General features: G+C 41.5%; 2 protein-coding genes across 5 annotated transcripts in view; one reads left to right on the top strand and one right to left on the bottom strand.

Moving 5' to 3' along the window:
* The first annotated feature begins 23,082 nt into the window (after positions 1-23,082).
* On the top strand, positions 23,083-50,278 carry CUNH11orf58 (chromosome unknown C11orf58 homolog). The gene is made up of 5 exons (XM_040258294.1): positions 23,083-23,322; positions 31,518-31,601; positions 45,418-45,478; positions 47,000-47,109; positions 47,822-50,278. The coding sequence occupies exons 1-5, from the start codon at positions 23,260-23,262 to the stop codon at positions 48,047-48,049; spliced, it is 546 nt and encodes a 181-aa protein (XP_040114228.1). The 5' UTR covers positions 23,083-23,259; the 3' UTR covers positions 48,050-50,278.
* Positions 50,279-62,851: 12,573 nt separating this feature from the next.
* Positions 62,852-72,089, bottom strand: part of PLEKHA7 (pleckstrin homology domain containing A7) — a 219,866-nt gene continuing 210,628 nt past the window's right edge. The window contains exons 24-28 of one of the 4 annotated variants that reach the window (XM_040258262.1): positions 70,790-70,948; positions 68,266-68,399; positions 67,236-67,378; positions 65,603-65,713; positions 62,852-64,256 (exon numbers count right to left, since the gene is read on the bottom strand). In XM_040258262.1, the coding sequence (XP_040114196.1) occupies positions 65,613-65,713; positions 67,236-67,378; positions 68,266-68,399; positions 70,790-70,948 (537 nt within the window). In that variant the 3' untranslated portion in view covers positions 62,852-64,256; positions 65,603-65,612. Of the gene's footprint in view, positions 65,714-67,235; positions 67,379-68,265; positions 68,400-70,789; positions 70,949-72,089 lie in introns of all 4 variants that reach the window. The other 3 variants (XM_040258264.1, XM_040258263.1, XM_040258265.1) reach the window with 3 other exon arrangements.

The raw sequence follows: 72,089 nt of genomic DNA, 5'->3' as shown, positions 1-72,089 counted from the left end.
AACCATAAGCTTGACTAGACGAACCTTAGTCGGCAAACATAAAAGTTTTTATTTTTTAATTTTCTTCTTGCTTATGAATATATTTTATCTTAAGTGTACATACATTGTAATAAGCAAAAATGTTACTTAGTTTAAATAATTATTGTTTTATTACTTTTTAGCACATCATATGCATATTTCTTTAAATTTCATATACATATGTGCTTCTAGGTGTGTGTGCATTCTCAGTCGTGTCCAACTCTTTGCAACCCCATAGACTGTAGCCCACCAGGATCCTCTGTCCATGGGATTTCCCAGACAAGAATATTGGAGTGGGTTGCCATTTCCTTCTCCAAGGATTCTTCCAGACCAGAGATCAAACTTACATCTGTTGCATTGACAGGTTGATTCCTTACTACTGAGCCACCGGGAGCCCACATATATGCTTGTACTTATCTATTTATATGTACATTTTATAAGTATTTAAAAATCTTAGTGTTTAATTTCCAAAATGGTAAAATCATGACTCATATAAACAACAATAACCATGAGTCAAAATGTTAAGTGTCAGGGATTTTATTTAATGTATTAATTAATGAGGAATCTAGCAAGAAGTGAAAAATCTATTCATAATAGAATTTAACTTACAGAAATTTATATTCTCTACTGGAAAAAACTGTTCTGCATTGCCGAGAAGAGGAATCATTTACATTGTTATGGGCAGAAAACATTGTTTTCTATTTTCTTTTTTTTTTCCTTATGGAATCTTTTTGTTTTCTATTCTCTAAACTGTAACTTTTATCTCTAAAGAGCTGTAAAATAGCCTCGTCAATAAAAGATGACAAAAAATACACACTCAGTTAGAATCAGATGAACCCTCTGGTGCCCCTTCAGTTCAGTTCAGTTCAGTTGTTCAGTCATGTCCGACCCCATGAATTGCAGCATGCCGGGTCTCACAGTGTCAGACACGACTGAAGCGACTTAGCAGCAGCAGCACGCCTCCCTGTCCATCACCAACTCCCGGAGTTCACTCAAACTCATGTCCATCGAGTTGGTGATGCCATCCAGCCATCTCATTCTCTGTCGTCCCTTTCTCCTCCTGCCCCCAATCCCTCCCAGCATCAGAGTCTTTTCCAATGACTCAACTCTTCACATCAGGTGGCCAAAGTATTGGAGTTTCAGCTTTAGCATCAGTCCTTCCAAAGAACACCCAGGACTGATCTATTTTAGAATGCCCCTGCTGCTGCTGCTGCTGCTGCTGCTGCTAAGTCACTTCAGTCATGTCCAACTCTGTGCGACCCCATGGATGGCAGCCCACCAGGCTCCCCCGTCCCTGGGATTCTCCAGGAAAGAACAATGGAGTGGATTTCCATTTCCTTCTCCAATGCATGAAAGTGAAAAGTGAAAGTGAAGTCGCTCAGTTGTGTCCAGCTCTTAGCGACCCCATGGACTGCAGCCCACCAGGTTCCCCCATCCATGGGATTTTCCAGGCAAGAGTACTGGAGTGGGGTGCCATTGCCTTCTCCATAGAATGCCCCTAAGTATTCACTATTCCCTTGAACAGAAATCCAGTGATTGTTTTTCCAAGGTTTTGACCAATTTCCCTGATATATTTTACTAATTGGTAAACAGAATCACTTCATGGGAAATAGATGGGGAAACAATGGAAACAGTGATAGACTTTTTCTTGGGCTCCAAAATCACTGCAGATGGTGACTGCAGCCATGAAATTAAAAGATGCTTGCAACTTGAAAGAAAAGTATGACCAACCTAGAGAGGGTGTTAAAAAGCAGAGACATTACTTTGCCAACAAAGATCCATCTAGTCAATGCTATGGTGTTTCCAGTAGTCATGTATGGATGTGAGAGTTGGACTGTAAAGAAGGCTGAGTGCCAAAGAATTGATGCTTTTGAACCGTGGTATTGGAGGAGACTCTTCAGAGTCCCTTGAACTGCAGGGAGACCAAACCAGTCAATCCTAAAGGAAATCAGTCCTGAATATTCATTGGAAAGACTGATGCTAAAGCTGAAGCTCCAATACTTTAGCCACTTGATGAGAAGAACCAACTTATTGGAAAATATCCTGATGCTGGGAAAGATTGAAAGCGAGAGGAGAAGGGGGTGACAGAGGATGAGATGGTTGGATGGCATCACTGACTCAATGGACATGAGTTTGAGCAAACTCAGGGAGATAGTGAAGGACAGGGAAGGCTGGTGTGCTGCAGTTCATGGAGTTGCAAAGAGTTGGACACAACTTAGCAACTGTACAGTTTCTTATTAATCTTAAAAAAAATTTTTTTCAGTCTTTTAGACTGCTTAAGGATCTAGGGCATATGTTAAATGGGAGATTCTTAGGCCTTCTTTCCAGAGGTTCTGATTTAGAGGTTTGTCTTTTTTTTAATTTATTTTTAATTGAAGGATAATTGCTTTATAATATTGTGTTGATTTCTGCCATATATCAGCATGAATCAGCCATAGACACATATATGTCCCCTCCCTCTTGAACCTCCCTCCTACCTCCCACCTCAATTTATCTCCCTAGGTTGTCACAGCTCCAATACTTAGGGCACCTAATACAAAAAGCCAGTTCATGAGAAAAGACCCTGATACTGTGAAAGATTGAAGGCAGGAAGAGAAGGGGATGACAGAGGATGAGATGGTTGAATGGCATCAATGACTCAATGGACATGAGTTTGAGCAAGCTCTGGGAGATGGTGAAGGACAGGGAAGCCTGGAGTGATACAGTCCATGGGGTCATGAAGAGTTGGACACAACTGAGCGACTCAACCACAACAACAACAAAAATAAACCGAATGAAAACTATTACAAGTAAAATTTAAATTCCTTTAATTCTTTCTTATGCATCCTCTAGAAATGCTTAGTAAAGTTTTCTGAATTTAATGTGTATATAACCAAGGTATAACACAAAGTATTTGAGGTAGTACACACTTTAGAAACTTCAGATCAGTCAAAGAGATAAAACATTAATAAATTATAAAACACCATGAAATACTGATATACAAAATAGAAAAAATATATAAAGAAATTACTAATTCAATACAAAAATCATAATCACAAAAACAATGTTCAGGGACTTTCCTGGTGGTCCAGTGGTTAAGAATACACCTTCCAATGTAGGAGATGTAGGTTCAATCCCTGGGCAGGAAACTAAGATCTCACATGTTGCAGGACAACTAAGCCCCCATGCTGCAACTACTGAGCCCATGCACTTTGGATTCCTTGTGCCACAACTAGAGAAAAGTCCACATGCCACAATTAAGAACCAACAAGCCCCCTCCAAAATACACACACACACACACAAATATCCACAGAGAAACAAGCTGTCAAACAAAGCACGATCAACTGTTTTTTCATCCGTAACTTTTCTAACATTGCGAAAATTTTACAGGAGAAAAATCTTAAAACTGAGAATACTCCATCTGTTGAATTAAATTTCCCTTCTCAACTAAAAAATGATTGTCATCATCTGACTATTACAATGAAACAACTAAGTCTAAATCACAGAAGCACAGTTTGATGAAGAAACTGAAACCCCAAAAATTTCAATGATACTCCAAGGTCACAATACTACTTAGATATTCAACAATACTCACTATTATAAAAGTATAATTCACAGTAGTCCTATCTTATATAAAACATAAAATATCATAAACATAAAAATATTTTATTACTGGACACAGCAATGAATGAAATAACTACAGACACAGGAAGATGGGAATACTTGATTTTTTAAATTGCCTTGAAAGAGGACAATTCTTTCTTGGAACTAAGTATCTCAAATTTGTAGGAAATTGATTGTTTACAAGTATTCATTCAGTAAATGTGTGACTTAACTAAACACAAAGCAGCTAACAGGTAGTTAAGAACCGAAGCGCTAGAGCCAGAGCAAACCATCAGCTCTGCTATTTTTCAATTCAATACAGTTCAATAGCTAAGTCATGTACGACTCTGCAAACCGATGGACTGCAGCATGCCAGGCCTCCCTGTCCATCACCAACTCTCAGAGTTTACTCAAACTCATGTCCATTGAGTCGGTGATGCCGTCCAACCGTCTCATCCTCTGTCACCCCCTTCTCCTGCCTTCAATCTTTCCCAGCATTAGGGTCTTTTCCAATGAGACAGTTCTTCACATCACGTGGCCAAAGTATTAGAATTTCAGCTTAAGCATCAGTCCTTCCAGTGAATATTCAGTACTGATTTCCTATAGGATGGACTGGATCTCCTTGAAGTCCAAGGGACTCTCAAGAGTCTTCAACACCACAGTTCAAAAGCATCAATTCTTCAGCGCTTAGCTTTCTTTATAGTCCAACTCTCACATCCATGCATGACTACTCGAAAATCCATAGCTTTGACTAGACGGACATTTGTTGGCAAAGTAATCTCTCTGCTTTTTAAAATGCTGTCTAGGTTGGTCTTAACTTTTCTTCCAAGGAGCAAGCGTCTTTTAATTTCATGGCTGCAGTCACCATCTGCAGTGATTTTAAAGCCCAAGAATATAAAGTTTGCCACTTTTTCCACTGTTTCCCCATCTATTTGCTGAGAAGTGATGGGAACAGACACCATGATCTTAGTTTTCTGAATGTTGAGCTTTAAGCCAACATTTTCACTCTCCTCTTTCACTTTCATCAAGAGGCTCTTTAGTTCTTCTTCACTTTCTACCTTAAGGGTGGTATCATCTGCATATCTGAGGTTATTGATATTTCTCCCAGCAATCTTGATTCCAGCTTGTACCTCATTCTGTTCAGTGTTTCTCATGATGTACTCTGCATTTAACTTAAATAAGCAAGGTGACAATATATAGCCCTGATGTACTCTTTTCCCTATTTGGAATCAGTCTGTTGTTCCATGTCCAGTTCTAACTATTGCTTCCTGATCTGCATACAGATTTCTCAAGAGGCAGGTCAAGTGGTCTGGTATTCCCATCTCTTTAAGAATTTTCCACAGTTTGTTGTGATCCACACAGTCAAAGGCTTTGGCATAGTCAATAAAGCATAAGTAGATGTTTTTCTGGAACTCTCTTGCTTTTTCAATGATCCAACAGATGTTGGCAATTTAATCTCTGGTTCCTCAGCCTTTTCCAAGTCCAGCTGGAACATCTGGAAGCTCACAGTTCACGTACTGTTGAAGCCTGGCCTGGAGAATTTTGAGCATTGCTTTACTAGCATTGAGATGAGTACAATTGTGTGGTAGTTTGAGCAATCTTGCGCATTGCTTTTCCTTAGGATTAGAATGAACACTGACCTTTTCCAGTCCAGTGGCCACCGCTGAGTTTTCCAAATTTGCTGGCATATTGAGTGCAGCACTTTCACAGCATTATCTCTTAGCATTTGAAATAGCTCAACTGGAATTCCATCACCTCCACTAGCTTTGTTCACAATGATGCTTCCTAAGGCCCACTCGACTTTGCATTCCAGGATGTCTGGCTCTAGATGAGTGATTATCTGGGTCATGAAGATCTTTTTTGTATAGTTCTTCTGTGTATTCTTGCCACTTTTTCTTAATATCTTCTGCTTCTGTTAAGACCATACCATCTCTGTCCTTTATCAAGCCCATCTTTGCATGAAAAGTTCCCTTGGTATCTCTAATTTTCTTGAAGAGATCTCTAGTCTTTCCCATTCTATTGTTTTCCTTCTATTTCTTTGCATTGATCACTGAGGAAGGCTTTCTTATCTCTCCTTGCCATTCTTTGGAACTCTGCATTCAGATGGCTATATCTTTCCTTTTGTCCTTTGCCTTTAGTTTCTCTTCTTTTCTCAGCTATTTGTCAGACAACCATTTTGCCTTTTTGCATTTCTTTTTCTTGGGGATGGTCTTGATCCCTACCTCCTGTACAATGTCATGAATCTCCATCCATAGTTCTTCAGGTATCCTATCAGATCTAATCCCTTGAATCTATGTCTCACTTCTACTGTATAAGCATAAGGAATTTGATTTAGGTCATACCTGAATGGTTTAGTGGTTTTCCCTACTTTCTTCAATTTAAGTCTGAATTTGGCAATAAGGAGTCCATTATCTGAGCCAGTCAGCTCCCAGTCTTATTTTTGCTGACTGTCTAGAGCCTCTCCATCTTTGGCTGCAAAGTATATAATCAATCTGATTTCAGTATTGACCATTTGATGATGTCTATGTATAGAGTCTTCTCTTGTGTTGTTGGAAGAGGGTACTTGCTATGACCAGTGTGCTCTCTTGGCAAAACTCTCTTAGCCTTTGCCCTGCTTCATTCTGTACTCCAAGGCCAAATTTGCCTGTTACTCCAGGTATTTCTTGACTTCCTACTTTTGCATTCCATTCCCCCCCAAAAAGGACATCTTTTTTGGGTGTTAGTTATAGAACGTCTTGTAGATCTTCACTGAACCATTCAATTTCAGTTTCTTCAGCATTACTGGTTGGGGTATAGACTTGGATTACTGTGATATTGAATGGTTTGCTTTGGAAACAAACAGCGATCATTCTTTTGTTTTTGAGATTGCATCCAAGTACTGCATTTCAGTCTTTTGTTGACTATGATGGTTACTCCATTTCTTCTAAGGGATTCTTGTCCACAGTAGTAGATATAATGGTAATCTAAGTTAAATTTGCTCATACCAGTCCATTTTAGTTCACTGATTCCTAAAATGTTGATGGTCACTCTTGCCATCTCCTGTTTGACCACTTTCAATTTGCCTTTGATTCATGGACCCAACATTCCAGGTTCCTATGCAATATTGCTCTTTACAGCATCGGACTTTACTTCCATCACCAGTCACATCCACAACTAGATGTTTTTGCTTTGGCTCCATCTCCCTTCATTCTTTTTGGTGTTATTTCTCCACTGATCTCCAGTAGCATATTGGGCACTTACCAACCGGGGGAGTTCATCTTTTAGTATCCTATCTTTTTGCCCTTTCATACTGCTCATGGGGTTCTCAAGGCAAGAATACTGAAGTGGTTTGCCATTCCCTCCTCCACTGGACCATGTTTTGTCAGAACTCTCCACCACGACCCGTTCGTCTTAGGTGGCTTTACATGGCATGGCTCGTAGTTTCATTTAGACAAGGCTGTGGTCCATGGGATGAGATTGGTTAGTTTTCTGTGATCGTGGTTTTGAGTCTGTCTGCCCACTGATGAATCTCCCCTGGTGGCTCAGACGGTAAAAGTGTCTGCCTACAATGCGGAGACCTGGGTTCGATCATTGGGTTGGGAAGATCCCCTGGAGAAGGAAATTGCAACCCATTCCAGTACTCTTGCCTGGAAAATCCCATAGATGGAGGAGCCTGGTAGGCTACAGTCCATGGAGTCGCAAGGAGTCGGACACGATGGAGTGACTTCACTTTCACTTTCACAATCTTTGATGACTCAGGTCAGTTCAGTTCAGTCGCTCAGTCGAGTCCAACGCTTTGTGACCCCAAGAATAGCAGCACGCCAGGCCTCCCTGTCCATCACCAACTCCCGGAGTTCACTCAGACTCATGTCCATCAGGTCAGTGATGCCATCCAGCCATCTCATCTTCTGTTGTCCCCTTCTCCTCCTGCCCCCAATCCCTCCCAGCATCAGAGTCTTTTCCAATGAGTCAACTCTTCACATGAGGTGACCAAAGTACTGGAGTTTCAGCTTCAGCATCATTCCCTCCAAAGAAATCCCAGGACTAATCTCCTTCAGAATGGACTGGTTGTATCTCCTTGACTACAAAAATACTAATCATAGCCATAAAAAAGAAAATGATCATCATAAACCTGTACTGAGTGGTCACTACAGGCCAGGAACTTTGCAAGATCTATGCTCAAATTATATTAGATAATAAAATATTCCTACAAGTTAGGTACTGATTAATATTTCCATTATCAAGATGAGGAAACAAAGGCTTGGAGAAGGAAATGGCAACCCACTCCAGTATTCTTGCGTGGAGAATCCCCAGGACGGGGGAGTCTGGTGGGCTGACATCTATGGGGTTGCACAGAGTCGGACATGACCGAAGTGACTTAGCAGCAGCAGGATTGGGGTAAGTGGAAGGAAAAACTGCTAATGAATACATGGTTTCTTTTGGGAATGATAAAATTGACTGTGGTGATAACTGTATATCTCTGTGACTATATTAAAAAATAATTGTGTACTTTATGAATGAAAAATATATACTTTATTATGTGAATTAAGTGGTATGTGAATTATATCTCAATAAGCCTGCTATGTAAAAAGCCTAAGGCATATGCCAAAATATTATTGATGGCAAATGTTTGTAATATAAAAATTGATACAATAACAAACATTTGTATTTAAATTCTAAATTATATTATCCTGAAAGTAAACAGGGGAAGAACAAGGCGAAAGGGAAGGTGTTAAATTCTTCATACATCTAATGGAAATCAGGAGACTGAGATAGTTATAACCTTGATTGGAGCAAAAACTAAAATATAACCATTAATAATACTGAAAATAAAATATATATCCTCCAAGTGAAAAGAAAATAGAAACAAGAAGGGATTACACTTGGATGTTAACTAGTTACCCCACAACTATGGCTTTATGAGTGATTTTTATTTCCTCTTTGATGCGTGTGTGTGCTCACTTGTGGCTGATTCTTTGCAATCCTATGGACTGTTGCCTGCCAGTCTCCTCGGTCCATAGGATTTTGCAGCCAAGAATACTAGAGTGGATTGCTATTTCCTCCTCCAGGGGATCTTCCTGACCCAGAAATGGAACCCACATCTCCTGCATTGGCTGGCAAATTCTTTACCACTGAGCCATCTGGGGAGGTCCAAGCCATGAAACTCACTAGTTACTTCACAACTCTAGCACTGAGTGATTTTTATTTCCTATTTATTTTCAACTTTTTCTACAAAGGTTTGTTTTATCTTTGTGTAAGCCTGCTTACCTTTGTGACCTTAACTTTTTTTAAATCAAATTTCATTTACTTATGTATTCATTTATGGTTAATTTTAATATGTTAATAGATTCAAATAATTTAAAATTCAAAAGATACAGAAAGTATGGTGAAAAGACTTGCTGCTACTAGTGTACTCAGTCCCCCAGCCACCACCACAAGAATAAATATTATCAGTTACAAATATTATCAGTTACATCCTGGGTATCTTTGGGAAAATACTAGATGCATATATATTAATTCTTTTCTGTCTTTTTAATACAAATGCAGGGTAACATACACATTGTTGCATACTTTCCTGTTTTTATTCAACAATGTATCTTAAAGATTGTCTCATAGTACTTTGTGTAGAGCTTCCTTTTTCTTTTTAATGGATACATGGTAGCCCACTCTATGCATTACCATAATTTGTTTCAGTTCAGTTCAGTTCAGTCACTCAGTCGTGTCTGACTCTTTGCGACTCCATGAATTGCAGCACCCCACGCCTCCCTGTCCATCACCAACTCCTGGAGTTCACTCAAACTCATGTCCATCGCGTTGGTGATGCCATCCAGCCATCTCATCCTCTGTTGTCCCCTTCTCCTCCTGCCCCCAATCCCTCCCAGCATCAGAGTCTTTTCCAATGAGTCAACTCTTCGCATCAGGTGGCCAAAGTATTGGAGTTTCAGCTTCAGCATCAGTCCTTCCAGTGAACACCCAGGACTGATCTCCTTTAGGATGGACTGGTTGGATCTCCTTGCAGTCCAAGGGACTCTCAAGAGTCTTCTCCAACACCACACTTCAAAAGCATCAATTCTTTGGCGCTTGGCTTTCTTCACAGTCCAACTCTCACATTCATACATGACTACTGGAAAAACCATAGCCTTGACTAGACAGACCTTTGTTGGCAAAGTAATGTCTCTGCTTTTCAATATGCTGTCTAGGTTGGCCATAACTTTCCTTCCAAGGAGTAAGCGTCTTTTAATTTCATGGCTGCAATCACCATCTGCAGTGATTTTGGAGCCCAAAAAAATAAAGTCTGACACTGTTTCCACTGTTTCCCCATCTATTTTCCATGAAGTGATGGGACCAGATGCCATGATCTTCGTTTTCTGAATGTTGAGCTTTAAGCCAACTTTTTCACTCTCCACTTTCACTTTCATCAAGAGGATCTTTAGTTCCTCTTCACTTTCTGCCATAAGGGTGGTGTCATCTGCATATCTAAGGTTTTGATATTTCTCCCGGCAATCTTGATTCCAGCTTGTGCTTCTTCCAGCCCAGCGTTTCTCATGATGTACTCTGCATAGAAGTTAAATAAGCAGGGTGACAATATACAGCCTTGACATACTCTTTTTCCTATTTGGAACCAGTCTGTTGTTCCATGTCCAGTTCTAACTATTGCTTTCTGACCTGCATATAAGTTTCTCAAGAGGCAGGTCAGGTGGTCTGGTATTCCTGTCTCTTTCAGAATTTTCCACCGTTTATTGTGATCCACACAATCAAAGCCTTTGGCATAGTCAATAAAGCAGTAGATGTTTTTCTGAAACTCTCTTGCTTTTTCCATGATCCAGTGGATGTTGGCAATTTGATCTCTGGTTCCTCTGCCTTTTCTAAAACCAGCTTGAACATCTGGAAGTTCATGGTTCACATACTGCTGAAGCCTGGCTTGGAGAATTTTGAGCATTACTTTACTAGCATTGAGATGAGTGCAATTGTGCAGCAGTTTGAGCATTCTTTGGTATTGCCTTTCTTGGGGATTGGAATGAAAACTGACCTTTTCCAGTCCTATGGCCACTGCTGAGTTTTCCAAATTTGAGTGCATATTGAGTGTAGCACTTTCACAGCATCATCTTTCAGGATTTGAAATAGCTCAACTGGAATTCCATCACCTCCACTAGCTTTGTTCATAGTGATGCTTTCTAACACCCACTTGACTTCACATTCCAGAATGTCTGACTCTAGGTGAGTGATCATACCATCGTGATTATCTGGGTCGTGAAGCTCTTTTTTGTACAGTTCTGTGTTTTCTTGCCACCTCTTCCTGATATCTTCTGCTTCTGTTAGGTCCATACCATTTCTGTCCTTTATCAAGCCCATCTTTGCATGAAATGTTCCCTTGGTATCTCTAATTTTCTGGAAGAGATCTCTAGTCTTTCCCATTCTGTTGTTTTCCTCTATTTCTTTGCATTGATCTCTGAAGAAGGCTTTCTTATCTCTCCTTTCTATTCTTTGGAACTCTGCATTAAGATGCTTATATCTTTCTTTTTCTCCTTTGCTTTTCACTTCTCTTCTTTTCACAGCTATTTGTAAGGCTTCCTCAGACAACCATTTTGCTTTTAATAATAATTTAGCCTCATATAAAACATATTACTTTTATAATTGGCAAGAACAGCAAAGAGATTATAGAGGAAAAACTATCTTTTAATCTCAGGCTCTTCCTCACAAAAATGTATTGAGTCATGGTTTATCTATAAGATATGGTGCTAAGCTTAGATCCTATCCAAAAGTATCTTACAGTCTAGAACAGCCAGTAAGACATGTATCTTTATTCATACCTCTATGATAGCATATATACTTTTGCTATAAATAGTGATGACAGATTAATAAAGATAAATAAAAGGTAGTGGCTCAGGGATAAAGAATCCGTCTGCAGTGCAGGAGAGTCAGGAGATAGAGGTTCGATCTCTGGGTTGGGAAGATCCCCTGGAACCCACTCCAGTATTCTTGCTGGGAAAATCCCATAGACAGAGGAGCCTGACAGGATAGAGTCCATGGGGTCGCAAAAAGTCAGACACAATTGAAGTGACTAAGCACACAGCACCCGTACAAAGTAGTATTGGAACAGATGATCGAGGTCAGAATATAGGCCCTTAATTATAGGCTTAATTATATCAACTTAAAATCTGTATAAAATGGGAAGCTCCCGAAATTTTTTGAGTACGGGAGTCTCTACATTCCATTTTCAGCTGATAGATATGGCTGTGGTGTAGAAAAAGTATTTACCTTGGGACCTATTCAAGGATGGGAGAACGTATCTATTAAAGAGATGACAGGAACCTGAACAGACCTAAATTAAGACTTGATCAGGTTGTCTTTGATCAGCCTACCGAGTTTTCTCTCAGAATATATTAATTTCATGCTTGTCTGGTTTCATTCACATAGGACACTCAGTTCAGTTCAGTTCAGTCGCTCAGTCGTGTCCAATTCTTTGCGACCCTATGAATTGCAGCACGCCAGGCCTCCCTGTCCATCACCTACTCCCAGAGTTCACCCAAACTCATGTGCATCGAGTCAGTGATGCCATCCAGCCATCTCATCCTCTGTCGTCACCTTCTCCTCCTGCCCCCCTCCCCTCCCAGCATCAGAGTCTTTTCCAATGAGTCAACTCTTCACATGAGGTGGCCAAAGTATTGGAGTTTCAGCCTCAGCATCAGTCCTTCCAATGAACACCCAGGACTGGTCTCCTTTAGGATGGACTGGTTGGATCTCCTTGCAGTCCAAGGGACTTGCAAGAGTCTTCTCCAGCACCACAGTTCAAAAGCATCAGTTCTTCAGTGTTCAGCTTTCTTCACACTGCTGCTACTGCTGCTGCTAAGTTGCTTCAGTCGTATCCGACTCTGTGCAACGCCGTAGACGGCAGCCCACCAGGCTCCCCCATCCCTGGGATTCTCCAGGCGAGAACACTGGAGTGGGTTGCCATTTCCTTCTCCAATTCATGAAAGTGAAAAGTGAAAGTGAAGTTGCTCAGTCTATTCCCAAATACATGCTCCACCCTGCTCCACTGTTTTCCAAGGCCTAGCTCAAAAACTTTGGGGAAAGAATTTCCTCCATTTCCCTCAGCTAAAATGAACTGCTTCCAGAGCATTTTATCTATAACTTACTGGTGCTACTTAATCATTCTGCCCCGACCAAGCTGTAAACTCCTCTAGGTAAACCATTACTCATTATTTACCGTGGTTTTCCAGAAATTCAGTACACTGCCTGACACATACTAAGCACTCTATATAAATTGTTGAATTATACTGGCATAGTGGAAAGTGCATGGGTTTTGGGAGTTAGACAGACTTAAGGACTCAATCACAGCTTAGCTACTCACTCATTGGCTATATGATTATGAGTAGATATTTAACTTTTCTTATCTATAAAATAAAACTTCTTGCAAATTGTTGTGAAGCTTTGGGGTCAGTACCTAGTGAAGTATACAGTGCATAATGGATAGTCAATGAATAATAGTCAAAATAATGGCTCCAGAAACTTTTTTTAGTCTCAGGTGAAAGAGCAGATCTCTTATATTTTTGTTGTTATCTATGCTCAGTTATGACTCTTCTTTGTTGAGGGATATCAATGTATGCACTCAACAAACATTTTTGAATGCCTACTACATGTTAAGCATTGAGTATATAAAAATGAGGAAAGCATGGTCTCTATAATTAGGACAATTATTTCAAAATCCTTTTAGTAACAGGATCTCCTCTCCTTGCCTTTACTACCCAAGAAAGAAGGACATTGCAGAGTTTCTGGGCCTTATATGAGATATCACTCTGTTGCATTGTATAATTTCATATTTCCTATATTAATTGAAAAAAACTTACTAACTATCCTGTGGCAGGCATTGTTCTAGAAGATACAGAAGAAAAAAAAAAAATACAGAACAGCCCCAGTCTTGAATAAGGTATTTCAGAGCATCTTCTTCTTGTTTTTAAAAACAAGGAAGAAGAGTATTACTAAGTTTTTCTACCACATATGCATCTCTATTACACTGCATAATTTCATCCTTACCTATAGCCTTCTGTAGATGAAACTGAGTAGAATCTGATAAAATGATCCAGTCTTTACTATCTCCTATGTTGTTTGTTGGCTTTTAATCTTGTGTTATGGTAACTTGAAGATTTAGCCATCCATGTACCAACAATTCTGGGGATGAAATAAAAGACATGTCATTAGATGATTAACCTTTTCTGGACTTTCACCAACATTACTGCTAGTTCTTTTTTTACTTCAGAATTCTTTTAGCAGTCTAAATTACTGACTCAGCCATCCTATTTACTAATAACAAAACTAAAGGTTTTAAATTATATATACTAAAGTCTGTTAAAACCTTTGAGTGTGAACTGTAGCCCACCCTAGAAAATTCTCTAATTTAATTGTATTTCATTGTAGTTAAACTTATAAACATTTTATAGAATCATAGAGTTAGACAAAATGTTATAATTTCATAGTTAAGAGCAAGCAACCACTTCCCCAAAATACCTTTCCTCCTCTTGAGTTTACTCTTCTCCTCCTTGATTTAAGGTTTATTTTTACCACAGAACTAATTGATAAAGATGCCCTTGCTTGGTTATAAAATAGGATGTCACAATTAGATTTTTAAAATATTTCCTAATTATAATTGTTACTCCCTTGCTTCCAAAATAAAGGAGTAAAATTAGAATACTGCATAAATTAAATAACTGTCTTCTACTAGTCACAGTTCTATAAAAGGTTCAGTGATCATCAGAAATTTAGGAAAGTAATAGGACCACACAGGCAGTCAAATTAGAGTAATTTGCTGAGTTCAGAAGCTAATAGCTAAGCAGCTTCATAGGCTGTGCTCAATACCAAACTGCATTTTCAGTCTGTATAGACTGTCTGTACAGACTGTACTTACTGACTTTGGTTTTCAAACAAAATTAAAATTCTGAACAAGGTAAGAAAGCTTCAGAATAAGTAAGAAAAAAGAAGTTCAGGTTCAGCCAGGTTCTGGCCTAGTTAAAAATTCAGATACCTTGCTACTCCATGAATTAAACTCCAATACCCGAGGTGGTCGTAAGACGGTGGAGGAATAGGATGGGGAGATCACTTTCTCCCCCACAAATTCAGCAAAAGGACATTGGAACACTGAGTAAATTCCAAAAGACAACTTCTGAATGCCAGCAGAGGACATCAGGCACCCAGAAAAGCAGCCCATTGTTTTGAAAGGAGGTAGGAAAAAATATAAAAGACAAAACGAGAGAAGAAAGAGGTAGGGACAGAGCTCTGTCCAGGGAAGGGAGTCTTTAAAAAGAGAGAAGTTTCCAAACACCAGGAAACACTCTCACTGCCGAGTGTGTGGAGAGCCTTGGAACCACAGAGGGCAACATAACCAGGAGGAAAAATTTAAATAATGAAAACCCATAGATTATGTGCCCAGCGGTAACCCCCCCAGTGGAGAAGCAGCGCAGACGTCTGCATCCGCCACTATCAAGCAGGGGCTGGGCAGGGAGGCACGGGCTGCATTGCTTAGAATAAGGACCAGGCCTAAATGCCCTGAGGGCAATCTGAGGGAACCAACTTGGGCTAGCAAAGCAGACTGTGGGATAGCTACCACGCAGAAAGCCCTAACCTAAGACACCCCCAGGCCCGCTCACAGAACAAAGCACTGACTAGAGCTACTCGAAAAGCCCTAACCTAAGACACCATCAGGCCCACTCACAGAACATAGGACTGAGGAGAGCTAGCCAGCTGCAGACCATTCCCCTCTGGTTACAGGCAGCCAGAGCCAGAAGAGGGCAATCGCGGCCCCAGAGAGGCATTATCTACCAAACTGCAAGCAGGCTTCATTGCTAACTAAGACTTCTTGGGATTCTGGACGGTCAACATCTGCCTGAGAAGGTACGCCAGTTGTACACCCAGAAAACCGAGCAGCAGGTCCAGGGAGGCAAAAAGTCGCAGCAACTGCACTCACTAAACACCTGGTCACCTGAGCTGATCAGACCTGGAAGGGCACAAAACGCAGGCCCAACTGAGTCTGCACCTCTGAGGACTACCCAAGTACCTGAACCTGAGTGGCTTAGACCTCGGAAGTGCATACAACCCAGGGCCGGCCTCAGACAGTTCCTGGCAGAGCAACCTACAGCCTAAGCAGTGTAGACAGGGAAAGCACACACACCGTGAGCGGGGGCAAACCCAGTGTGGCTGAGACACTGCAAGCACACACCAGTGTTATTTGTTTGCATCGTCCCTCCCTCCCCAAGCACAACTGAACAAGTGAGCCTAAAAAAAGTGTCCACCACCGCCTCCTTGTGTCAGGGTGGAAATTAGACACTGAAGAGACCAGCAAACAGAAAAAGCTAAAACAGAGGGAACCTCCTCGGAAGTGACAGGTGCAATAGATTAAAACTCTGTAGTTAGTACTGATTACATAGGAAGGGGCCTATAGATCTTGAGAAAAATAAGCTGGATCAAGGAACTATCCGAAAATGAACTGACCCCACACTGCCCACAACAACACCAGAGAAAGTCCTAGATATATTTTTACTATTTTTACTATCATTCTTTATTTTTTTTTTAATTTTTAAGTCCTCTATTACTCCTTTAATTTTCATGTTTATAACCTACTATTACTTTGCAAAAAAAACAGAAGCCCTATTTTTTGTTTTTTGTTTTTTTTTTTTCTTTAATACTGTATTTTTTGAAAATCCAACCTCTACTCTAGATTTTTAGTCTTTGCTTTTTGGTATTTGTTATCAATTTTGTACCGTTAAGAACCCAATCTTCAGTACCCATTTTTAGTTGGGAGCGAAATTACTGGCTTGACTACTCTCTCCCCCTTTGGACTCTCCTTTTTCTCCATCAGGTCGCCTCTATCTCCTCCCTCCCCCTTCTCTTCTCTACACAACTCTGTGAATCTCTTTGTGTGTTCTGGATGGTGGAACTGTACCCAGATTACTGTACCCAGCAAGGATCTCATTCAAATATGAAGGAGAAATAAAAAGCTTTACAGAGAAGCAAAAGCTGAGAGAATTCAGCACCACCAAACCAGCTCTCCAACAAATGCTAAAGGATCTTCTCTAGACAGGAAACACAAAAAGGGTGTATAAACTCAAACCCAAAACAATAAAGTAAATGGCAATGGGATCATACTTATCAATAATAACCTTAAATGTAAATGGGTTGACTGCCCCAACCAAAAGACAAAGATTGGCTGAATGGATACAAAAACAAGACCACTGTATATGTTGTCTGCAAGAGACCCACCTCAAAACAAGGGACACATACAGACTGAAAGTGAAGGGCTAGGAAAAGATATTCCACGCAAATAGAGACCAAAAGAAAGCAGGAGTAGCAATACTCATATCAGATAAAATAGACTTTAAAACAAAGGCTGTGAAAAGAGACAAAGAAGGACACTACATAATGATCAAGTGATCAATCTAAGAAGAAGATATAACAATTATAAATATATATGCACCCAACATAGGAGCACTGCAATATGTAAGACAAATGCTAACAAGTATGAAAGGGGAAATTAACAATAACACAATAATAGTGGGAGACTTTAATGCCCCACTCACACCTATGGATAGATCAACTAAACAGAAAATTAACAAGGAAACACAAACTTTAAATGATACAATAGACCAGTTAGACCTAATTGATATCTGTAAAACAATGAATTTCACCTTTTTCTCAAGTGCTCACAGAACCTTCTCCAGGATAGATCACATCCTGGGCCATAAATCTAGCCTTGGTAAATTCCAAAAAATTGAAATCATTCCAAGCATCTTTTCTGACCACACTGCAGTAAGACTAGATCTCAATTACAGGAGAAAAACTATTAAAAATTCCAACATATGGAGGCTGAACAACACCCTTCTGAATAACCAACAAATCATAGAAGAAATCAAAAAAGAAATCAAAATATGCTTAGAAATGAATGAAAATGAAAACACAACAACCCAAAACCTGTGGGACACTGTAAAAACAGTGCAAAGGGGAAGGTTCATAGCAATATATGCATACCTCAAGAAACAAGAAAAAAGTCAAATAAATAACCTAACTCTACACCTAAAGCAACTAGAAAAGGAAGAAATGAAGAACCCCAGGGTTAGTAGAAGGAAAGAAATCTTAAAAATTAGGACAGAAATAAATCCAAAAGAAACAAAAGAGACCATAGCAAAACCAACAAAGCCAAAAGCTGGTTCTTTGAGAGGATAAATAAAATTGACAAACCATTAGCTAGACTCATCAAGAAACAAAGGGAGAAAAATCAAATCAATAAAATTAGAAATGAAAATGGAAAGATCACAACAGACAACACAGAAATACAAAGGATCATAAGAGACTACTATCAGCAATTATATGCCAATAAAATGGACAACTTGGAACAAATGGACAAATTCTTAGAAAAGTACAACTTTCCAAAACTGAACCAGGAAGAAATAGAAAATCTTAACAGACCCATCACAAACACAGAAATTGAACTGTAATCAGAAATCTTCCAGCGAACAAAAGCCCAGGTCCAGAGAGCTTCACGGTTGAATTCTACCAAAAAATTAGAGATGAGCTAACACCTATCCTAGCCAAACTCTTCCAGAAAATTGCAGAGGAAGGTAAACTTCCAAACTCATTCTGTGAGGCCACAATCACCCTAATACCAAAACCTGACAACGATGCCACAAAAAAAGAAAACTATAGGCCAATATCACTGGGGAACATAGATGCAAAAACCCTTAAAAAAAATTCTAGCAATCAGAATCCAACAACACATTAAAAAGATCATATATCATGACCAAGTGGGCTTTATCCCAGGGATGCAAGGATTCTTCAATATCTACAAATCAATCAATGTAATACACCTCATAACAAATTGGAAAATAAAAGCCATATGATTATCTCAATAGATGCAGAGAAAGCCTTTGACAATATTCAACATCCATTTATGATTAAAAAAAAAAAACTCTCCAGAAAGCAGGAATAGAAGGAACATACCTACACATAATAAAAACTATATATGACCAACATACAGCAAACATTATCCTCAATGGTGAAAAATTGAAAGCATTTTCCCTAAAGTCAGGAACAAGACAAGGGTGCTCACTTTCACCATGACTATTCAACATAGTTTTGGAAGTTTTGGCCACAGCAATCAGAGCAGGAGAAAGAAATAAAAAGAATCCAAATTGGAAAAACAGAAGGAAAACGCTCAGTGTTTGCAGATGACATGACCCTCTACATAGAAAACCCTAAAGATTCCACCAGAAAGTTACTAGAGCTAATCAATGAATATAGTAAATTTACAGGATATAAAATCAACACAGAGAAATCCCTTGCATTCCTATACACTAATAATGAGAAAATAGAGAAATTAAGGAAATAATTCCATTCACCATTGCAAAGAAAAGAATAAAATACTTAGGAATATATCTACCTAAAGAAACGAAAGACCTATATATAGAAAAGTATAAAACACTGGTGAAAGAAATCAAAGAGGACCCTAATAGATGGAGAATTATACCGTGTTCATGGATTGGAAGAATCAATATAGTGAAAATGAGTATACTACCCAAAGCAATCTATAGAGTCAATGCAATTCCTATCAAGCTACCAACGGTATTTTTCACAGAGCTAGAACAAATAATTTCACAATTTGTATGGAAACAGAAAAAAACCTCAATAGCCGAAGCAATCTTGAGAAAGAAGAATGGAACTGGAGGAATCAACTGCCTGACTTCAGGCTCTACTACAAAGCCACAGTCATCAAGACAGTATGGCAAAAAGACAGAAATATAGACCAGTGGAACAAAATAGAAAGCCCAGAGGTAAATCCATGCACCTATGGACACCTTATCTTTGATAAAGGAGGCAAGAATATACAATGGATTAAAGACAGTCTCTTTAACAAGTGGTGCTGGGAAAACTGGTCAACCACTTGTAAAAGAATGAAACTAGAACACTTTCTAAGACCATACACAAAAATAAACTCAAAATGGATTAAAGGTCTAAACGTAAGACCAGAAACTATAAAACTCTTAGAGGAGAACATAGGCAAAACACTCTCCAACATAAATCACAGCAGTATCCTCTATGACCCACCTCCCAGAATATTGTAAATAAAAGCAAAAATAAACTAATGGGACCTAATTAAAATTTAAAGCTTCTGCACAACAAAGGAAACTATAAGCAAGGTGAAAAGACAGCCTTCAGAATGGGAGAAAATAATAGCAAATGAAGCAACTGACAAAGAATTAATCTCAAAAATATACAAGCAACTCTTGCAGCTTAACCCCAGAAAAATAAATGACCCAAAAAATGGGCCAAAGAATTAAACAGACATTTCTCCAAAGAAGACATACAGATGGCTAACAAACACATGAAAAGTTGCTCAACATCACTCATTATCAGAGAAATGCAAATCAAAACCACAATGAGGTACCATTTCACGCCAATCAGAATGGCTGCTATCCAAAAGTCTACAAGCAATAAATGCTGGAGAGGGTGCGGAGAAAATGGAACCCTCTTACACTGTTGATGGGGATGCAAACTAGTACAGCCACTATGGAGAACAGTGTGGAGATTCCTTAAAAAACTGGAACTAGAACTGCAATATGACCCAGAAATCACACTGCTGGGCATAAACACTGAGGAAACCAGAATTGAAAGGTACACGTGTACCCCAATGTTCATCTCAGCAATATTTATAATAGCCAGGACATGGAAGCAACCTAGATGCCCATCAGCAGACGAATGGATAAGAAAGCTGTGGTACATATATACAATGGAGTATTCAGTTCAGTTCAGTCGCTCAGTCATGTTTGACTCTTTGCGACCCCATGAATTGCAGCATGCCAGGCTTCCCTGTCCATCACCAACTCCTGGAGTTCACTCAAACTCACGTCCATCAAGTTGGTGATGCCATCCAGCCATCTCATCCTCTGTCGTCCCCTTCTCCTCCTGCCCCCAATCCCTCCCAGCATCAGAGTCTTTTCCAATGAGTCAACTCTTCGCATGAGGTGGCCGAAGTACTGGAGTTTCAGCTTTAGCATCAGTCCTTCCAAAGAATACTCAGGACTGATCTCCTTTAGGATGGACTGGTTGGATCTCCTTGCAGTCCAAGGGACTCTCAAGAGTCTTCAACACCACACTTCAAAATCATCAATTCTTTGGCACTCAGCTTTCTTCACAGTCCAACTCACATCCATACATGACCATTGGAAAAACCATAGCCTTGACTAGACAGACCTTTGTTGGCAAAGTAATGTCTCTGCTTTTCAATATGCTATCTAGGTTGGTCGTAACTTTTCTTCCAAGGAGTAAGCGTCTTTTAATTTCATGGCTGCAATCACCATCTGCAGTGATTTTGGAGCCCAAAAAAATAAAGTCTGACACTGTTTCCACTGTTTCCCCATCTATTTTCCATGAAGTGATGGGACCAGATGCCATGATCTTCGTTTTCTGAATGTTGAGCTTTAAGCCAACTTTTTCACTCTCCTCTTTCACTTTCATCAAGAGGCTCTTTAGTTCCTCTTCACTTTCTGCCATAAGGGTGGTGTCATCTGCATATCTGAGGTTGTTGATATTTCTCCCGGCAATCTTGATTTCAGCTTGTGCTTCTTCCAGCCCAGTGTTTCCCATGATGTACTCTGCATAGAAGTTAAATAAGCAGGGTGACAATATACAGCCTTGACGTATTCCTTTTCCTATTTGGAACCAGTCTGTTGTTCCATGTCCAGTTCTAACTGTTGCTTCCTGACCTGCATATAAGTTTCTCAAGAGGCAGGTCAGGTTGTCTGGTATGCCCATCTCTTTCATAATTTTACTCAGCCATTAAAAAGAATACATTTGAATCAGTTCTAATGAGGTGGATGAAACTGGAGCCTATTTACAGAATGAAGTAAGCCAGAAAGAAAAATACCAATACAGTATACTAACACATATATATGGAATTTAGAAAGACGATAACGATAACCCTGTATGTGAGACAGCAAAAGAGATACAGATGTATAGAACAGTCTTTTGGAGTCTGTGGGAGAGGGCGAGGGTGGGATGATTTGGGAGAATGGCATTGAAACATATATAATATCATATGTGAAACGAATCGCCAGTCCAGGTTCAATGCATGATACAGGATGCTCAGGGCTGGTGCACTGGGATGACCCAGAGGGATGGTATGGGGAGGGAATTGGGGGGGGGGGGGGGGGGTTCAGGATGGGGAACGTGTACACCCGTGGCAGATTCATGTTGATATATGGCAAAACCAATACAACATTGTAATTAGCCTCCAATTAAAATAAATTAAAAAAAATAAACTCCAATACCCGATTAATACTTTAGATTCAGTGCTTTCTTTCTTACTCAACTAGCAGTTGGTGGGGAGAGGGAAGAAGGGGGAAGGGCTGCTTAATGGATATTGAGGTGCTTAATCATTTTGGGGTGATGCAAATGTCTTAGAACCAGGTAGAGGTGATGGTTGCACAACATTATTTATGTATTACATGATACTTGATTGTATACTTTAGGCTTCCCTGTCGGCTCTGCGGTAAAGAATCCGCCTGCAATGCAGGAGACGCAGGTTTGATCTCTGAGTCAGGAAGATCTCCTGGAGAAGGAAATGGCAACCCACTCCAGTATTCTTGCCTGGAGAATTCCATGGACTGAGGAGCCTGGAGGGCTACAGTCCACAACAGAGAGTCAGACACGACTGAAGCGACTTAGCACACAGGCAGGCAACTAAACACTCTAAAATGGTTGATTCTATATAGTGTGAATTTCACCTCAATTTTTTTTTTAAGTAAATTATTTCTTAAAAAGAAAAGCTACAGGGCTTTCTTGCAGAGATGGACTTCACTTTCTGAAGGCCCTCAAAGTACAAAACCTACATACCAGAAGCGAGGTTGGAGAGGGTCACTCCTGCTTCACATAAAGCAGCGTTAAAAGCTTACAAATTTTCCTCAGGTGGACCCTAGTTTCAATAGTGGCCAATTAACTGGCATTTAACACCAATACTGAACTCATTCCAGTGAGAATGAGAAAGCGGGAAAATGTTTATCTGGAATTTTCTAAAAGCAGCCCCGCCGGTTTAGAAATTGTCTACGAGCAATAGAGAACACCACAGGGGCAACGGTAGGAGCCATATTTTTTCCCTGAAAGGTTTTTGTTTCGGGGTGAGGCTACTCGTGAGGTTCTGTAACCCTGAAACATTACATTTAAACCCAGGTGCTTAACTGTAACGAATGGATTTGTAAAAGGGGCAGCGTCCCAGAGTGAAATGCCAAAACCCAGGCTAGGTCTCTTCCTGTAGCAACGAATCTTCACTACGCCGCTCACCGCCATACCCTTCCGCGGGAAAGCTACCTCCACTAGCCGAGGAAGGCGGAGCCGAGGAGGGCACTCCCGCCACACAGCGCTGGCGGCGCCGCTGGGCTTCCTGAGAGTTGTAGTTTTAGTCACCCATCCATCTCCTTTGTTCAGGCGGTATGTTGTGAACCAGGAAACTACAACTCCCAGAGTGCGCCAAGGTAGCGAGCGCCCGCGGCAGTGACGACTGTGGCGGACAAGGCCCGAAGGGACTCTGCCTTGTGGAGTGGCGCTGCTGCTTGGGCCGGTGGCAGACTGCAGGCTGCTGGCGTCGCCGCTGAGGAGAACGGGCGAGTGGGTTCGACCTTTCCCGTTGTGGTGTCCGCAACGATGAGTGCTGCCAGGGAGTCCCATCCGCACGGGGTGAAGCGTTCAGCCTCCCCAGACGACGATGTAAATAACAATGGCGGAGTGGTGGAGGGTTGAGGCCTACCAAAGATTGGGATAGGCGGGGAAGGGTGGATGAAGACGGAGGAAGCGCTTGAGGTGACCTGAATGGGGAGGGCCCAGAAGAATGAGAAATGTACTCTTTTCTTAGTTAGGCTTGAACTGTTTGTAGAGTTCTACCCGCTAAGAGCCAGAGACCTGCATAGGAAGGGGAATCGAGGAAGGAAATTCTGAATGGTCGAGAAGTGAAAGAGCTTAGTCAAGTGTACGTGTTTACCCATTTTGGGGCTGTTGAAGCTTCTTTATGGGTGTTTCTACTAGGAAGTGGCAAGATCCTGCTGATTTTAGGCTTAAAATCCTCCTGTGATAGTCGAGATGTTCGTGCAAATTTGGACAGATTATTCTGGCCGGGATTATTTTTGCAACGTAATGATAACAGTTAAACTTAACTGTATACTATTAAGAGTCAACCAAGAAAGTATTGAACGGAAACACTGTACCGGGAGCAGTGGCGCACCGTACTGAGGCCTGAGACGTTGAGATGTAGAATCCAGTTTTGATGTCAAGTACTTCTCTTTTCCCTCCCCCCAACAGTTGTCAGTTTAACTAGCAGGCCATTCATTCCTTGAAGTAAACCATTAAATATTCACTGCTGTGCCAGATGTTGGGAATTCAAAGATGAATAACTGTGGTGTTTATCCTGGGCCTTTTGTGTATTTGTACTAGCTCCTAGCGCGGTGTCATGGACACTGCAGTAACCAGTAAACGTAAAACTAGGTCCTTCATACAATGGATGAATGCCATGGAAACGTAGACGGGGAAATTGGGGAGGGGGGAAGGTGGAGAGGTTATTGATAAGGATGATGAAGGGAGGATAACTAGTTTACTTTCGATTATTTAAAGCGCTGTCAATTTCTGAATGTGTAGAGGTCTTTGTTTTCTAAAGTGCGGTTCAGTGCCTTTGGTAATATTTTACTTTGCGAAGCATAAAAGACTCATTGAACTCTGTTGGTGCGTCAGTTGTAATAAATGAGATGACGTTAAGACCCATCCCTCATTAGGTAAATGGTGGAGTTAGGTCCAGAATAGTAAGGCTCTTTACGGAAATTGATTTTAGCTCTGCAGAAAGATAAGTAATCAGTAAAGATTTGAGGATGAATAGTTATATAGTAAGATTTATTCGTGCCCCCTGTTCCTCCCTATTACTGGCTTTGAGATATTTTCTTGTTAATATGGTAAGCCATTACTTAATCAGGAATTTAGTTTGAGTAACCTGGGTGCCGTTTTAAAAACCATCACGCTGTTTTCCTCCTGGTATTTAACTGTGATTTGATTGCTAGAATGTCAGGCACCTGTTTTGCTAGAATCAAAGAAATAATCTTTTATTTTGACAGAAAACTCTTGGCGATAACAAAGTTGAAATGATTAAATAATTAAATCTCTACAGTGTTTGATGAGGTCAGGTTAAACTACATGACCTTAAGACCTTTTCCAATCTTATGAGCATTCCTTTTAATAGAGATGGTTACAGTTGCAGTTCAAAATTAGGTCCTCGGACCTTAACACATTATCTATAAATGTTGCTAATACGTGCTGCAGTTCATGGGGTCGCAAAGAGTCGGGCACGACTGAGCGATTGAACTGAATTCCATATTTTAGTGCAATATAGTAACTTGTCCTTTGACAGTGATTTTTGAGTCAGTTTCTTTAATATTTTAATTTTTGTTGGTAATTGGGAGTTATCTTTAAGTGCTTGTGTTTTTAATATTTTAAGAATAATACATATTTAAATTTTTAAAATACATGTCTAAGTTTAGAAAATCAAATGTAAGTGATCAGCAGTTTCTAATGTGCCTCTGCACCTAAAAGATTATCAATTTTCTTTGTCCACTCAACTCATGTTTATTGGGGGTAACAAATCATGGAATCCAACTCTAGGAAAATGCTGACAATTGTAGAAATAAATTCTAAGAGTTACTACAGTGTGTACTGAAGAGGAGGCAAATTGACTGCAGTTCTATAATAAGTGTATTAAGGATGAAACCAACTTAAAAATGGTTTCGTTGGTTTGAATGGAGTGGAGAAGTGAAAGCTGTCTTTTAGGAAGTAGGATGAATAGGGACGTTGACTTTAGTAACTGGTGGAGAATCTCTAAGAATGTATGGGCACCCATGTGCTTTTCAGAGTACAGCACTTGAGCAAGGTACTTTCTACTATATGGGAAGACCTGGAAAGAAGACCTGGAAGGACTTCATGATTTTTTTAAATTAGAATTATAAATTGTAGATGATAGGGTTGTTTATGTAAGGCATTGAAGATATTTGCTCTTTTAATAGGAAATTTGGGGAAGTTTTGCTTTTTTAGACAATTATTTTAAATTAATTCTATATATTTAACTGTAGTTCATAAACTACTTGTATATATCCTGTCTCATTTGATCTTGTACAGAGTATGATATGGAAAGAGCAGAGGATGGAAGCAAGTCATTTAGCCTCTTTGCCTCAGTGTCCTTATTTATTAAATGGACTCTTGAGAGAATGTAAATAAAAAGTGATATGTAAGTTGTGGAACACTATGCAATTCTTAGGTGTTGGTATTCTTAAGACAGCTTTTCAGGAAAGACTCTTAGGGCAGATGGAGAATTAAAACTTAAAAGTTAAATATCAGGTCCAAGGAACAAGTGTTTAGTGAGAATCAGAACTTAAGCTTCACTAATACTTTGCTTTTTTGTTTTGGGTTTCCTTTTCTTAACTATATTGAGCCAGAAATAGTTAAGAACTAACTAGTCTATGAAAAAATATGAGATATCAGGTGGTAAGAATTAAAGATTGGGAACTTAGATGGCCAGAATCAGAAGAGCATGCCACCAAAAGGAACTGAGAAGAACCATAAGTGAGTGTCCAATATGGGACAAATATTTCAACTCTTATATGCCCAGGAAGGATGGCCATCATTGTTTTACATATGCATTATTCTAGTGGTCTTTTATGAATAATTTTCAGAAGAAAAGATTGTAAAAGTAATTTTATTAGAAATTCTAATAACTTAAATTCTAGAACTTAACCATAACAAACCAAATTTTCTTGATTTTTTTCACCATATATGTATCTACACATGCATACCCAAAATATTTAGCATTCTCTGAATATAGCTTTTGCTTTTCGCTTCTCTTCTTTTCACAGCTATTTGTAAGGCCTCCCCAGACAGCCATTTTGCTTTTTTGCATTTCTTTTCCATGGGGATAGTCTTGATCCTTGTCTCCTGTACAGTGTCACGAACCTCCGTCCATAGTTCATCAGGCATTCTATCAGATCTAGTCCCTTAAGTCTATTTCTGACTTCCACTGTATAATCATAAGGGATTTGATTTAGGTCATACCTGAATGGCCTAGTGGTTTTCCCCACTTTCTTCAATTTAAGTCTGAATTTGGCAATAAGGAGTTCATGATCTGAGCCACAGTCAGCTCCTGGTCTTGTTTTTGCTGACTGTATAGAGCTTCTCCATCTTTGGCTGCAGAGAATATAATCAGTCTGATTTCGGTGTTGACCATCTGGTGATGTCCATGTGTAGAGTCTTCTCTTGTGTTGTTGGAAGAGGGTGTTTGCTATGACCAGTGCGTTCTCTTGGCAAAAGTCTCTTAGCCTTTGCCCTGCTTCATTCTGTACTCCAAAGCCAAATTTGCCTGTTACTCCAGGTGTTTCTTGAATTCCTACTTTTGGATTCCAGTCCCCTATAATGAAAAGGATGTCTTTTGGGGATGTTAGTTCTAGAAGGTCTTGTAGATCTTCTTAGAACCATTCAACTTCAGCTTCTTCAGCGTTACTGGTTGGCTCATAGGCTTGGATTACCGTGATATTGAATGGTTTGCCTTGGAGATGAACAGAGATCATTCTGTTGTTTTTGAGATTGCATCCAAATACTGCATTTTGGACTCTTGTTGACCATGATGGCTACTTCATTTCTTACAAGGGATTCCTGCCCACTGTAGTAGATATAATGGTCAGCTGAGTTAAATTCACCCATTTTAGTTTATTTTAGTTCACTGATTCCTAGAATGTCGATGTTCACTCTTGCCATCTCTTGTTTGACCACTTCCAATTTGCCTTGATTCATGGACCTGACATTCTAGGTTCCTATGCAGTATTGCACTTTACAGCATCAGACCTTGCTTCTATCACCAGTCACATCCACAACTGGGTATTGTTTTTGCTTTGGCTCTATCCTTTCATTCTTTCTGGAGTTATTTCTCCACTGCTCTCCAGTAGCATATTGGGCATCTACTGACCCGAGGAGTTTCTCTTTCAGTATCCTATCATTTTGCCTTTTCATACTGTTCATGGGGTTCTCAAGGCAAGAATACTGAAGTGGTTTGCCTTTCCCTTCTCCAGTGGACCACATTCTGTCAGACCTCTCCACCATGATCCTCCTGTCTTGGATGGCCCCACACAGCATGGCTTAGATTCATTGAATTAGACAAGGCTTTGGTCTGTGTGATTAGATTGGCTAATTTTCTGTGATTATGGTTTCAGTGTGTCTGCCCTCTGATGCAGAGTTCCAAAGAATAGCAAGGAGAGATAAGAAAGCCTTCCTCAGCTATCAGTGCAAAGAAATAGAGGAAAACAATAGAATGGGAAAGACTAGAGATCTCTTCAAGAAAATTAGAGGTACCAAGGGAACGTTTCATGCAAAGATGGGCTCGATAAAGGACAGAAATGGTATGGACCTAACAGAAGCAGAAGATATTAAGAAGAGGTGGCAAGAATATACAGAAGAACTGTACAAAAAGGAGCTTCACGACCCAGATAATCACGATGATGTGATCACTCACCTAGAGAGAGACATCCTGGAATGTGAAGTCAAGTGGGCGTTAGAAAGCATCACTATGAACAAAGCTAGTGGAGGTGATGGAATTCCAGTTGAGCTATTTCAAATCCTGAAAGATGATGCTGTGAAAGTGCTGCACTCAATATGCCAGCAAATTTGGAAAACAGCAGTGGCCACTGTACTGGAAAAGGTCAGTTTTCATTCCAATCCCAAAGAAAAGCAATGCCAAAGAATGTTCAAACTACCGCTCAATTACATTCATCTCACGCTAGTAAAGTAATGCTCAAAATTCTCCAAGCCAGGCTTCAGCAGTATGTGAACCATGAACTTCCAGATGTTCAAGCTGGTTTCAGAAAAGGCAGAGGAACCAGAGATCAAATTGCCAACATCCGCTGGATCATGGAAAAAGCAAGAGAGTTTCAGAAAAACATCTATTTCTGCTTTATTGACTATGCCAAAGGCTTTGACTGTGTGGATCACAATAAACTGTGGAAAATTCTTCAAGGGATGGGAATACCAGACCACATGGCCTGCCTCTTGAGAAACCTACATGCAGGTCAGGAAGCAACAGTTAGAACTGGACATGGAACAACAGACTGGTTCCAAATAGGAAAAGGAGTATGTCAAGGCTGTATATTGTCACCCTGCTTATTTAACTTCTATGCAGAGTACATCATGAGAAACGCTGGGCTGGAAGAAGCACAAGCTGGAATCAAGATTGCTGGGAGAAATATCAATAACCTCAGATATGCAGATGACACCACCCTTATGGCAGAAAGTGAAGAGGAACTAAAGAGCCTCTTGATGAAAGTGAAAGAGGAGAGTGAAAAAGTTGGCTTAAAGCTCAACATTCAGAAAACGAAGATCATGGCATCCGGTCCCATCACTTCATGGGAAATAGATGGGGAAACAGTGGAAACAGTGTCAGACATAATTTGGGGGGGCTCCAGAATCACTGCAGATGGTGATTGCAGCCATGAAATTAAAAGACGCTTACTCCTTGGAAGAAAAGTTATGACCAACCTAGATAGCATATTGAAAAGCAGAGATATTACTTTGCCAACTAAGGTCTATCTAGTCAAGGCTATGGCTTTTCCAGTGGTCATGTATGGATGTGAGAGTTGGACTGGGAAGAAAGCTGAGCACTGAAGAATTGATGCTTTTGAAGTGTGGTGTTGGAGAAGACTTCTTGAGAGTCCCTTGGACTGCAAGGAGATCCAACCAGTCCATCCTAAAGGAGATCAGTCCTGGGTGTTCATTGGAAGGACTGATGCTAAAGCTGAAATTCCAGTACTTTGGCCTCCTCATGCGAAGAGTTGACTCATTGGAAAAGACCCTGATGCTGGGAGGGATTGAGGGCAGGAGGAGAAGGGGACGACAGAGGACGAGATGGCTGGATGGCATCACTGACTTGATGGACATTAGTTTGAGTGAACTCCAGGAGTTGGTGATGGACAGGGAGGCCTGGTGTGCTGTGATTCATGGGGTCGCAAAGAGTCGGACACAACTGAGCAACTGAACTGAATATAGCTAACTGCTTATCAGTTGTCGTGTGTGAAACAAACATAATTTCATATTTCAGATCTATTTATAATAGATCTTAGCTTTATTCTTGCATTTGCATCATCAAAATATGATACCTGAAGAATTTTTTTGAAACGTTTTCATTTCTCATAGTTTTGTTTAGAAAGGGGGGTTGGTTTCTTTGCTCTATAATTACACAGCATTTTCATTTTTAGATTATAAAGTCAACTGAAATAATCAATTCAGTGAATGCTTTCATTTCTGTATTCCTTCTAGTCACCAACCCTTAATATTTGTCCACTTAAAAACTATATGAAATAAGTTTTGGTGTACAAATATCATAAAAGAGGAAATTGTTACATATCTCTCTAGAAAAAATGGGGTGGTCCAGGCTGTTGTTGCAGTAATGCAAAATGAAGCCTGTTGAATGGCTTTCTAGATGAAAGTATCATTTCTTTTTTTTTGTCTTTTTTCTTTGTCTCACATTGACTTCCACGTTGGAGAAAAATTCTCTCTCTCATTGACTTCTGGGTTGGAGAAATCTAGTATTTCATCATCCAAAAACTCATAGTTTTAGATTTTTGCAGTTAAGTTTTCCATTATTGTTAGAGTGTGTACCCTACTTGTCATTTTGCATTCATCTGCTGCTGCAAAGTCGCTTCAGTCATGTCCAACTCTGTGCGACCTCATAGATGGCAGGCCACCAGGCTCCCCGTCCCTGGGATTCTCCAGGCAAAAACACTGGAGTAGGTTGCCATTTCCTTCTCCAATCCATGAAAGTGAAGCCACTCAGTCGCGTCTGACTCTTAGCGACCCCATGGACTGCAACCTACCAGGCTCCTCCATCCATGGGATTTTGCAGGCAAGAGTACTGGAGTGGGTTGCCATTGCCTTCTCCGATTCATCTTCTAATTCACGTAATAGTTGTGAAATACCTCCTGTCCATCTAGGTTTTTTTACTCAGTTGCCATTATGGGTAGAAATGTAAAATTTTTCAACTGTGTCCAAAGAAAGCTAAAGCATACAACAGAGAGGTGATGTCTTCTTGAAAGATGATGCTATTCTTAAATTTTTTGCAAGTTGTAGGGTAAAATATTGCTTGAATTCCATAATATTTGTTAGATTTATAAAAAGGTTCAATAGACACATTTGATAATTACAAGATAGGATGAGTTTTGCTCTATTCTTAAAAAAAAAATAGCAAATATTCTCTTTGTTCTTTGGAAGACCTTAAAGAAAGAATAAAAGTCCTAACATACTAGTCCTTAGAAGTAACAGAAACTGTTCAAAAAAGAAACTAAAAATGGGTCCAGTTGACTCTGAAGTTATACTGTTCTTTAGAATATTACTATAGCCAGTTTTTAACTTCAGTTAACAGCTATGGCAGCCTTCTAGGATCAAAGTATTGGTACCCTTGGGCCCTGTAAGGCTCTAAGTAGCTCTCACAGTGTGGTCAACATCATCAGCATCTCTTAAGAATTTGTTGGAAGTGCAATAAATCCTTGAGCTCCACCCTAGATGTACTAAATATGAAATTCCTGAGGTACAGCCCAGCAGTCTGTGTTTTAACCAGCCCTCTGGGTAATTCTTAGAGGTACAAACTTTTGAAACGCAAATCTCTGGTTTCAAAAGAACTAAAGGAGTTTGCCTTATGGTAACAGAAAATAAGTATTTTTAAAATCAAATATGATACATATGGTTAACTTCCTAATCAAGAATGAGTCTAGTTTATAGTGAAAACTGATGGGAGTGGGAGGGAGGAAGAAACTTGAGATTTACTAGTAGACTCTTTCTAAGTTTTCTTAATATTTATTATTATACAGAAAAGATTAACTGGTCTATTTCTTTTCCAGCTTGGATCTAGCAATTGGGAGGCAGCAGACTTAGGTAATGAAGAAAGAAAACAAAAGTTCTTGAGACTTATGGGAGCAGGAAAGGTAAGCATCAGACAGAATACATTTTTATCTTTTCTGTGAAAATAATGCCCTTTTTGTGTGTGTTAAGTGACAAAGAATGAATACACTCAGATTCCATTTTACTTGACATTTTAAGGTCTGCCTGATTACTTTAGTTTTTTGTAGCTATAACTGACCTAATTGAGCTGCTTCTAGGATTCTCTGTGCCACTGGGTGATAGTTAGAGACTATATAGAGAAAAAAAATTGGTTTGAGCAGACTCCTATGGAAGAAAGAAAAGGCAAAAGTTGTGATTTGCCATCTGTTAGCCTAATAATTTGATACTTCTGGGCAGACCATTTGGTAGATCTTACAAAGAATAATCTTTCATATTTTATAGCTTGTCCAGCTCTTTAAGTAGTGGCCAGGGGAATAGCCTTTATCAAAAACTTGAATTCTGTCCTTTGCCTTTGCTTTTTTTATTCATATGAGAATGCATTCATGCATTTTACCAATGACCGTTGACTGTCTAATACATGCCAAGCACTGTCCTAGGTCCTGGAGGAGCAGGGTGGGATCACACAAATCAGTAACACATGTTTAGAGTCATGTGCTGGAGGATACCAGATAATGACAATATAGAATTATAATTACTATGGAAGAGCTATGCACATGCTGCAAAATCAGCAGACAAGGGAAGCTAACTCTTGTTTAGCAGCATAAGAAAGCTTCCCAGAAATAGAATTGATCTGAATCTGAGAGGATTAAGAGTTAGCCAGACTAGAACAGTGGAGTTGGGCATTTGGAAAGATCATGTAAGATGTTAGGACCTATACAGAGGAAGCATTGTATAATACTACATTAGTCCAGATTTCCAATAATTTGTGATTTGTCATAGAAAGCAGTCTGAAGTTTCTCTTGGTTCCTGTAAATAGATTTTCTAAGGATATATAAAGTAATAATTTAGGAAGTATACTTAATCTAGTAGAATTAAATTTCTTTAAGTACCTTGAAATAACATCCTAACATAAAATATATGAAATTTAACCACCAGTGGTCAGTTATATCTCAGTAAAACAGGAGGGAGTGAGTAAGGTGGAGGACAGATTGAACAATTAAAAAAAAAAAGAAAAAAATTTGGCTACTGATAAATGGGTATAGCATACATTAAATTCTTTGATAGCAAAGATTATAACTGATCTTTTAGTCACAGGGTGCTATCACCTTAGAATAACTCAATGCCATTGTATATATTCAAATCTTGTTACATATTTTCTGCAATCTAAAGGAGCAATCTACTTAATTATTGATTTGCTTTTGTGCTAATAATATGTAGGGCAATAAGCATTAATGCTTGAAGCTTTTCAGGAGTATCATCTGGGTATGGAGAATATGGCATGATTTCACAATAGGATGATTTGTTATATACTGTATATCTTCACACTTGATTGGTTAAGATTGCTTTGCAGAGTCAAATTTTAATGAACAATTTTGCTGTTATTGTTGAGTTGCTAAGTCGTGTCTGACTCTTTTGCAACCTCCAGGCTCCTCTGTCCATGGGATTTTGCAGGCAAGAATACTGGAGTGGGTTACCATTCCCTTCTCCAGGGGATCTTCCTAACCTAGGGATTGAACCCAAGTCTCTTGAAAGGGCACGCAGACTCTTTATCACTGAGCCACTAATTTTGGTGAACAATATTTTTTTCATTTGGTATTCTTTTTTTTTTTAATTGAAGTATAATTGATTTACAGTTTTGTATTAGTTTCAGATATACAGCAGAGTGATTCAGTTATGCATCTATATCTGTTTTTCAGATTCTTTTTCATTATAGTTTATTATAAGATCCTGAGTATAGTTCCCTGTGCTATATATATGTATAGTAGGACCTTATTGTTTGTCTATTTTATATATAAGATTTTGTGCCTAAAATTCCAAATTTATCCCTCCCACCTGTCTTGCTCTTTGGTAACCATAAGTTTGTTTTCTATGTCTGTAAGTCTGGTTTCTGTTTTGTAAATAAGTTCATTGTATATTTTTTTAGATTTTACATGTGATATAATATTTGTTTTTGTCTGGCTTCATTTATTATAATATCTAGATCCATCCATGTTGCTGCAAATGGCATTATTCATTCTTTCTTTTATTGCTGAGCAGTATTCTATTGTGTGTATATATATATAATTCCATTATATATGTATGTATGTATACACACATCTTCTTTATCCATTCACCTAAATGATGGACATTTAGGTTGCTTCCATGACTTGGCTATGTAAATACTGCTGCTATGAACATTGGGGTGTTTATATCTTTTTGAGGTAGTTGTCTTTGTATATATGCCCAGGAATGGGATTTATGAATCATATGGTAACTGTTTCTAGTTTTTTAAGGAACTTCCGTACTGTTCTCCATTTACATTCCTACCAACACCATAGGAGGGATCCTTTTTCTCTTCATCCCCTCCAGCATTTATTGTCTGTAGATCTTTTGATGATGACCTTTGTGACCAGTGTGAGGTGATACCCCCTTGTAGTTTTGATTGGAGTTTCTGTAATAATTCGTGATGTTGAGCATTGTTTCATGTGTCTTTTGGCCATCTGTATGTCTTGGAAAAATGTCTGTTTAGATCTTCTGCCTATATTTTGATTGGGTTAGGATTTTCTTTTGATATTGACCTATAGGAGCTATTTGTACATTTTGGAAATTAATGTGTTGGTGGTGTCATCACTTGTAAACATTTTTTCCCATTCCATAGATTGTTTTTTCATTTTGCTTATGGTTTCCTTTGCTGTGCAAAAGCTTTTAAGTTCAAGTTTTTTTAGGTCCCATTTGTTTATTTTTGTTTTATTTCCATTACTCTAAGAGACAAGTGAAATAAATAGTGCTGCAATTTACTTGTATCTTTAATCCTGTTCAAGTTTATATTTGAATACAGTGTTAGAGAATGTTCTAATTTCATTCATATACATGTAGCTGTCCAGTTTTCCAAGCACCACTTATTGAAGAGACTTTCTCTGTTGTATATTCTTGCCTCTTTTATCATAGATTAATTGACTATAAGTATATGGGATTATTTCCTGTTCCATCAATCTATGTATGTTTTTGTGCCAGTTCCATACAGTTTTGATTACTGTAACTTTGTAGAATAGTCTGAAATGAGGGTGTGATTCCTCTGACTATTCTTCCTCAAAATTGTTTTGGCTTTTTGGGGCCACAGAAATTTTAAAATTATTTGTTCTAGTTCTTTGAAAAATGCCATTGGTGATTTGATAGGGATTGCATTAAATTGATAGATGGCTTTGGGAAGTATGGTCACTAACTATGGATTCTTCCGATTCAAGAATACTTTCCATCTGTTTCTGTTGTCTTCAGTTTCTTCTGTTAGCATCTTTTAGGCTTCTCAGTACAGTTCTTTCACTTGTTTAGGTTTATTCCTTGGTATTTTATTCTTTCTGATGTGATGGTAAGTGGAATTGTTTCCTTAATTTCTCTTTCTGATAGTTCATTGTTAATGTATAGAAATGCGGCCAATTTCTATATATTAATTTTATAGTCTGCAACTTTACCCAGTTCATTGATGAACTCTAGTAGTTTTCTGCTGGTGTCTTTAGGATTTCCTATATATGGTATCATGTTATCTGCGAACAGTGACAGTTTTACTTCTTCCTTTCTAATTTGGATTCCTTTTATTTCTTTTTATTGTCTGATTGCTGTGGCTAAGATTCCCAATACTATGCTGAATAAAAGTGGCAAAAGTGGGTATCCTTGTCTTATTCCTGATCTTAGGGGGAATGATTTCAAGTTTTCACCTTTGAGTGTGATGTTAGCTGTAGGTTTGTCATATATGGCCTTTATTACGTTGAGGCAGATTCCCTCTGTGCCCACTTTCTGAAGAGTTTTTATCATAAATGTATGTTGAGTTTTAGCAAAAGTTTTTCTTCATCTACTGAGATTGTCAGTTGAAAAAATGCACAACATAACAGTTGAAAATTATTTTATTCAGCAGATTTTCTGAGTACTTAAACCCAGAAGGCAGCCTCTCAGATTGTTCTGAGCAACTGCTCCAAAAAGGTAAGGGAGGAGCCTAAAACCAGATAGGTTGGAACATCAAAAAATTACTGTTAACTAGGGAAAATCCAATATGTTAAGTTAGTGAATTTAACACTTCATGTGGGAAGGTACAAGAGTCTAGACTCATTGAAATCATTCTTTTGATAGGCATCTTAAGTGTTTAGGGCCAGTATCCTGAATCTCTACCAGGAGCAAAGTAGTGAATGCAGTAGCTGCTAGCTTGATGGCTACAGTGCCCTTCAACTGACATGGCTACATTTTTCATTCATAGTTCTTCTTTCCTCTTAAATTCAACCAACATTTGAGAGGCCCTTTGTGACGAATTTTGTCCAACAGTGCTAGGGAGTCTCATGTGTGAGTGTGAGATTAACTGTCTTTAGACCTTTGCCATCATTAGTTTTTTGAAGACCTGGTTACACATTGGGTAATGCAGTAGATAATCTTATAAACTAGACAGGATAATTAATATAGTTAGTAACATTAATAACTTTGCCATCATTAATTTTTTGGAGACCTAGTTACACATTGGGTAATGCAATAGATAATCTTATAAACTAGACAGGATAATTAATATAGTTGGTAACATTAATAAGGTCATAGTATGGCAGGGAAAGACAGAGTATAAACAATGTTTTATTTTTGTTTATAAAGGAATACTTGATCAACTTGTAGATCATGGAATAATAAGGAAAGGTTTTTCTGGAAAACAAAGACGAAAAGCTAGTATTTTCCCCCCAAAAGTCATAGTTATATATTTATTATTTCATTCAGTCCCACATAATGCCTGTTGATCTGGATGAAGTCATCAGGTTTTACATGAGAGTTTTGTCATTTCTTATGTATTTCAGTGATATCATCTAAAAGTTACCAGAAACTTACATTTTTTAAAAAAGTTCTTCTTATGAATCTTCTTGAAGATCTTCATTTTATAAAAGCATTAGAGTAAAACAATGGCTGTTCATAAATGACAGGACTTAAAATGGCATGGTTAAAGAACTGACTACAACGTAGTTGACAAGGAACTTGGGTATTTCTGTGAACATAAAACATTTTAAGACAATAAGTAGAATTATAGTGATAACATTATACCAGGGCATCTCAGATTTTTAGTAGTTTCATGTAAATTTTGGAATATATATTAATGGCATCCATACAATATAAAGTTCATCTCTAATTACATGACAATGCTTCTCAAGTAATTTAACATACCTGATAAGCCTAATTAGTTTGACATCGCTCACTGAGGTGTCTTGGTCCCTCTGAAGCATCCCAGAGTTAGTAGGAGGTCAGAAGAACTTTAGAGTTTGATGTTTGGGAAGTCTGTCCATACTGTCAACACTTGATCAAATAGGATCATACATAGGTCATTCTGAAACAGTACTTAAACACAGTGACAAAAGATTGCAAAGCAAATGTAGATCACCTAAAGGCAAAGAAACTCACATAATCTGTTGTCAAAAGCAGTTTTCTAAGAAAACTTTAGTCTTTCAACAGAGAGAAGAAACAAATCCAGTCATGTACCAGCCTGCTTTTAACAGCAAAATCCATTTATGTAATTCAATCTAATTTTAGTCAGTCCTGACCATGTATAAAATTCTTTTCTCAGAGTTCCTTTTCCACAAACCTTCCGTCACTTTCTATATTATTTTGTCTCTTTTCTCATCTACAACTAACCACTTCTAGGAAAGAGTTACTTTCTTTTCTCTTATAAAAATGCAAATCTAATCCTCAGACCTTCTTTTGTTCTTAACACACATCTTACTTTTCTAGCATACTGGACTGTTTTTATTATTTGTAGTAGCTTTAATTTTGTATTAAATTAGGATTCTTAACTCTTAAAAACTTTTTCTAATGAATACTAAGAAATAAGCAATTATGAACTGTCTTTTACATAGCATTCTGTAGATTGGTGAACATAAATACCAATTTTTATAAACTCAATTCTGTCAACTTTAACACCTTTGACTCTAGTTTTTATTAGGACTCAGTCAGCATTTGACTCTAGTTTTTATTAGGACTCAGTCAGCAAGTCTTGGTTTTACAGAGAGTCCTAGAAGCTTTCCTTTCTTTTGTCCTCCAACCATTTTATCTGTTTTGTATAAAAGTCTCTGGGGTCCTCAGTGAGGGGTTGAGCCAAGTGACTCAGGCCCTTTTCTCAATCTTTGAAGCTGATAAATTGGCCCATTTCCCTGAGTAATTGTTGATCAGGATCTCAGTGCAATTTTCTTCCACCCTTTAAATACACACACACACACATACATACATACATACATATATATATATGTATGTATGTGTATATATATATAAAACAGGTAAATAGAGCAGGCCTGCTTGAGGTCTTTTATTGTTGGGGACCAGTACTTTGGGGCGAGGATCCCTTTGACACATTGAACCTTAGGTAATGTTTGAGAATCTTTTGTTTTAATCTCTTTGGCATATTTATCCCATTTTAAAATAATCATTTATCTAAACATTTCTTTATCCGTTTGGGATAAGTTCCTTTAAAGTTTTTAGGTTGTTGGGAAATAGTCTCTAGACTTTCCCTTTGGTTTTTTTCTTATTTTTCTGTTAATCAACCTAATTAATATTAATTATTCTACTGCTTTTATTGGCATCCATAAGATCCCTTAAGGGGAAGCAGAAACCAAAATAAGATTTCCCAAACTAGTTTTTTGGGTTTGTCAAACTGAGGGTGTTCTTAGAGTTAACCATTATATACTGTTTTTTCCCCATCTTTTAATTTTTTTCCCCATAGGTATCAAGAAAACACGTATTTATAATGTTGTTTAGTCACTGAGTCATGTCTGGCTCTTTTGCAACCCCATGGACTGTAGCCCGCCAAGCTCTTTAGTCCACAAGATTTCCCAGGCAAGAATACAGGGATGGATTGGCATTTCCTTCTTCAGGGGAACTTTCCAACTCAGGGATCAAACCCACATCTCCTGCATTGGCAGGTGGATTCTTTACCATTGAGCCACCAGGGAATCCTGTTTATAATAAGAGCCCTCTAAAAATGTAGATATTTAGAAGTTTCTCCAATTTAAAGGATTAATCATCTGGATGTTAGTAAGATGTATCTTAATAGTGACTTAAACCTATAACACAAGAGGGTTCTCCACAAGAGAGTGTGTATGATGCCACCTAAACAGATCCAGAAAGTTTATTCTCAGAAATAAGTCTAAGAAAGTAAAGTGAAGTCGCTCAGTTGTGCCTGACTCTTTGCTACCCCATGGACAGTAGCCTGCACCAGGCTCCTCCGTCCACGGAATTTTCAAGGCAAGAGTACTGGAGTGGGTTGCCATTTCCTTCTCCAGGGAATCTTCCCAACCCAGGGATCAATCCCAGGTCTCTCGTATTGTAGACAGATGCTTTACCTTCTGAGCCACCAGGGAAGTCCATAGAAAGTAAGAAAGTAACAGCCTTCACTAAACAAGCTGATGCAGTAAAGGTTAAGAATGCAAAAAGCCCCTGTGAGTTGGTAAATTCAGACAAAAGCTGCTCAGAATCTCAGTCTATTTGACTGGCTGCTAAATGTACACCATATGTGTACCTTTTGGATGACAGAGACCAAGTGCTCAAAATACACACCCCCAAAGAAAAGGCCTGAAGATCAGGTAAAACATTTATATCTCAAAGATGCAGAAGGAAAAATGAATGAAAATCCCCCTAGAAGGGCTTTTGTTTTTTAACATCAAAATTCTGTTTTTTTTTCAAGCTGACTTTTTCTAACTTAAGTGCATATACAAAAATGAGTTCCATTTAGTCGTTTTCAGGGCAAGACTCCTTAATTTATTTTCAGGTATAAGTTCTGTATGTACATGAATCTGGCTGGAGTATTAGTCGGAGGTTGGCTTTCTGACACTCCTCATTTCTCTGAGTGAGTCTGTTTCCTATTTTAAAGTTGAATTTCTCTCAAATTTACTACTGTACTTTTATCCCAACAGATTCTTACTAAGGTAGCCAATTTGAGGAAAACATCAATCAGGTCAGCTTCTTAACCCAACCATTCAGCCAAGACTGCTTAGTATGTTTTCAGTTGAGGAAATCCCAATGTCTTTCCATTGAATTCCCCATTGTCTTTCAGGTAGGGGGCACTTTCTCTCAGGGTCTTTCATCTGGCCTCCCTTATAGTACCTTTCAACTAGGGGGAGCCACTCTCTTTCAACTGGGGAGCCAGGTACCTGTTAGACACCACCAAATAAAACTCATCATCATCAGGAACCAGGAGAGACTCACCCAAAGAGACTCATCCAAATTCGTCTGCACTCTCTGAGGAGACAGATGAGCACAACAGGCCTCTGTTGGTATCAAGGCCTCAGTTCCTCATAGCGTTCAGACAAAAGGGAGGCATCTTCTCTGTGTCCCTTCCTGGTCACCAAAACTGTCCACTGGAAAAAATACACAACCTAAAAGTTGAGAATTATGTTTTATTTGGCGGATTTTCTGTGGACTTAAGTCAGCCTCTCATATTGCTCTGAATTACTGCTCCAAAGAGGTAAGGGATATATAGACATTTTTGCAACAAAAACTATAGATGAAACATCAAAAGATTACTATTCATTAAAGAAACTAAGGAAAACCAGACATGTCAAATTAATGAATTTAATGCTTTTCAGGGAAGATTTAATGGGAAGATATAAGAGTTTGGACTCACTGAAATCATTCCTCTGATACACACCTTAGATACCTAGGGCCAGTATCCTGCTTTTCTCCATCCCAAATCCCCTCAGGGTGCACAATTGGGGGTGGCTGCTGATTTGATGGCCAAAATATCCTTTATTTATTGATGTGGCAGGCCACATCTTTCATTCACAAGAGGATCCTGTAGTTTTTTATTCTTCAATTAATGTGGCATATCACACGGATTGATTTGCAGGTATTGAAAAATCCATGCATTGTTGGGATAAATCCTGTTTGATCATGTTGCATGATCTTTTTAGTGTATTATTGTATTCAGTTTGCTAGTATTTTGTTGAGGGTTTTTGCATCTGTTCATCAGTAATATTGGCCAGTAATTTTCAGTTTGTGTGTTATCTTTGTCTGGTTTTGGTATCAGGGTGATGGTGGCTTCACGGAATGACTTTGGGAAATTTCCCTCCTCTTTAATCTTTTGGAAGAGTTTGAGAAGGGGTGGAATAAGTTCTTTGATGTTTATTAGAATTCCTCAGAAGCCATCAGTTCCTGGATTTTTGTTTGTAGTGAGTTTTTAAAGTTACAGATTCTATTTCATTTCCAATGTCCAGTCTGTTGAAATTTTTATGTTTCTCCTTGATTCAATTTTGATGTGTTGTATGTTTCTAGAAACTTGTCCATTTTTTCTAGGTTGTCGAGTTTGTTGGTATATAATTGTTGATAGTATTCTCAAGGTTTTTTGGTATTTCTGCAATATTAGTTGTTACTTCTACTGCTTCATTTCTTATTTTATTTGGGTCGTCTTTTTTCTTCTTGGTGAGCCTGGCCAGAGGTTTGTTGATTCTGTTTACCCTTTCAAAAAAACCTAGCTCTTGGTTGATTCCCCCCTGCCCCAATTTTTAAAAAGCCTCTATTTTCTCTTTGAAACTGAAAAAGTGAAATTGTTAGTCTCAGTCATGTCTGTCTCTTTGCAACCCCATGGACTGTAGCCCACCAGGCTCCTCTGCCCATGGAATTCTCTAGGCAAGAAAACTGGAGTGGGTTCCCTTCTCCAGGGGACCTTCCCAGTCCAAGGATTGAACTTGGGTCTTATTGCAAGGACTTCCCTGGTGGCTTAGACGGTAAAGCGTCGGCCTACAATTCAGGAGACCTGGGTTCAATCCCTGGGTCAGGAAGATCCTCTAGAGAAGGAAATGGCAACCCACTCCAGTACTCTTGCCTGGAAAATCCCATGGACAGAGGAGCATAGTAGGCTCCTACAGTCCACGGGGTCGCAAAGAGTGGGACATGACTGAGCGACTTCACTCTCTAGTTGCATTGCAGGCAGATTGTTTACCATCTGAGGGACCGGGGAAGCCCTGTTTCCTCTTTTGTTATTTACCCTCTTCTTCTGACTTTGGGTTTTGTTTTTCTAAGTATTTTAGGTGGCAGGTTGACTTGTTTGCTTGAGATTTATCTTTTTGAGGAAGGCCTGTATTGCTATCAGCTTCTTACTTAGGACTGCTTTTGCTGCATCCCACAGATTCTGTATGGCCACGTTTTCATTTGCCTTAAGATGTTTTAAAATTTTCTCTTTGATCTCATCATTGACACCTTGATTTTTTTAATACCATGTTGTTTAGTCCCCATATAATTGTTTTTTTCTTGTTTCTCTTTCTGTCATTGATTTCTAGTTTCATGCCATTGTGGTCAGAAAAGACCCTTGAAATAATTTTTATCCCCTTAAATTAGTTACGACTTGTTCTGTTTCCTAGTATGTTGTCTACCCCAGAGAATGTTCCATGTTCACTTGGAAAGAATGTGTATTTTTATTTTTTGGATGTTATGGCCTATAAGTATCAATTGAGTCTTATCTGTTCTGTTGTGTTATTTAGGATCTGTTGCTGCATTGATTTTGTGTAAGATCTGTCCACTGATGTTAAAGTCTCCTATTGTATTCCCATCAGTTCTTCCCTATGTCTGTTAGTATTTTATTTTTATTCATTTATGTGCTCCTATATTGGGTATGTATATGTTAACAACTGGAATAGCCTTTTCTTGTATTGATCCTGTTATTATTTTACAGTATCCTTTGTCTTTATGGACTTTGTCTTAAAGTCTATTTTTTCTGATATGGGTATTGCTACCCCCACTTTCTTGTCATTTCTATTTCCATGAAATATCTTTTCCATCCTCTCAATTTCAAATCTGTGTGTCCTTCACCCTAAAGAGAGTCTCTTGTAGGCAGCATTATGGTAGGTAGCCTCTTGGTTTAATCCAATCTGCACTCTTGATTGTATCATTTAGTATACATTTGTATTTAAGGTAGTTGTTGATAGATAGTTGTTGCCATTTCAAACCTTCTTTTCCAGTTGAGAATGTATTTCTCTTCGTTCCTTTCTTTTTGTTTGTCCTGTTGTGCTTTGACAGTTTGTGTTATGTTTGAGTTCTCTTTTTTTTGGTTTTTGTGAATTTGTTGTTATGTTTTTGTTTTGTAGTTACCCTGTTTTTCAAGTTTTTTTAAATAAAATTTCTTATAGCAAAAATTACATATATCAGATTTATTAGTGAAAAAACTAAAACAATTTGGACAAGTACCTTAATATTTATGGGTTTAAACATTTTCATACTTAAGAAATGTGAAAATGCTTTCTGCCAGGTTACACACCAAATCGCATATGAAGAAAGAAATGTACTAGGTTACATTGATTGTACCCTTGGCACGAGTTTTAAAGAAAATACTGTGAACACTGCCAGTTTGAAGCAGCCTCAACTTGTTGCCTAGGACAGAGTTAAGGATATAAATATGGGTATTGTTAGTCTTTCCTATTTTTAAATGGTTTTAACCCATTGTTATATCTCATTGCTTTGGACTGGTAGTCATAGGTTCAAGCACATTCTAGTAAGAATCTACATTTTCTAACTTCTCTCCCCCATGTTTTATGATTTTGATGTCTCTCTTCTTTTACATCTTCCTGTTAAATAAGCCTTTTGGTATTCATGTTAATTATCATTGCTTTCACAAAATTTTTTTAAAAAACTATGGTACTGGCTTACTTAAGTGACTCATTTTCTGATTGTGATTTTCTCTTTCCTATAGGTTTTTGCTGCATTTCTATTTAGAGAAGACCTTTAAATATTTCTTTTAGAATAGGTTTTGTATTGCTGTATTCTTGTAGTTTTTGCTTGTCTGCGAAATTCTTTCTCTTCTAAATGATAATCTTGCTGTGTAGAGTATCCTAGGTTGTAGGATTTTTAGGACTTGGAATTTATCTTGCCACTCCCTTCTGTCCTGCGGCATTTCTGTAGAGAAGTCAGCTGATAGACTTATGAGTTTTTCCTTGTAAGTAACTCTTTGACTGCCTTTTTTGACTGTGCCACACAGCTTGTGGGATCCTAGTTCTCTGACCAGGAATCAAACCCTGGCCCCCTGCAATAGAAGTATGGAATCCTATCCACTGGGCTGCCAGGGAACTCCTACTTGCTGCCTTCAGAATTCTCACTTTAACTCTGGCCATTTTAATTATAATGTCACGGTATTGGTCTGTTAGGTTCATTTTGTGTGGGACTCTCTTGTGTTTCTTGTACCTTGGATATCTGTTTCCTTTTGGTTTGGAGAGTTCTCAGCTATAATTTCTTCAAATGCATTTTCAGCCCCCTTTTCTGTTTCTTCTGGGATCTCTGTTACATGTAGACAGACTTGCTCTGTTTTATACCACAGATCTCATATATTGCTTTCCTTTTTTTTTTTTTTTCCACTTTTCATTTTGTCTGCTGTTCTGATTGGGTGATTTCCATTATTCTGTCTTCCAGATCATTTATTTTTTCTTCTGCATTGTTTAGCTCGCCATTTATTGCCTTTAGCTCAGGTTTTGTCTCAGCAGGTGTTTTCTAATTTTAATTGGCTTCTCTTTACAGTTTCTAGTTATAATGCTCTGCATTTTTGTTGATAGCCTTTTTTAACTCCTTTATTATTTTTATCATCTTTTTGAACTCGGGTCTAGTATACTGGAGGTTTCTCTATAATTTTAGGAGAAACAGTTTTTTGCTATGGGCTTAAAGGGTTGTTTTTATATGGAAATATCCCTGTATAGCCCGTGAGTCTAATATTTTTGGTGTGAGGGCTGTTTTTAGTATGGGTAATCGCCGCATCTTTCCTCAGTGTATACTTGCTGTCATCACCTTGTTGTAGGGGTTATAGTTGGTGTTCAGGATGTAATCTGGCCTCAGGTGATGTGAGTTCCTGTGATTCCTTTAACCTGGCCTCAGGTGGTCTCTTGGAGAGCTGCTCTGTTCCTTTAATCTGGAATGAGAAATGCTAACATCTTACATTTGTTTATGGGGTTTAGTTCTGAAAGAACTCAGAGATTCTGTTATTTGTATTTCTTGAGGTGGAACTGAGACCCTACCCAAAGGCTACACTATTGTTTCTTGACTGCTCCTCACTCCACTCTGCATCCCCTCCCTTCTCTGTTTAGCCTCTATTTGAATCTGCCCTTTGGAACTCAAGGAAGGTCATGGAGGCTGGAGTCTCTTCCCTACAACCAAGGAGGGACACAGAAAGGTTTCTGTGCCCAGGAGCCCCACAGGCTCCTGTTTGGTTTCAAAACTAAGTATGAACCATAAAGAATGTATTGGAACTGATAAATTGAGACTAATTATGTAAGCTAATGAGATGGTAACTTTGACCTAGATTGTTTTAAATTCTGTGCTTTTTCATAGTGTGAAAGAGTTTTTTTTTTTTTTTTTGTAGCCAGAAGTAACGAGCTAGCTGTTTATGGTCTGTTGCTAAGTAGTAATGATTCTTATTTTTTACATTTTAGATTTCTGTCATTTTGTTCATTGTATTTAGCTAAATAATCTGATTTGCTTTCTCTTCAGGATATATACCTGAGACATAAACAACTCTTAAGTGGCATTTTAGAAAAGAAAATGTTTAAATTGATCCAATTTTCTAGTTATCTGTCTTGTTTAAAATCGACATACTTTCTATCCCCATCCTCTGCTTGGTTTATTGTAATGACACTGCCTTCAGACATAACTATAATTTACTTATTGATTTTGTTTCCCCTCCCCATCCCTATCCATGCAAGAATGTAAGTTCAGCATCAGGCACATAGGCAATAATTATGTTAAATCTGTGGTTTCAAATTCTAATACATTTCCTTCTTACAGAAAGAACATACTGGTCGTCTTGTTATAGGAGATCACAAATCCACATCTCACTTCCGCACAGGTAAGAAGGTAAAATATAATTAAAGTGGAGGTGCTAAATTTGGAATGTGAAATACTTGCATATATTTTGGGATATTCTAACTTCTGTGTATAATTGTTGATTAGTTCTGATGATTAACATGTTGGAAATAGATGTTGTATATGTAAACATGTTCCACACATCATGTAACAGTATATACTCTGATGAAGGATTTGAAAGAGTTTACATTAATACGATATTCTAACCAAGAAACTGACTTGCTTCTGTTGCCATTTTTACTAATTTACAGCATGTAGTATTTTAATTGTAGTGAGGTTTTATGCCTCATCTTGCCAATTGTAATTTCTAGAGTTTACATATATTTTGTATACTATTTACTATACAGTGTTAATAGTTGGCATACTATACTGGTTTTTAGCTTATTCACTAAGTTTTGCTCTGAGATCTTTGAAGAGCATAAACTCATTGGAAAACCTGAAGAAATGAATTTTTCTTTTAATTTTGGGGGGGGGCATTTAAAAACTGAAAATGAATTAGAACTTGGATTAAGTCTGCTGAAAAATTTTCATTTAATATTGACCCTGATCTTGGACATTATTAATAACAGGGCACAATACCCCATATACATTTAAGAAAACCTTTACTTACATCATTTAAATTAACTTTATACTGACCTAGATTATGTAGCATATTTTAGAAATTAATAAGCATTTTATTTTTCTGGTGTTGGACAATTACTTCAAATTAATCTGCATTGCTACAGAAGGCTAAAGAGTCTGAACTTTGGCAGAATGGAAATGTATTTAACTGTTGCACTTATTCTTTTAAAATATGAAGTTATTTTCTTGTATTTACAAATTAAAATGCCACGTACAGAAAGCTCCAATGGTATTGGTAATATTTTAGTCCTTGGGTGGTAAGTTTAATGGTTGTTTAATATTCCGCTTCATAACTTACATGCAACAGAGTATATGTTAAAAGTATATGTCAAATGTCACCTGATATATCGGTTCAGTAAAGTGATATGCAAAGAAAGGCATATGGAGAGCCAATTCCAAGGTCATTTTATTTAGCCATTTTCTGAACAGAATTATGTGCCTTTTCATTATTTGTGTTCAAAGACAGAAGCTGTTGTTTGTTGGAGGTGTTTTTCTATGACTAGGAGGAAACTTTCACTTTCAGGAGAACCATTATGAGACTATATTAACTAAAACATGATACCCAAAGTTCTTAGTAATTACTATTTACAGTATCTAAACTTCAGGCAATTCTGAGAATTCCTTATCTGGTTTAAATTATTACATGGAAAAATTTTTCATTTTTATTAAAACAGCTTCTAGTTCGAGTCATTACTAAAGAAGTAAGTTATTTTGTCTGTTAGGTAATTACATATGGTATATAAACCCATTCACAAAATTCACTGTACAGTTACTCAGAGAAATCAGCCCTAAATATAATAGCATCTGTATTATGGGTTTTTTGTGTAATCAAATATTTTTATTAATTTGACTGAAACATAATCAAAGTACACTGGACATACAGGGGAAGAAGACAAGAAAATTAATGAAGAACTGGAGTCTCAATATCAACAAAGTATGGACAGTAAATTATCAGGAAGATATCGACGACATTGTGGACTTGGCTTCAGTGAGGTAGTAATTAACATATTTTCATTAAGTGGAAAGATACTTCTAATTTGATATCACTTATTTCTGTTAAATTACTCTAGCAACCAAGAATCCTATGTAGAAACCTCTCTTTATATAGTTACTTAAAATATTTTTATATGCCAAACTAGGTCTTTGTAGATAATGAGAAGAGAGATTGAGAGTTTTTGAAATATGTTTTTTGATACTAGCTTAATGTACATTCTGCTTAGAGAATCATTAGGGCACACTTTAAGTAGGCATGAACAACGTACTCACAAGTTAGATGAAGTATTTCATGTAAATACTCATTAGAGTTATCTTAGTTGTTTCCTATATCACCTCATTCCATATAACTCCTGGTTCATTACTCCAAAATAATGTAATATGCAAAACATTGGTAACTGTTTTCAGCACTCCTGTGAATCAGTGGTTAACTTGCCTTATTCTTAAAAAAAGTATTGTTTCCATCAGGAAGACAATGTTAATTTCAAACTAGGGAGGGAAGGAAAGGTGGTGTTTCAGAGCCCTTTCTTAAGTAAAAGTCCTCCTCAAGTACCAGTTTATGAAACAGCTGGAGACGCCTGAGCCCTCAGCTCTTCCCTAGGCCTCTGTTCTTAAACTGCTGATTTAATGGCTAGGGAGTGAGACAGAAATGAGGGTCTTTTCCAGTTTTTGTACTGGATAATTTTAATAGGCTGTTGGTTGATGTTTGTAGGTAGATGATCATGATGGAGAAGGTGATGTGGCTGGAGATGACGATGATGATGATTCACCTGATCCTGAAAGTCCAGATGACTCTGAAAGTGATTCAGAGTCAGAGAAGGAAGAATCTACTGAAGAGCTCCAAGCTGCTGAGCACCCTGATGAAGTGGAGGAGTCCAAAAACAAAAAAGATGCAAAAAGCAACTATAAGATGATGTTTGTTAAATCCAGTGGCTCATAACTCCCAAACACTTAGTCTTTGTATTAAAAGTAAGCCTTATTGTTATAATGCACAGTGGAGGACTGCTTATAGAGCACAGACCTTTGTATTATAATTTTTAAAAAGGCCCTTTTAAATAATTACAAAGAGTGTTTGCTTTCAGATGCCATGGGTTACACTTTTTTGGGCATGATTATAACCATTTTTGTAAAGAGTAAGAGTTGTATAAAATAAGAAATAAATACAATACTCAACTTCTTTTCATGTTAGCATCATCAACAATCTCTAATATCACCTTTTTACCCCTTCAGATACAGTTATGGGGGAAACAGTATTTTTTGTGTGGTAGCTGTTTATCTTTTTTTGTTTCTTCATGTTTTTCTTTTATAAAAGTTTGATCTGGTACTGTGATGTGTTCATGGGAAATATTCTTTTATTATACTTTCTCATAGTAGAACTATTCATCATGGATATTTCTGCTGCCAATAACAATCTAAATTAATGCTGGCAAAAGATTTGGAACTTAGTTTACTCTTACTGATTCAGCTCTACTCTTTTGGACCAAAGCAACATGAGAGCAAATACTTTTCACACCTGTTTAGGCTGGGGTTGCAGTTGTCATATATTTGGAATGTTATGATCCCAAGTAGTCTTTATATAATTTGAATGATATTGTATGTTAGGTTTTTTTTTTAAATATAAACTTGGCCAATTTTTACAGAAGAAAATTTTTCTCTGATCATTTGGTCCTATCTATTTAGGAATATGTAAAATGGAACTTTTTTTTTTAAAGGTAATATGTGACCAAAGTTAAATTTCCTTCCTAATGCTTAAATAAAGAGAAAGCAGCTTCCCATATTTGGGTATTTGTAATAACTTTATCCTCATCTAAAAATGAGGAACAGGCTTATTGAACAAGAATCTGAAACCAAATTCTCTTCATTTTATCCCAGTGCTGTTATCCTGATTATCTTACAAAAAGGAGTATTGCTTTGATTTTATCACTACTTCTGTTGGAGTAAGATTAGTATCTGACTACTATTATGTGGTTAATTTGTACAGCAGGTTAACACAAACTGCATTATGGGCTAGTCAATGATGTTTGAGTAATTGGGTTCAAAATCTTAATGTTTCTAAGTGATGTGTTCAAAGGCTTGAGTTAAAACTATTTGTTTGCTGAACTGTTATACGTCTAGATGCTTAAGTATGTTAATGTGTTGGATTTTTTTTTTTTTTTTTTTTAGTCCCTGTGTCATTTTGAAATATAGAATGTGTTCAAGGAATGTAGCAACTAGAACAGGTGATTTTTGGATTATGCAGTCCATCCTGAAATTTTTTTTTAGATTTCACACCCCCAGCATTTTTTTTTCTTATTTCTCACATTGTTTTATAATAGGTGTTACCCTATATAGTAAAATACTGAGTCAGTGGGTAGTAAACAATGTACAACATTTAACAAATAGCATTTGGTTTAAACAAGTTTGGCTTTGTTCAGATTTCAGTTTGGCCATTGATTTTCAAATAACTAGCCTGTAGGGTTGCTTATTACAACTAATTTAAGAAGTGAAAACTGATTTATGTTTAACAGTGTTATATTTTAAAAAGTACTTTTCATCAATTTATTTAAATATGCTGGGTTATTAATAAGCCTCGATTCTTATATAAATAGAAGAGCCTTGTTCTAAAATAACTACACTGGAGGACCTTTTTTCTTCATCTTCAAGTAGAGAAATTCTTACTCCAGTTCATTTATTATTGGACATTTAACAAAATTCAGGGTCGGAATAAATTTAGGTCTGTTGGACCATGTGGCCCAGCACCACATTAAATATCATGGCTGTCTTTTAAGCATGAACATTGGGTTTTTGTTTTTCTTTATTAAATTGTGGGGGAAGGGGATTAAAGGAAGACAGATACAATGCCATTTTGATATCCCTACTAAAGTACCAGGAGGGAAAACACAATTTGCTTTTGCGCAATGAAATATGCTATTGAGGTCAAAGTTGAGTGGCAACTTTTTCCTACTATTGATACTTTCTTACCTGAAATATACTTCTCCCAGGTGTTGATTATACTGATGTTCCAGTGATCTTTCTATTGTAAAGGTTTCCAGGAACACAGATTCCTGTGTGTATTAATAGGTAAAAGTCTTCTCATATCTGTAATTTTTTAAACCTGGAAGAATTCAAGGTACAGAAAAAAGTCTGACGTGATTGTTGTTCTGATTAAACAATGGTTTGAGAGCAGAAAGGTGGGTCATATTTTTTGAGTAAATTTTGAGGTAGTAAATTTCAGCTGCCCGGTTGGCATCAGTGAACACTGCAGGGCTGTGGTTCCATTGCTTTGTCTCCACAATAACCACATCTTGGATACTTTCAGTATCCAAAAACAACTTTACCTCTGAAATGACAAATGTAGAAATCTTATCTCTGACCTTAACTGCTCCGTTCCTTTATGTATGTTCAAATCAGATCATTTCGCTCTTGTCACCTGTTTCATAAGCCCTGTCTAGATTTTTTATGTGATCACTTCAGTGTCCCTATTGTCAGTAACCCAAATAACCTCCCCTAAATGTCATAACATTCCTAGAAATACAGACCTGGATTATCCAGTTTCCTATGGATTATTTCTGGAGAAAGACCACCAACTGAACAACCAGTATTTCTAAATGTTGATTAACAACACTGCATATTATCCTTACTGTTTTCTCTCGTCAACCCTTCTCATTCTTAACTGTTGAAAACCCCTATTTTCAAACTTGCGACCCTCTCTTTCCTCCTTCACTCTTATAATATGTCCTTATATACTAGCTCACATTAAATAATAGATTTTATCAGGCAGAAATTCCCCGAACTTCAGCCTAATTTGACAATCATGGAGAAGTGCTCCACTCTTCCAGGTCACATCCCAGCTCCACCAACTTAGTGATAAACTCAGTGACCTTGGGCATAACTAGATCTGAGTCTCCTTTCCACCTTTTCATCAGTAAAATAAGATTATCAATAGCAACCACCTTGCATGGTTATTATGAGAATTAGTTAAAACAGGTAAAATGCATTGTTGTTCAGCTGCCAAGTTGTGTGTGACTCTCTTGCAGCCCCATGGACTGTAGCCAGCCAGGCTCCTCTGGTCCATGGGACTTCCTAAGCAAGGATACTGTAGTGGGTTGCCATTTCCTTCTCCGGGGGACCTTCCCAACCCAGACATCAAACCCATTTCTCTCGCATTGGTAGGCAGATTCTTGACCACTGAGCCACTGGGGAAGCCCACATTTTCAATAGTTTTAATAACTTACTGCTGTTACTGTTTGCTTCACTGCTATTCCCTTCCCCCCAATCCACTCCAGCTTTCTCCCCGACTTTATTTAACACCACAACTGCATTGAAAACTGCTTTGATCAATGAAATCAATGATTCTTTCCTAAACAACATTTTCTGGCCACTTGATGCAAAGAACTGACTCATTGGAAAAGATCCTGATGCTGGGAAAGATTGAAGGCAAAAGAAGAAGGGGGCAGCAGAGGATGAGATGGTTAGATAACATTGATTCAGTGAACATGAATTTGAGCAAATCACGGAAGATAGTGGAGGAGAGGGAAGCCTGGTGTACTGCAGTCGAGTTGCAAAGAGTCAGACGTTTAGCGACAGAACATCAGAATGATGTTTCTGAAATCTGTTAACTGACTCCATGTGAGCAAGGTTTCTCAATGCTTTCATCTATAAAAATAGAAGTTTTCTCCTTTAGAAACTCCAATTACATGTGGATATTTCATTTCCTGTTCCCATGTCATTTTTATTTTTATCCCTCTTTTCTCCTTATTGTGATTTGAGCACTGTGTACTCATCATTCCAATTTTATATTCATTTTATGATTATATACTTTTTTCCTTGAATTCTGCCAGTTCATGTTTCTTCTGTTTCCTCATATCCTCTTGTATTTTTGATGTATCAGTTTATAGAGATCATAAGATATTAAGGTTGTCATGAAATCTTTGATCATAGCTTTCAACTGTTTCTTGAGGGAATGTTTTCTGGTCAGTGTTCTTCACATGTCGTTTATTTTTCTTGACCCTTTTTCCTCTATTTTAATATCCTCATGCAAAGCCTGTGCCAGTTCTTTTTCATTGTTTAGTTACCTGCAGATATTTACTCAGCACCTACTCTGTGCCAGGCACTATTCTAGCTCCTGAGAGGACAGCAGTGATATATATGTACTGTCTCCCTTTAACCAGAATGTACGCTTCATTAGAGCAGGGACTGATTTTGTTTACTGCTGTCCTCCCAGGAGCTAGAATAGTGCCTGGCACAGAGTAGGTGCTGAGTAAATATTTGCAGGTAACTAAACAATGAAAAAGAACTGGCACAGGCTTTGCCTACTTTTAGGCCCAGGTAAGATAGGCTCCTGCCTTGGGGGCTACATGTTAGAAGGCCCTGCATATCACAGATATTTATCAAAGAGCATGTGGGCGCCTAAGTCACTCAGAATTTGCCATTGAGGACTAGCACAATGCAGTCTATAACCTTAAATATTTAACCTCGTGACCAGGAAAATCCTCCATGTCTTTTGCCCTATGTCCTTGAAACAAAAGGTGACTTAGGTCAAATTCCATGAAGGTTTGTGAGTTTCATCACTGCTAATGTCAGAGACAGACACTGCTTCTTAGCATAGAAAAATTCTAGTGGCATCAGTATTTCAGTAAGAGAAATAACTAATTTGTCAAATCCTTTTCACATGGATGTAATGGATTCTTGCATAATAAGATACTGTTTCCCAGGAGTGGAAAATACAGTAAAAAGGGTGTATAAAAATATGTATATTACACATACATTCATATGTAATTGGAGTCATCGAAAGAGAGTATGGCGGAAATTAATTTTCAAAGAGATAAATGTTAAGAATCTGCCAAAACTGACCAAAGATACCCATCCATAGATTTGAGATCTACAAATTCCCAAGCTGGATAAAGACAAAATCACACCTAGGCATATTACAGTAAAAGTGCTGTGACCCAAAGACAAGAAAAAAACTAAATGCAGATAGAGGTGGGGGAAAAAGACATATTAAGGGTGCGAGTTAGTCAGTTCATTTGCTCAGTCATGTCCAACTCTGCGACCCCATGAATCACAGCACGCCAGGCCTCCCTGTCCATCACCAACTCCCAGAGTTCACCCAAACTCCTGTCCCCATTCCCTCCCAGCATCAGAGTCTTTTCCAATGAGTCAACTCTTCGCATGAGGTGGCCAAAGTATTGGAGTTTCAGCTTCAGCATCAGTCCTTCCAATGAACACCCAGGACCAGTCTCCTTTAGGATGGACTGGTTGGATCTCCTTGCAGTCCAAGGGACTCACAAGAGTCTTCTCCAACACCACAGTTCAAAAGCATCAATTCTGTGCTCAGTTTTCTTCACAGTCCAACTCACATCCATACATGACCCCTGGAAAAACCATAGCCTTGACTAGATGGACCTTTGTTGCAAGGGTGCAAAAGTAAGACATATAACTTCTCGATATAACTTCCCAGATGGCGCAGTGGTAAAGAATCTACCTGCAATGCAGGAGACCCAGATTGGATCCCTGGGTTGGGAGAAGGAAATGGCTACCCACTCTAATTATTCTCACCTGGGAAATTCCATGGACAGTGGAGCCTAGCAAGCCAAGGTCCACAGGGTCGCATAGAGTTAAGATGACTGAGCAACTGACCACACATTATATATAAGCCAAAGAAGCCAGAAGACAATGTAACATCCTCAAAACACTGAAAGAAAGAAAAAAAAAATCAACTTACCACCCTATCCCAGTGGAAATATCCTTCAAGAATAAAGGTAAGACATTTGTGTTGGCCAACCCACAAAGGGCTTCTGACATTGAAAGGGAAGTGCTCGCAATGAGTTCCACATTCAACCCAGATTTCTCTCTAGGGGCATTTTTCAACAAAGTACAAACACTCACTGGGTGGAGGTAGCATTCAGGGCTGTCAAGAGATCACAGTTTGGAGGTAAGAGTTCCAGAGACTACATAAATCTACATAAAGAAACCCCCCTGGTCCTTGACTAACTCCTAAGCTGTATACAAACGTGGTGAGAGAGGAGCATCCTCTCTCAGCTGCTCAGGCTTGCAGCGTCACAACTTTTGGAACAGACAGTCTACTTCAGGGGGAAAGGGATACCAGAGGCTGGCCTCCTGCTTCCTATCTTTGCTCCATTCCTCTGGATCTTGGTTCTACAAATTTTTACAGCTTGGCGAGCTCTCCATTGCCTTCAAATACATATTTTTAAAAAATAGTTCAGCCTCCTTTTCCATTTGTTCTCAGTAGGAATGTTGCTTCAAAGTACCCTTGTCTACCATTGCTAGAAGCATAATTTTTTTTCCAATAAAATATTTTGGAGAGAAATATTTAAAGGTTTAAATAAACATGTTCATAGACTAGGACACTCAATATTGTAGTGATATAATTCTCTCCAAAGTAGTCTTCATACAATGTAGTCTCAGAAAAAAAAATACCCAATTGAGGGTGGAAAATAAAATCTGACAAGTTTGTTCTAAAATTTACAAGGAAAAAGACCAAAAATAGCCAAGATAGTTGTGGAAAATAAGAACAAGATAGACACTTTGCTTTTCTGTGTATCAACACATACTATAAAGCCCCACTAATTAAAATAGTATGATTTTGGCACAATGATAGACAAATAGACCACAGAACAGAAAATTAGAGTCACACATACAAATACTTGATTATGACAAAGTGGCACAGCAGTGGGAAGAAAATTATAGATTCTTCAATAAGTTGGACATCTATGGGGAAAAATGAAATCTGATGCCCACTTCACACCTTAACTTAAAAACCAATATCAGGTATACTGTAGATCTGTGAAAGGCAAAACAAGAAAGCTCCTTAGAGAATAACGGAGAACAGTTTTATGACTTAAGTACAGGAAGACTTTGAACAAGATGCAAAACACCGCAAACTACAAAGGAAAATATTTACATGATTACCTTAAAACTAGTAATGCCTATTGACTGAAAGTGCAAAGGAAAGCCAGAGTGGTATAAGACATTCACAATGCGCATCACCCATAACAGGTTCTGAGTCAAATACTCCTTGTGTTTCACCACACATCCTCTAGATATGACTGTGATAGGATCTCATTTTAGCCACACCTCACATGGTGCCCCAGAGCTTCTTAGCTGCCCCAGTGTGGGGTTCACATGGGAATCACCCACACGTGGGAGATGTGAGGGACTTACCCCATGGGGAGAGCTTGGTCAGGGGAGGCTCTGAGCCAGAAGATAAATGCTCTTCTTATACCACAGGTGGATAATTTTGAGGAGCATTTTACGTGACTCTTCAGAAGGTCCCAGTGAAACTGAGCCCAAGTTTTTCACAACAGTGACCAGCTTGAGAAGGCACATGCCTCTGTTGCTTTCCCTTCTTTGCCACTTCTGTTCCTTGGATATACTTAGTCACTCAGTCGTGTCCAACTCTTTTGCAACCCCATGGACTGTAGCCCACCAGGCTCCTTTGTCCACAGGGATTCTCCAGGCAGGAATACTGGAGTGGGTTGCCATGCCCGCCTCCAAGGGATCTTCCCAACCCAGAGATCAAACCCAGGTCTTCTGCAGGCAGATTCTTTACCAGCTGAGCCAGTAGGGAAGCCCTGTCTTCCCTGGATCATTTCCCAAATTAACTCTGCCTACAAGCCCTTCCCTCAGACTTCTTTCTAAGGGTAGCCAAGATTAAGACAGGCTTACGTCTAGAACCTCTACAAATCAACAAGAAAAAGATAGCATAAACCAATGGAATAATGATAAAGAGTCCTGAAGATACCTCACGAATAAAGAAATCCGAAAGGTCAAGGAAAATTGGAAAGGATGCACAATATCAATAACCAGGAAGATGCTAGTAAACCTAATTCATACACATCAAAAATAGTTACAATTTTTTTAAAAGTTTTGTTGAGTATATTATCTATTGCCATGTAACAAATTACCCCAAAACTTAACAACTTAAAACAATAAACATTTATCTCACAGTTTCTATGAGTCAAGAATCTGGGCTCTGCTGGGTGCTTCTGGCTGAAGGTCTCTCACAAGGTTGTAATCAAGGTGGCAGGCAGGGCTGTAATCATCTTGAGGGCTGACTGGAGGCAGGAAGGACCCATTCCAAGCTCACTCTTAGGTCCTCACTGGCTGTTGGTCACAGACATCTGTCCCTGCCCTGTGGGCCTCCCACAGGTTAGCTCACAACATGGTTTCTCCAGTGAGAAAGCAAGGGAGGATGCCCAAGACAGAAGCAACAGTCTCCTTGTAACCTCATCTTGAAAGTGACACCCTGTTAGGTTCCATCATGTCCTATTCATTAGAAGGGAACTGCTAGCTCCAGCCTACACTTAAGGGAATGGGCTTACAGAGGGTGTGAATGCCAGAAGGCGGGCATCACTGGAGGGCCATCTCAGAGGCTGCCACCACAATGAGGATATGGAGAAATTCACATATTCATGGTGGGACTATAAATTAGTACTATCACTTTGGAAAACAGTTTGACATCTGCTAAATTGAAAGTGTGCATACCTTATAACCTATCAACTCTATACCGAGGCATAGACCCTAAGAAATGATTGCCTGTGGATTGAGAGATATATATAAAAATGTACACAGCAGCATTATTTTTAATAGCTCCAAGCTGGAAACATCCAAATGTCCTTTGACAGTAGAGTGGATAAAAACTCCTCGAATATTCCTACAGGGAATACTATACGACAGCAAAAGGAGTGAAACATAGTTGGATGGATGAAATCATAATGTTTAGTGGAAAGAAGTCTGACACAAAGGATTACATTCTTTCTATTATTCCATTAGTACACATTTCAGAAAACAAAAATAAGAGTATCTGACTAGGCCTGCTTAAAAAAGTACATAGTAATAACAGAAGTCTGGGAGGCCAGAGGGCCTAACTGAGCAGGAAGGGGCATTAACGGAGCTTCCTGCATCCTGGCAAACTTGGATTTCTTAACTAAGGCAGTGATTACACAGATACCTGTTTTCTGATCATTTTTTTGAGCTGTATGCTGTTATTTCATAGACTTTCTAGGTGTATGTTACATTTTGCCATAAAGGAAGCTTTCCCAAAACTACACATATACCCACATCCTATTATCCAATCATGCACAAAAGGGACCCGGCAAAAGGCCTGGCATGAGGTTAAATGCTCAGGGTACACAAGCCAGTATCCATTTTGGGACTCCTTCAGGTGGGAAACCCTGTCTGCCTCCTCTCTTGACCATGCCAGGCCCTGGAAGGGAAGGTAGGCAACAGGGCTGAGCCTCCCGGAAGCCCTGCTATTTGCAGCAGGGTTTGGCCTGAAGGGGACCGTGGTCTCTCTTTCAGTGAGAGGGCCCATCTTCTCCCCTGTTCCAAGCAGGAACAGGGCTGGCGGGGGTGGGGCTCAGGTCAGGAGTCAGGGACCAGGGGGCCTTTTGGGGCGGTCATTGGAGCTCAGCTCTGAGACAACCTGCCTACCCCATGTGACTTCAGCAAGAAGACTCAAAATCCTCTCTAACCACTTCCCCCACCCAGAACTTCAGTGAAAAGGTCAAGGGAATTTTCCTTCCCTATAAATGGAATGGATCTTTCTCAGGCCCAGAAAGAATTATTTATCAGGTGTTCATGGCATTCCGTGTGCCTTTACAGGGCCCAGGCGTGCTCTGAGGCACAACAGACAACTTTCTTCCTGAAAGCTCAGTTTATAGGCCAACTTCAAAGCCCAGGTCCTCAGAACAGGACAAGGCTCCAGTTTGGGAATTGACATCAAAGGCAGATGCACAGGTTGATCTGATGTCGGGGTGGACAGCCTCAGGGCTGCGAGGGGAGGCCTCAGAGGATTCGCCTGTCCTCAGCCCCTGGAAAGCTGAGGGAGGCAGCCTGGTGGTGGCACGGCCTTGTGAACCCACACTTCAAAAGCCCTGGGCCACTGCTTAACTTGCTGCAGGCAGCTGTCTAAAATGGCAGACAGACAGTGGAGGGCAGACGACTGGGGTGGGCAAAAGCAGCTGACCCCAATCTGTTTATCCACTGAGCCAGGGAGAGGACACAGGCTTTAAATGTGGAAGGGCCTGAAGCCTTGCTGTCCACAGTAAGGATCCTACGTGAGCAAACCAGCACAGTGACGGTCGGCCCACTCAGTCTTCACATCACCCATGTACGGTAGGGACTGTCATTCCTATTTCTCAAAGGAGGAAACTGAAGCTTGGGGAGGTAGCATGACTTGCCCAAGGTCAGAGTCAATTAATAAGGGTGGATCTATCTGCACTGCTCTTACCTACTACTCAAGAAACTTAAAAATAGGGCACTAGGAATGCTCTCTAGGGGCTTGAGTATAAAACGTGTAACAGAGCAGAGAAGGCAAAGTCATTTGAGAAGGAGAGAAAGCTTCCTGGCTGACAGCCCTTGACTTTTTCATTCCCTCATTCATCCAACAAATTTCTTAGTACCTTCTCTGTGGCAGACATTGTTCTCAGCACTAGGGTTGCTGTAATGAACAAGACAATGCTTATTGGCTATAACCAAGTAAACAAAGAATGAAAATGCAGTATGTGTTAAATAATTATAACTTGTTCAGTTGCTAAGTCGTGTCCGACTCTTTGCAACCCCATGGATTGCAGCATGCCAGGTTTCCCCGTCCACAGTCTCTTGGCGTTTGCACAAACTCATGTCTTAATAGCAGGTAAATGAGAACTTTTGTCATATTTTTTCTAGTGCTTCCTATGGGGTCAAGAACCATGCTTAGCATTTTCAACGTCATAATTCATTTAATCTTCATTAACAACTCTCCTGAGGTAGATGCCAATATAAACCTTTATTTTATAGGTGAGGGAACTGAAGCAAGGACAAATAACTTGCCTAAGGTTACAGGACTGGCAAAATGGCGTGATCAGATTTAGAATCCAGGCAGCCTGGCCCCAGAGCTGACGGCCTCCTTGCCATGGTGTCAGTCTCCTAAAAATGGATTGGTCAGCCGTGGTCACAAAGCGGGCACCTGAGGCTCAGTGCCATCTTACTCTGTCCTGACCTTCCCAGGCCAGTCTTCTAGGCAAGGACATTGAAAGGATTTTGCTGAGATGCCCAAGCCCTGGATCTGATTTTTCACCTTCTCCCTGGGATGATTTTGCCTCTGATCTCAAATTCAAGATCTACAAAGAAGATGCTTTCCAGACCCAAGAAGCCTCTGGAGGCAAACAGACACTTGGAACTCAGTCAAAGAGGGCTGTGTGCCTTCAGTGGGTCAGGAGAGGCCCCCTGTGTAGGGGAAAATGAGATTCTGAATACTTCCAAGGACCCACCACCAGGATGCCATGAGGGACCACTGCTGTGGCCCACACAACCAGCAAAGTGTCCCCAGATGTCAGATCAGTTAAGGACTGGGATGCAGCTCAGGGCTCAGTGGGAAAGCATCTCTGAGTGTTAAGTGATGTCAAGGGCTCAGGTCAGCAGCAGCTTCCTTTCTGACTCCGTGACCTCAGCCAGGGGGGCTGTGCCTCTCATGCCTTCTCAGTTCTAAAGCAGTTGAGTAAGGAACCCCTTACTTCCCAAGGACAAAACCTCATCCATCAGAAGCAGCCCCTTAGCAAGTACTTCTCAGCTTCCCATGAAAAAGCCTTCGAGAAGCTCAGCTGGGAAACCTCTTCCCAGTGTCCTATGCAGTCCCCAGTGAGCTCAGAGAGAAACTTTCTAGGGCCTGTGCGCCCCAAAGCTCGGGTCCGCACCCTCCAGTCATGACCTGCACCCTCGCAGCAGGGGCGAGTCCACCCCCACATGCACCCTCACTCCAGCCTCATCTGCATTTAACATCCCTTGTTGGGCTTTGGCAGAGAATACTCAACAGACTCGTATTAAAAATGCCCTTTAAAATTCAAAAGCTTTGAACTGAAGAAATACCTTGAGAAGTTTTCATGGAAAGTTCAGCTCTGCTGGTTCAATTCACTACACTTAGATGCACCTTTTCAAATAATAGGGAAAAAATGTAACAGGGTCAGACCCAATCAATATGCTTGTTCAAACAGAATTGCAGGGACTGTGATGTGCACACATTTTGTACTCTGCCTTTGTACCCTGCCACTTGCTCTGAAGAAAGGTTTCTTTGCTGGGAGAGCAATGAAAGTGGTAGCCTTTGGAGTGGAGATGGCAAAGCAACGGCGTGTTTACTGGGCTGGGAGGGGGCTGCCATTTTTTGCATCCCCCACCCCCACCCCCAGCCTTGTCTCTTTGTTCTTTTCATAACGGCACGCAACCCTCATGGGCAAAGTCCCTCCTATGCCCCTGCATCTGATGCTGAATTGTAGGCAGAGGACTCCCAGCACTTGCCTGCTCTGTCTCAGAAATGTGATTTGTGGATTAGACAAATAATTTGCTGCTTCTTTCCCACCCTTGGTGAGAACACAAAAGGATTTGCCGTAGAGCGCTGTACCATGGCTGGGGGAACTCCCAAAGTCTAAAACGGGCTCTTGTCTGACTAAGTCAGGGTCCACATCCACTCCACCCCTCCACACCTTCCATCCCCAAGAGGACCTTGGGCAGACGGAGGTTTCCTTGGCCTTGGGCTGCAACCTAACAACAGCCAGGAAAATTCTGGAAAACCCACCTTAAGTGAAGGTGGCCAAGTTAGAGGGGAGAAGGGGTGAGCTACAGATCCCACCACCAGCCCCTCGGCCAGACACGAAGGCAGGCAAAAAAATGAATGAAGGGGAGCAAACGAAAGGCCTGCCTTCAGCATTCACATCAGTCTGGGCACATTGACCTCATGCACAATCACAGATGTATACACATCTCAACTTCAATCCTTTAAACAATGCCCTGGAATTGACAGAGTAGCACTGATGTATATATGCCGCCATGTACAAAATAGATAGCTAGCAGGAAGTAGCTGTATAGAGCAGGCAACTCAGCTTGGGGCTCTGTAATGACATAGAAGTGTGGGATGGGGGGCTGGGAGGAAGGCTCAAGAGGGAGGGGCTATATGTATACTTATGGCTGATTCACGTTGTTCTATAGCAGAAACCAACACAACATGGTAAAGCAATTATCCTCCAATTAAAAAAATAAAACAATACCCTGGACATGGCGAGGATCTGGGCTGTTCAGGAGGGTCAAGTGGGGATTAGGAACAATTATTCCCAACCCCTACTTCATACTAGATCCTAAAACATTCTTGTTGGTTCTTGCTAAAGTAAGACATTCTGGGTTTCCGCTGGATCTGGGTTAAAGTCAGGAATAGATGTCAACAGGGGTGCGGAAGTATGCTCACGCTCCCTTTGGTGACCACAAGCAATCCCATCGTTTCAAACTCTGCTCAGGCCCCCAGGGCCCCTGCAAAGAAACGAAGTCAAAACTATTGGGCCACATGGAGTTTCCCCTCCAGAGTGGCCCCCACCTGGAGGGTCCCTGGTCAGCCAGTCCTTTTGCAGATGGCCCCATCTTACCTTGGGTAATGAGTCCTCTCAAGGAAGCAGTGAAGGGGGCCAGGCCATGCTGCCTGCTCACACGTGATGCAGCTGGAGGGTGCCTTTTCCAACCATCCGCGCTCTATGTAGAGCCTGAGTCGAGGGCCTATCATGCTCTCTGTTTGAAATTTGGGCCACAATTCTTAGAGAACAGGCTACGCCTCCTCCCGCTGGAGTGGAGAAAACAATTAGGAGTCACCATGTTCCCTCCCACACAGGACCGTGCGTGGGACCAGCTAGTAAGAAAACCCCTGACGTGCTTTTGCTGAGAGAATGGTGGCCACCTAGCGTCGGGGACTCTACCTCCTGTACCTTTTTTTCTTCCCTTGCACTCAATTGTGGACAAATTCTCCACCACCTCCACTCCTCACCGGGCTTCCCAGGTGGTAAAGAACTCAACTCCCAATACAAGAGATGTAAGAGATGTGGGTTCCATCCCTGGGTTAAGAAGATCCCCTGGAGCAGGAAATGGCAACCCACTCCAGTGTTCTTGCCTGGAGAATCCTGTGGATAGAGGAGCCTGGCGGGCTACAATTCATGGGGTCACTAAGAGTCGGACACGACCGAAGCAACTTAGTGCAACAGCACAGCCACCCAACCCCTCGCACCCCAGCCTCCCTTTCATCTGTTACGGAGCTATCTCCAAGTAATGCTTAAAACCGGAGAATACTTTCCATTTTAAAATTAAAAATCAGTAGCTAAAAAAGCAGCAGCGTCCCCTCTTCTGAATGCTTTGGAATCTGTTCTCTCCAGTTTAACTAGTTGGAAAGTCACTCTGCACTGCGGGTGCTCTTCTTGGCAACCGAGATAAACTGCCATTAACAACAAACTCTAACATGCACGAATCCCTAAACCGAACTGGCCTCCCGCCTTCTGTTTCAAGCATATATCACAAGTCAAAACGAATTAAATCTAAATCCAGTTTGCAATGGTTGGTCACTAACCCGCCTCACTGGAATGAGCTGGCGGCATGTGGGTTGGAAGAAGGCCTGTGGAGTCCCTCCTGCTGTCTGGGATTGCAGTCCGCCTGCCAAACCAGCCCCGCACGGGCGCAGGCGTCCACAGCCTGTCCACAGCCCAGCAGCCCCTTGACTGGGTGGGCTGGGGTGGGGAGCCATCCTGAGCAGCTGTTGAAGCCCAGCCAAGGGCTTGAGAGCACAGGCCTTCCTCCCTCAGACCTCCAATGTCAATCAAGTGTCAAGAACTCATCGGGAGAAACTTCATAGGTGAACACTGCAGGGTCAAGAGTTGACACGGGATTTTCCAAAGAAATAGAAAGAAAAAAACTAACACAGGGCACTCATGGAAAATAGCCAGCAAAAAGCAGGACGTGTACCAGGTTAATACTTTAATCTGTACATCACATTTTTTTTTTTTTGCAAACCATTACACTTTTTTTAAATTAACTTTTTCTTGCAAAATACTCATTTCATTTTTCCAACAAAATCTTATAAAGGCAAAAATAAAATCTTATTTTGGCAAATGTCATGAAGTCGATACTGGCAGCATATGGAGTTAGTTAAAAATAGACGGCAACTTCTAAATATATTCAAGATTATTTTTCTGACCATAGTCAAAGACCAATTTTCATTTAAAGTGTGGCTCTACCCAATGGAGGTTTTTTGTTTTTTTCCTTTCCAATCTCATTTTCTGTATGCAGACTATCATGAGCTCATGACTCATATAAAGGGGCACAAACACGGCAGCTGGTCTGGTGGCCCCTTCCCCATTTTAGGCTGGAAGTCAAGTCATCGACCTGCCATCATGGCCTTGCTGGCCATCAGAGATGGTGGGGACCTGCTGCCTGTCCTCCGGCCACTGATCCAAGTCCTGGGAAGCTGACCTGTGTTTTGAGGGGCAGGCTGCAAAGGTCCCAGGATCGCTATCACAGCCTAGTGTGGACACAGGGAGTTGCAGGTAGATGCCACCCGGTGTGACATTTATTGCTTATGATACAAGTCGAAGATGCTCTTCTCGCATTTTCTGTATTTCAAAGTGTTCTGTATTTCTTTTTTTTTTAATTAAAGCAAACTTTTTTTATTTTTGAGAAGAGCCCTTTGCTGAGAGAACCTCATGGGCGGGTTGAGAACCAAAGTTTTTAGACACGTTGTTGGGCCTAAGGCAGACCCAAGGCCGAGGCACAGACTTGGGGTCTGTCTCGGTGGAGCTTCACCCTCCAGAGCTGGCCATCAGGTGGGCAAGGTCAGGGCCGGCTGACCACTGCCCTGGACAGCACGCCAATGAGCCCCACACTGGAATCCACTGGAAGCATGTCTCCCATCCAAGCTTGCCTGCATTCAGCAGATGCTGGACTGGCTTCTGCTCACCTTGCCCTTCGGCCCCACCCACACCCACCACTCCACGATACCTGAATCTGTGTGTGCAGCTCCAAAATCTTGCATCCTCACCTTCTCGGCCACTGAGCCCTTGAGGTGAACATTATAAAATACATCCTGATTCTAAAACACAGCATCAGTATTGTACAGTGTGTATCAAAAGTGCCTTTGTCACATGTAAAAGGAGTCTGAACTAAAACAAGCGGGGGGTTAGGACCTCGCCCTCTGGTGGACGCCCCACAGCTGACGGGCTACTCCGTCCTCCAGGCTGAACCTCTGCTTAGCTGGAAGGAGTTTCCTTGGCGGAAGAAGGATCGATCTTCTCGGAGGAAACTGGTTCTGCTGGCCCCTGGCTCCAGACTTCTCTGTGTGCTGGATCACGGGTCAGTCACTGCCTGGGCTGGCAAAAAGCGGAGGAGACAATGAGGGGCTGGCAGGACCCCAAGCCACTCTGGGGACCAGGTGGTGGGCTTGCTTGCGCACACATGGGACAGGGAATGGCAGGCTAACAAGACAGAGTGCAGCCAGGCAGGGGCCCAGGGCAATGCGGCCGCTGCTGGGGGACCCTCGGCCTCTAGGACTCATGGGCTCCCCACCTTTCCTCCACCCCATCACTTCTAGGAAGTCTGCCAGACACACACTGGCCCTGAGACTGGGTCCCTGCTCTAACAGGGCCACAGGCCTGAGCAAAGAGGGCTCTGGGTTCCAGTTCCGGCCCGGCCCTCCATTTGCTGAGTCACTCTGGGTAACTTGCTCAGCTTCCGTGGCCCTTGTTAGTTTAATCTAAAAACAAGGTGATTGTACCAATCTCCTAGGACTGCTGAGGATGCTGGAAGGGTAAAAGGAAATGTGGATGGGCTCTGAAAAGAGCACTGGAGGCCTAGTCATGGCCACCGAGGTGCCAACAGCTGATAGGAACAGAGCCTCTCTGTGACCTGGGACACTCAGATCTCTAGGAGAAAACCACACACCCCACCTGTGACCCCAGAGGATGCTGTGGCCCTTACAGGGTCCTCTGGAGCCAAGACCTGACGGAGCATTTCCCTGGGGTTCCTCAGCCACAGGGGCCCTACTGTATACCTCCCGAGAGCCTGGCCCAAGGTCGACCTCCTCCTGCCACCCTCAGGCTGGGAGACACCTGCCCAAGAGCATGCCTCCGCCCCGACCACGCACCTCCAGCCCTCACTGCACTCCCTTCTCCAGACACCTAGAGTTCCTCAGGTGGCTGGATGGGCACAGAGGTGGCGATAGAGGACTCATGAGGAAAGGGTCCCCACCCTGCTTCTGAGACCCACAGCCACGACTCTCTGGGCCAGACCCTCATGGGCTCTGAGCTGCTCTTCCGCATCTGTAAAATGGGGTGAATAGCTCCGTGGGGTTATCGCCAGTGCTCAGCACTGTTAACCATGAACACTACAGAGGGACAAGAGGGAAAGCCTGGCACACCGTCTGGCTGGCACCGGTCCCCGGGGGCACTAGGCCACCCGCAGGAAGGCCAGCTGGGCAGGAAGGGGCGTGGCTCTGCTTCCTGAGATTTCACAGGCTCTCTTGTATCGGAGCCACTGAACACTCCGTTCCTAAAAACCAACAGCCCCCTTCCTGCCCACCAGCCCGGGAGGTCTCCCCAGCGGCCGCTTTGCCCAAGGAAGGAAGCATCAGCAGGTGGTACTGCAATTGTCTCAGCAGCAGGGAGGGGACATGCTCAGCGTCAGGAGAGGGGCCACGACGCCAGGCGGGGGCTCTTACTTGGAAGGTGTTAGACAAAGGTGTAGTGGAGTCCGTTGCTTAAGGGGGGGTAAGGTGGCACGGTCCTGGAGGACAGGGGGGCTTTAGGCGGGAGGAGGGCCAGCTGCTGCGCTAGACGGGCAGACAGGAATTAAGTGGTGTGTTAGGCTCCTCGTCTGCTCCTGCAGCTCCAAACGCCCCACTCGGCAGGGCCGGGGAGCTGTGGGCCCCACTGCCCGCCACTAGTGGCCTGGGCCTGGGGGACACGCCTGTGGGGCCGGGTTGGGGCCTGGCCTGGGACTGGAGAAAGGGAGTGAGAGTAAGGAGGGGCTGCAGCAGAGGGAGTGATCGCGGGGGGCAGGGAGGGAGGGCTGGGGCACACTCGCCTGCTGGCGGGGAGGAAGCCGAGGACAGTATGTCCACACAGGTAAGAGCAAGCACAGGCCAGAGAGGAGGGTGATTTACGGCAGGGCAGGTGCCCCCGCTGGACCCCTGGACACAGGGAGGAATTCAAAACCGCCATGCAGGGCCTCAGGGACCCCCAGGATCATCAGGAGGACGGGCCCGGGGGAGCCGCCTGCTGTCTCCCCCACAAGGACGCCCTCTTGGCTGACGCACATGTCCTTAGGGGAGTCAGGACAGCAGGGACCTCAGGGACTCTGTACGGGACCAGAGCTGGGGGAGAGAAAACAGGCTTCCTCCTGCCCTCAATCATCCCACAGCTTCTTGATACCACTCTGCTCCCCGGGGCCACCACCTCAGGGCCCGGCAGGCCCCACCCTCGGCCACTTCTAGACCCTTTGGCCAGAGTTAGAGGACCGGTGGGGGCTGTGTCACCACTTCACTCTCCGACCACCCCTCACTCCTGGCCAAGGGAACCACCTAGACACGCAGGGGCTGCTGCGTCTGGTGAGAAACAGCAAACAGCACTGGGTGAACTGCGAGAGCTGACAGGCAGGCCAGCGTGGGTGGGGAGAGGAGCCAGGAGTCTCTTTCCTAGCTGAGAGAGAAAGCCTTTTTACACATGCGTACAGGTACACACACAAATACACATACACTCCTGACAGAGAGAAAGCCTTTTTTACACATGTGCACATGTACATCTACACACACACCTTCCCATCCTGTGGTTTTTTTTTTTTTTCCCCACTGGACAACAAAGTCCTTTCCAAGTCCTGCTTTCTGGCACAGGCCACTCGGAGGCAACTCTGATAGGTGGACAGTAGCTGATTTGGGGACCAAAGCAGAGACCCCAAGGAGGGTTAGAGGGGCCTCTTCTGCCTCGTCCCAGCAAGAAATCCAAGCACCAGAAGTTTTCCTGCCCCTTCCTCGTGAGGCCAGAAATCTTAGCCTTGACCCCTCAGCTCAGGAGCCAGAAAAGCCTGTTCTCAACTGGCCACCTCGAGACAGCACCACTCCCAGGGCTAACAGTGAGCTGCACGGCCTCTCCCAGACCTCTGTCCTCCAACACTCCTGAGCACCAGCTCCCCTGCTCAGCCCGCCCCCCTCTGCCCCCACCACGCCCTGCAAGGGACAGGCAAACACCACTGTTCCTCAGTTTCTAAGCCTGACGCCTGCTTTCCCTCCGACTCCCGGACGGGCTGGGCTGGGCCCTGAACCCAGGGAGCAGGGGCTGGGGCCCCTGCGGCCTCACCTGCCACCTGCTTGCTGCGCTGGGAGGCCTCCGAGGCCAGGGCGTAGGAGATGTTGATGATGCGCTCCTGCTCCTGCAGCTGCGAGTCCAGGTCAGCCACGCTGTTCCGGTCCTGGCTGGCGGTTGGCTGCAGGTTGCACATGCTGCGGGAGGGCCAGAAAGTGGGCTGTGGGCATCCCCACCCGCGGCGCCCACCTCAGGAGAGGGGGGTCCCCCTGGCCTGAGGATCTCACTCTTCTGGGGGCATCAGATAAAAGCAGGGCACTTTCTCTCCAGACCAAGGTGCACGAGCTCCTCTCCTTAAACGCCCAGCCACAGCTTTGCCCCTCCTTTGGGGAATCACAGACCTCAAGGTAAGAGCTCTGGCTCTAGGCTCCTATTCCTTCCAGATATGAAAAGGCTAACCTGGCTCTGAAAGGGAGGACCTCAAACACCAGGTTTATGTTTCTGAGGCTACCGGGGCTGATGGGACAGGAAAGCCATTTGCTGGGGTCCCCTCCTGGCCTCCAGGGGTGTGGATGAGGCCTCTGGCAGCTCAGGACATGGCTGGGCCCCTGGCTCTGGTCTAGGCCACAGGCCACCGGCACAGGCCATTTTGATAGGTAAATAGTGGCTCTGATTTGGGGACCAAAGCAGGGACTCCAAAGGTCTAGGTTCTGAATGAGGGAACACAAGCCCTGGGACTGGGAGCGCCATCCTTGGGGGCGATCTCTAAGCGCATTCACTTCACCACCACCCTTGGCTCCACTCCCCACACTTGCCAAGGCCACGGGAAGCAGACCTGGGGGCGAGGGCCTAACATGGCCCTCTGAGAGCTTCACGACCTTCCAGGTGACCTGGGCCAGCTTCCTCGCTGAGCTGTCGGTGATGTGCTGAGAGCCAACCTGCCCTTACAACGAGCAATATTTGCCTAAGACAGAGGCCTGATAAAACACACACACCTCGGCCAGCCCAGTCCGGCCCGTTCAGCTGAGACACCCACCGGGGCGGCCTAGCAGGCTGTCAGGACCCAGACGTCGTGAGGGCTGACCTGGACCGGGTGAGGATGTTTCGGATCTTCTCGGCTTTGCGGTACCGCGCCTGCAGCTCCTCCAGGCTGGGCGGCTCTTCAGGATCCAGCTCCACGTAACGCTCAGGGATGGAGACTTTCTCTGGTTTGGAGAGCTGAGGAAAGGGCCGGGTGGCGGTGGTTGGGAGGCACAGATGTTTGGTTTGAAACCCGCTCCCTGACCCTGTCCCCCAACCAGGAGGCACACGAAGCTGCCCACAGACTCAAGTATTTGCTAAGATCACAGTGGCAGCAGTTCACTGTGGAGTCAGGATCTGCATCTGGGTTTGACTCCAAAGCCCGTGCTCTTTCCACTATACCCAGCACCGCCTACTGGCCAAGGGCAGGGAAAGGGGAAGCCAAAGTAACTAGATCAGAAGCCCTGAGGAGGACAGCAGTCACCCATGACGCCACCCTCCGCGTGATCTGACCTGTGTGGACCTCTCCAGCCCCACAGACCCCTGGGGCTCTCTCCTCTGCCTGGGATGCTCCTCTCCGGGCTCCACGGACTCATCCTCCCAACCTCACCTCCAGAAATCTTCCCTGACTGCGTCTCTCCTGCCCACCCTGTCTCTGTTTTCCGTTTGTTTCTCCACTGTCTAGCTCCAACACTTGGTACTCAGTAGCTCTTCAGCAAACACTCCTTGGATAGTTAGATGGGTGGGTGGGCAGATGGATGGGTGGCTGGGAGGAGGAATGAAAGAAAGTGACAGTGCTTTTTGTCCCTACAAAAGGCCCTCTGACCCAGACAGGAGGCAGCCACGTTGCATCTCTTGCTCTCAAAAGGAAACTGACCCCTACTCCACCCCTCTAGTCTCTCACACAAACCCAACAGCAACCTCAGCTTAGTGAAACCTTACTTGGGCCAAGAGAGCTAAAGGCAACTTTCGCATACCTTAGGGAATTTTTTTCTCCTTGAGTAACAGCAGGACATTTAAAATGAGGTTGGTTGAAACTCCTAAAGACAAGGTCAATCCAATCCCAGGGCAAATATGGACTTGAATTTAAACCCATCCCTACCTTCCATTCTGGTGGAAGATGGCAAGAAAATGCTCCTGTCTGTTTTTCCCAATGAAGGCAGATCCAGAGCAAGGACGCAGATCACATTGCCCAAGCAGGGATTTAGGTTAGAGATAAGGAAGGACTTTTCCCCTTGGCTGGCAGGCTAATCAGGACACCACAAAGCACATTTCTCACTGCCAAGGCAGCCTAAAGAAGCTTCTTTTGTAAATCTGAGAATCATGGACTTCTGGCTGCTTTAGAGGTGCCAAAGGGAAAGGGGCTTAAGGCAGGGGACTAACCTCGTTAACCCCTGGAGGCCCAGTGGACCCCAGAACCCAGGTACTCCACAGGCGTCAGTCTGCCCCACTCTGGTCTGATCTATCCTTCACGTGGTAAGAGCACTTCCTCTCATGCAGTTTCAGGCCAGGCCGAGTCTTCACACAAATGTGTTTGGGCTACTGTGCACTTCAGTCAACAGAGTCGTCATTCAGCAAATATTTAGAGAGTGGCTACTGTGTGCCAGGCCTGGTGCTGGATGCATAAAGGTGAACCGAACAGCCACAAACACTGCTCTACAGAGCTTACGAGGGGCACAACACAGGAGACCATCCTGTGTCTTGAAGACCTTGAGTCTGTCATGCACTGACTCCCTTTCCCTTCCTTCCGGTAAAGACACTCTTGGCTGCGGTTACTTCCCTTTTGGGGGCCTGCCTGGTCATGATGTATTTGAGCCACCAGAGGGCGCCAGGAATTCAGACCAGTCCTATCCAGGTCTCCCAGCCTCTGCCACACCTGGAAATTTCACCTGTGATTTTTTTTTAATTTATTAATATTTATTGCTGCGGCTGTGCCAGGTCTTAGCTGCAACACACAGGATCTTTATTTGCGGCACCCAAACTCTTAGTTGTGGCATGAGGGTTCTAGTTCCCTGACCAGGGGTTGAACCCGGGTCCTCTGCATTGGGAGCTCAGAGTCTTAACCACTGGATCACCAGAGAAGTCCCAAAATTTCACCTGTGATTTCTAAACCTGCCTCCTCTTTCCCCCACCTCAAGTCTGATTGCCTAAACTAGCCTGACTAGCCAGATGCAAGACCAACTCCTGGTTTTCCAGGGAACATATCCTAACAATAACAACGACCTCATCACATTCCTATTACGTGCCAGATCCTGTGCTCATAGCTTTCTGATCATTGCCAACTGTCCGGGCAACGTGCTGAGTCTCTTAACCCTCACCACAACTGACATTCCTGCTGAGGAAGCCAAGGCACGGAGAAGTTAAATGACTCGCCCCAGTTACAGAGAGACGGATCTGAGCCTGCATCCCAACGTCTGGACTCCTCTCACCACCTCCAGCTGCTGTTCACCCATCCTCTGGGCCACGCTGAAGCCGAGCCTGTCCCATTCAGGGCAACACGCCCCGTGCCCCTGGGAGGGTGGGTCAGGCTGCAGTCTGAAGGCCATGCCTCAGAAGGAATGAGGCATGAAGGAAGCCCCCGCCCTCACCTCTCTGCTGATGTCCACGTCATAGTCTTGTGGTTCCAGGTCCAATTCAGTGACAGGCATGGCCTGCACCTTCAGCCAGCCATTCTCTTCCTTGTCCTTTCTGTCCCCTTGTACAGCCCGATCCAGCAGCTGCAGGTCAAAGTCCTGCTCACGCTTCCACTGGCAACAGAAGGAGAGGGTGAAATGTAGTCTCTTCCTGACCGGCCCTTTTGGGTGGGTCTTTTGGGCACCAGGGTCCTTGGGAAGCTGGGTCTGTGACTCGTTAGGGAAAAGCTGTATGACCATGGACCTCAACACCGTCTCTGAAAGAAGGCAGCAGCGGTCTGTGACATGGATGCTCTCTGTTGTGTGTGCAAACTCTGTGACAGAGAGAACAGGGCCTGACTCCAGACTGCTCATGTCTCTCTGACCTGGCCCCCGAGTGTTCGGACCTCCAGGGCACAGGTCTGTGATCCATGACTTTAGACTTACAATAGTCCCCAGGGATACAGGAAGCCTCCAGGTCCCAGAAGGTGACCCACAAACAGAATGTGGGACAGAGCTCCGGAGAAGGGGTTTGCTGCTTCTGCCACCTGACAGCTCATGGAAGCCTTTTCTGGTTCTGGAGTCCTATGTCCCAGCTCAGAAACAGTGGAAAAAACAAAACCCTCTGAGGCCCTGGTAAGCAAGGGGGTTAGCCAAGATGCTCTCTCATGGGAATTCCCAACAGGACACAGTGAGGGCTGGGGAGGTGCAAGCAGGAGCAGCTGAGGACCACTGAGGCAGGTAAACTGCTGTGTGCCAGGCATCAAGTTGGAAAACCAAAGCCATGTAATATTTAAATGCTAAATCAAACTCAACATTCCCAGCTCTGTAATGAGCAAGCTTCACAGAGGAAAAGTCTAACCCGGCCACCTTAAGATCCGAGCACAGAGAATGGAGACACATACAAATATGGCTGAAACGATCACAACATTGTTAATCTGCTATGTGCCAGTATAAAATAAAAATTAAAAATAAAACCCAGTACAATGGCTGGGCTCCACTTAGGCCTTCCTAATCACCTGTGGCCTTCGTCCCCACAGAACTCCATGTTGAGCAGGTTGCCAAGAGGAGGCGATGGGCTCAAAGACTCCCTTTTCTTGTGCAGAAGCCAAGCAGAAACTCCTCCATCCCAGGCTGCCTCCTCCCTCTCACCTCATCCACCTCACAGAGCCCGAGTGGTCACAGTCGTCTTTAATGTCCCCTCCAGGCCCACTCACCCAAGCCCCAAACCCATAGCCATAACAGCACATTTCACCCACTCATGCACAAGCTCTCA

The sequence above is a fragment of the Oryx dammah genome, unplaced genomic scaffold, assembly GCF_014754425.2.
Source record: "Oryx dammah isolate SB20612 unplaced genomic scaffold, SCBI_Odam_1.1 HiC_scaffold_17, whole genome shotgun sequence".
Taxonomy (NCBI): Eukaryota; Metazoa; Chordata; class Mammalia; order Artiodactyla; family Bovidae; genus Oryx; species Oryx dammah.
Note: the sequence above shows the minus strand (reverse complement) of the source record. Positions and strands in the feature narration are given on the sequence as shown.

Excerpts from the sequence above, each read along its gene's own strand:
- CUNH11orf58 (XM_040258294.1), top strand. The coding sequence starts at position 23,260 with ATGAGTGCTGCCAGGGAGTCCCATCCGCACGGGGTGAAGCGTTCAGCC. Across the intron at positions 31,602-45,417 it reads GACTTATGGGAGCAGGAAAG|AAAGAACATACTGGTCGTCT; the intron begins GTAAGCATCAGA and ends TCCTTCTTACAG. Across the intron at positions 47,110-47,821 it reads GTGGACTTGGCTTCAGTGAG|GTAGATGATCATGATGGAGA; the intron begins GTAGTAATTAAC and ends TGATGTTTGTAG.